The sequence below is a fragment of the Orbicella franksi genome, chromosome 3 (genome assembly GCF_964199315.1).
Source record: "Orbicella franksi chromosome 3, jaOrbFran1.1, whole genome shotgun sequence".
NCBI classification, from domain to species: Eukaryota; Metazoa; Cnidaria; class Anthozoa; order Scleractinia; family Merulinidae; genus Orbicella; species Orbicella franksi.
Window position 1 is genome coordinate 11,343,014 of NC_138147.1, and position 72,089 is coordinate 11,415,102.

General features: G+C 40.7%; 5 protein-coding genes across 5 annotated transcripts in view; 1 reads left to right on the plus strand and 4 right to left on the minus strand.

Moving 5' to 3' along the window:
• Positions 1-9,176: 9,176 nt before the first annotated feature.
• On the minus strand, positions 9,177-28,942 carry LOC145481221 (uncharacterized). Its single transcript, XM_081459661.1, has 11 exons — positions 27,182-28,942; positions 27,014-27,076; positions 26,274-26,327; positions 25,293-25,358; positions 24,486-24,560; positions 22,354-22,515; positions 21,568-21,645; positions 20,910-20,977; positions 17,791-17,901; positions 9,839-13,241; positions 9,177-9,485 (listed from the first exon to the last, which is right to left on the minus strand). The coding sequence occupies exons 4-10, from the start codon at positions 25,354-25,356 to the stop codon at positions 9,861-9,863; spliced, it is 3,939 nt and encodes a 1,312-aa protein (XP_081315787.1). The 5' UTR covers positions 25,357-25,358; positions 26,274-26,327; positions 27,014-27,076; positions 27,182-28,942; the 3' UTR covers positions 9,177-9,485; positions 9,839-9,860.
• Positions 28,943-40,820: 11,878 nt separating this feature from the next.
• On the minus strand, positions 40,821-42,134 carry LOC145481242 (uncharacterized). The gene has a single exon (XM_081459691.1). It carries the CDS (start codon positions 41,937-41,939, stop codon positions 40,926-40,928), a length of 1,014 nt encoding a protein of 337 aa, XP_081315817.1. The 5' UTR covers positions 41,940-42,134; the 3' UTR covers positions 40,821-40,925.
• Positions 42,135-42,429: 295 nt separating this feature from the next.
• LOC145481241 (uncharacterized) lies at positions 42,430-43,906 on the plus strand. Its single transcript, XM_081459690.1, has one exon. The coding sequence runs from the start codon at positions 42,785-42,787 to the stop codon at positions 43,796-43,798; it is 1,014 nt and encodes a 337-aa protein (XP_081315816.1). The 5' UTR covers positions 42,430-42,784; the 3' UTR covers positions 43,799-43,906.
• Positions 43,907-53,128: 9,222 nt separating this feature from the next.
• On the minus strand, positions 53,129-55,280 carry LOC145481236 (uncharacterized). Its single transcript, XM_081459685.1, has one exon. The coding sequence runs from the start codon at positions 54,377-54,379 to the stop codon at positions 53,129-53,131; it is 1,251 nt and encodes a 416-aa protein (XP_081315811.1). The 5' UTR covers positions 54,380-55,280.
• A 4,935-nt stretch (positions 55,281-60,215) lies between these two features.
• LOC145481220 (uncharacterized) overlaps positions 60,216-72,089 on the minus strand; it is a 25,854-nt gene continuing 13,980 nt past the window's right edge. The window contains exons 10-11 of the mRNA XM_081459660.1: positions 69,535-69,645; positions 60,216-64,925 (exon numbers count right to left, since the gene is read on the minus strand). Coding sequence (XP_081315786.1) covers positions 61,197-64,925; positions 69,535-69,645 — 3,840 coding nt within the window. The 3' untranslated portion in view covers positions 60,216-61,196. The remainder of the gene's footprint in view (positions 64,926-69,534; positions 69,646-72,089) is intronic.

Below are 72,089 nucleotides of genomic sequence, written 5' to 3' on the forward strand. Positions count from 1 at the left end.
CGAGAAACGGGCCCCAGCCCCGGGGACATCGGCCTGTCGGATCCAAATTTAAGGAGCTTGCGCAGCGATTTTGGTTACCTTGCCTATGTATAAAATTGTAACATGACAGAAAATTGTCCTGGTCACGCGCATGCTCGAAACTTGTGGCTTCATATAAAATATGTTATATGTTATATGTTGTGTTATATGTATATCATCGAAACGACATGTTTTTAACGTCATTTCTCAAGAAAGCGATTGAAATGGATTTTACGACAGCTAAGACACTTTAAGGTTATTTGGTGTTTTATCCGGCTGTAATGTGTGGAAAGCAGTTTAAGAGGTAATAGGGGCACTGCTCCATAGAGAAAAGGTAAATTAGCTGCCCCTGAGTGGCATCTGAGTTCACATAGCTGTTAGGTCAGGACGCCCTCACCACAACACAACCCATTCTCATCCTTGTGTTGACTTTTTGATCATCCTGATTCTCGCTCTTCTGGATTATAGTAAAACATATGAGAGTGATCTGAGTAATTTGGTTACGAAAACGTTATTAAATATAGAAGTACTTAGTTAGGAGAACAATAATTGTCACCAAGTTGATGCTCATTTTGAAGTGTTTTCCAAATGCGTCGCAATCCCATTATAACCAAAGAGCAAGGAAGGTTTCAGTGTAAGATAATGAGTATTGCTAAAGCGAATACACACTGTGCGAACCTGTACACATTGGTTGACTTTGCAGTGTTTGGAGCAGATAAGGAGGTAAAATCTTTGTGGCTTGTGCAACGCAGCTGAGATTACGAAGGTCACGATGTTGTCGATTTGAATTACAGCGTTCTGTAAAGATTTGATATAAATTTTCAACTTTTAACATCGGCTAAATAGTACGTTTTACTTTACAAACATCAGTGGAAAATGGAAAGAAAGAATAAAAACACTAGAAAAGTTTTGCAAACTGACAGGTCTATAAACAGGACTAGTAGAAGTAATGGACCGTGACTAAATTTGCAAATATTCCGGCCACGTTTTCCAGACTTTTCCACATAGCGTCTAAGGATCACTGCTAATAAGTCAGCAATGCTACCTATTTAAACCGTTTCTGAGTTTTAGTTTTTGTCGGATCCCTGTATCTTAAACGTGGCATGATTAATTAAAACAACATGAGAGCGTTTTGAATGAAAACAATCTGAATTAGCGTGACAACTAATTTGCATGATGAAGTGTGAGATTCGCACAAAGCACAGAAAGTTCGAAGTCGCTGTGGGAAAGGAAGATAAAAAGCGCAAGGTATTTTTATATTTATATGCTTCCTAACCCTTGTTTAACAGAATTCAGTTAGATTTTTGAGCGGCCGGGTCTGGACTTGGGAAATAAACGCCAGCGAAGACAAGCTACTTTCGCAGGTTTTCAGAAATTGATATAACGAGCGGTAAAAGATAAATTTTCAGGATCCCCCAAAACAAAATATATGAAAAGTAACGTGCATTTCTTACCCTTGAAGGATCACTTAATGTAGGGATAATAACAATTTTTTTGTTACGTATGGTGGTCTTTGAGCAGCGAGCTCCTCAATTTAGGAAATTTTCGTTCTTGGAACGCTCAAATTTAGGCGTTTCCCGGCTATGATTGTTTTGAGCTCTAAAAAAAATATATTTGGACGTATTTGCAAAAACTTAAGTCTTTGCATTTACTTATGACACAAGATAGTTCACTGAGAAAAGTTTGAGGGAAAACTTTTTTCCGACCAGAAATGCAGTGGACCGCTTTTGGAGAGACTGCCACTTAAGTTTGGCGATGGTTCGAACCACGTACAGAAAGGTGAAGAATATTAAAGAATTCCGTTCATTGTTGCTGGCACCACTTTCTTCGCAGGAATTGTCCATCGTAGGGTCTTGTGTGAAAAGAGTTTGTGGCTCGCAACAGGTTGGAGAATCACCTTCGTCGAGTCAGCACTCGACGAAGAGTGAACCGCGGAAGTGTCGAAAGTGGTCGGAGGTGTCTTTTCCCTGAGGCAGCTTGAGGGCGATCAACGTCACAACAAAAATCCCCCTCAGTTTAGACCTATTGCTTCCAAAAATAACACGACTGCACTACAGCGCCTCTCACAATTTTAAAAAATTGGAACCTTTTATAAATGCGGACTTAGGGTTGGTGTTTCAGAAAATATGTCTAAAATATATTACTGTTTGTACGTGAAGGAAAACGGTGTGTAAATGATTTTGTTTCCTGGCGAATAATTGTTAGCATATTTTTTGCTTTGGCATCAATGGAAGGGACCATGGGAAGGCCAATGAGTGATTTCCACTTTTCTTTGCTGGCCCCACTCTCCAAATGGGGAAGTGGAACGGATGATAATGATGATGAGTGGATAATGTTTCAGCTACATACTGATGCAAAAAAGTTAGGATGTGTTCCTTTTGCAGTCATGTATAATTAAATGATTTAGGTGAAATCAGGGTTTGAAAAACCAGGTCTCAGCAAGGCATCAATTTCAAAACAAGTCTGTCACTGCATAAAACTATACACACTCAATTCTCAACTCTGATATATGTGCAATTGAAAACAGACATTAAGATATTCTTTTTGTGTTTACCACCTGACAACTGATCACTGAGAGACTTCCAATCAACCCCTAAAAATGAAGAGACCTCTTTACCAACATTGAGGGCAGAAAAATATACCCATTTCTTCAAGTCTCATATGAAAAATTTGGAGCAATTTGGGTTTTACTAAATAAATGAGACTTCATTTTTTCATTTCACGGGTACTTAAAAAATTAGTAACTGAGGAAATGTAAACATTAATAGTCTTATAAATAAAGTTTAAAAGTTTACAGTGGATTAGAAATTATACAATGTGTTCATCACTTACCAAATGGGGACTAAGCAATGAAATTTTCACTTTTCAAGAATAAGTGGTCAATCTATAATTTCTCCTTTATACTGTAGTAGTAATACATTTTCAAGTAGACAGGCCAAGTTAAGAAAATTATCAACCTAGGGATACTGTTTTGAGGTCACATTTTCTAATTATATTGTCAATGTACAATGTTCACAATAACAGTATGTAAATTGGAGTAAATCACTGTTGGGGGCATCCTCTCTCTCGTAACTTGTAGTTTTGCTATGTACAGGAGAAGCAGCACTTTGATTTTGTCATCACTAGTGTGTGGTCATGTTGAACACGTGTAGAAAATGTTCTGCCTATTGGGGTTCACTGCAATGATTTCTGGATCCTGACCATTCCAAGGGAACTTTGTATAACATGTATAACATAATAACAGCAATAATATGTATGACATTTTGTTTGCTCAGTTATTGTTGCAGTCATTGCAACTACAGGCACCATTGCAAATTTGGCACCTAGCATAACTAGTTGGGCATATGCAGGCCAAAAACTCTTCTTGTAAATACAACGTATGCAAATGTTTGCTGATTTAACAATGATTATAATTAGAATTTCCACATTTTGCACTAATATATACTAGTATATCAAATTGTCATAGACTAAATTTTACAGTTTGAAAGCCACTCATACAGGATTAGGATTGTCTGAGTGCATCAATACAATAGAAATGATGTTCACACAAACAATGCCACCATTCACTGTAATAATTTGCAACCTAATCAGAGAATTCCACTCTCAATTAGTGAAGGTGAGGCAAGACTAAATAAAGAAGCCAAATTACATTTCTTGTACACAAAAAGTCATCTACAAGAAGACATGTTGACTATTTCAAAAAAGGTACAAAATTTTATTTGTCACATTCTTTGTCCCCAAAGCATACTTACTGAGCAAATTCGTTCTCTTACAAAGCCCTATATCACACTGTAGTACATGGGAATAACTCAAGACAGATATTAAATACTTGCTATTCTACAACGAGATATGCTTCATCAGTTACGACAGCTCTCATATTGCGTCTCACATCTTCACAATCCAATAAGTTCCTTAATTTTCCAACAAATGCGTCCGGGAGGTCATAAATTATTGGATACTTCGTTTGCTGGATATCTTCAATTTCAACCTCGCTCAATGTCTCAGTATTCCGAACCATTAGACAGCTGACCTGCAAATCGTTTTGCTTCACGGTCTGATCTCGCATTTAAAGGTGAAACAACGAAAATAAAGGATTCAGCCAGCATGCCAGGAGTCAAAAACAAAGGGTAATAACTGAAAAATCAATGACTTGCCAAAGCAGGTAAAAAATTAGTGTCTTTCTTCAAAACAACAATGTCCCTTATCGCCTCTTTCTGTTCAGCACGGAAGGAAACATTCTCTAAATTGATACCACTCAAAGATTCCTCGAATCCTGGCTCGACGGCGCCATTGACAATCCCATACAGTATGTAGACATTACGACTGCATACATGAAGACCGAAAGTCCTAGAATCTAGGACCGGAAAATCCATGGAAAATCCTATGTCTCCAGAGCCCTTCGATTCTCGTGCCAAGGCCCCGCCGGCTATGAGGAGCGAAAAGGGCTATGGGGACGAGAATGTCACTTGCCTAATTCACATTATAATATGAAAACAAACATGGCGGCTATCGTGAATAAGCTCTATTTGCTCATAGAACAAAAGCCAATGGAATGCCGCACTTCTGAAAATGACGCCAACCATTGGGACGAGATTGAATACAAGACACATGCAAGTAATTCTTTACACTTCATCGTGGTTAGGAGTGGAAAATCTAATGCATGCTTGCTAATATTTCACGTGCAAATTTGAAGATTTCCTCCACACTGATCTGCAAAATTCAAGTGGATATCCAGACCACCATTCGGTCTTGTTGTTTAGGCTTGACGCTTTTATCTGACAACGTTAATTGAAATAGCTGTACATCAAACGTATTTTATATAATAACCCAAGTTATTCTCGGATTTTGATTGGTTCTCACCTATGATCTATTAGAGGACAGACGCACGATTGACGTCATCAATTCAAAGTTTTTTCCCTCTGTGTTTTAAAATGGCGGAAAGTTTTGAGAATTTAGATAATATTTTACATGACTGGGCAAAAGATAAGGTACAAGAAAGTCTTGTCCAGGCATTGAACAGGTACCAGAAGCATAGTCTAGCAGGAAGAAGAAAGATAAAGCCGTTTCTGTTTCAGACAATGACTCAGAAAAAATACTCGAGCAGTCTCAGTCGGCAGTCGAGCGAGACTAAACTAAACACAAAATTAGTCTTGGTAAGCCGAGAACCATTGCTTTGTCTCGAATTTAACAAACCCAATAAACAAAATGTTGATGAGATTAATTTATTTAAAACATTGAACTTTTCCCAGTCTAAAAATAATTGTTGACACAGTGATTGTCTGGAATGGAACATCAAAACCACTTCTTAAAATCAGTTAAAATAAACACATAACCTTGCTTTCCGATGCGAATGTTCCAGTCCGTTTCAGGGCACAGCAGCGAGCAAAGTATAGCTCACTACAGCTCACGGCCAACTGTATCGCAGCTAAAAGCTGTCTCCGACACTATTTCAAACTGATTTGAGAATCACCAACCACAGAGGACACAAATTTCCACCATCACTAACGCTCCTTTCATTCAAAACTCGAATCGAATGACCTCCAGGTTAACCGCAGCCGCAAGTTTTCCGAGCGCAGTTTTTCAACTCCTGCAATATTCGAGGCAACATCCAAGCTTTTCGGCTCACAGGGCTGCTCTGGTGACAAAAACTGACTTGACTTATTCAGCGTTTTCTTTGAGATTTGTAGATTTCGCAGTTCAATTCTGCTTTCGCTGTAAGTTTTCATTCCACGAGAAGCGACGCGTGAGTCAAGTTTGACAGTGGCGTGATTTTCCCGGACCAATCACAATTCTTTGCTACGCATAGCAACCAACGAGATTGCTTCAATTTGTACAGACAATAGATTACGTCAAATGGCTTTTTTCGTGTTCGCCAAAGTGGGCAAAGGCCGGCTTTCGAGTTATGTTGAAAGATTTTGAAATAAAAAAAGCTTTATCGGTAGTAGTTTGTTTCGTTATTAAATAAAACAAATAGATTGCATGTTGCCGTGCGTCTGTTCAGTAATAGATCACAGAAGACGTCATCTGTGATCTATTACTGAACAGACGCACGGCAACATGCAATCTATTTGTTAACTAGATTTTTCAAAACCTTACTTGACAAGTATCTCTCCACGCATATGTTAACCGTTATACCATGCCATAGAAAATACTCGACGGTATTACACTCAACCTTCGTATCGTCCGCAGCGCGTAGCTCGTATTGATTGTGCTGGCCACTGTATTTTCTATGGCATGGTATAAAATATAGTTACGGCTGGAGGCTTGATATTGATATTCTACGGTTTTGGGAATTGCGGGACAAAAAAGACTAAAAAATTAGACAGAATACTCTTATATCGTCCTGTGTTGTTTATTGCCTGGAACTGGTTCTTTAACATCCTTTTGTTATTGGTAGTTGCTCTTTCTGTGGAAAATATTCCTCGTCAGCAAGGCAATGTACCGATACATAAGCCATAGTCAGGCAGGGTGCAACGACAATTTAGCTTATCGCAGAGGCCAGCCATCAAAAGAGCTGAAGAAACGCAATACTAAAGGTAATTCAGGTTTCTTAATTAAATTAGGAATCTTCCCATGACATGTTTATCCAGTTCATTTAGGTTTAGCTTTGTTCCATTTAACTTACTCTTTCTATCAAAGAGTGAATTTTGATCAAAATTTCCTTTTCAGTTGAGCTATAATGACGGGAACTCACTTTACTCATGCGGTGAAAAACAAAATTAAAGCGCAATGCCTAAAGTTGCATGGCCGTGCGAAGTAACGGCAAAAAATGACGGAAGCATTCATTTGTTACCACAACGAGATCATTTCCAGCAATGTTTTCTCTTGGCTCGGCTGTAGCGCTCTTGTCCAGAAGATATTTCGGCCTGACCCATCCACCCATAAGCTTGTTGAAGGGCAACAAAAATCAGCCAAAACAGATATACATCTGAACTGTTCCTTACGAACAGTCAAAGAACGAAAACAAACTTGCATCATTTAAGAGACGTATCTCAAGCCGTCCTTTTCGCATCAGAAGTGTACGTAGCAGCTCTCGTAAGCTGCCATTCTTTTACTATTGCAGCAGCTGTTATTGTTTAAGGCCAGGGACATTGTTTCTGTTGTTTGTTTTATTGTTCTCTCAAAGGCTATCAAGCCATTTATGTCAAAACTTACGAGAGCTGCCTCCTGGTCCTTTCACATTGAGGTCCACCCAAGCGTAATTACTTTTACAAGTTGCTTTGGTTTTCTATCTCATTTGACTTATGTCCGTGTTCTAAATCTTCGTTCAAGGCCGGCTCGAAAATACTAGTTCTCTTCAATTTCCACCTCCTAAATGGTCCTCCTGACTGCTTTGTCTAATACTGAAGATAACGCTTAGTTTATTCTTTCAATATTTTATTAACACGGGCTTGGCGGACAGAATAAGAAATAATTTAGAAGAGAATATCGTTGGAGGAGCATCGTCTGCCATATTGTTTCCTTAAGTGAATGGCAAATTGATTCGATCAACCTTTTTTATAGACATGGGACCATTATTGGACTCGCTAACGCCTCGGAGACGTATCATCGTCTATCTAGTCGATATAATCTTATAATTGTCCACGTTCTTGAGTCATAAATCGTCGAATAGTTTCTGTGTCCTTTCGGTTGCCAGGCAGCAACACGATAAAAATTCCGCATTTGATGGTTTTTGGGTTGGTCAGCCATAAATTTGGACTTGCCCCGGCTATGAAAGGTTAGTATAGTTGCTTATTTACACTCTTTTTTTTTGTTATAGCAATATTGTTTTTCCGACCGAGGCTGAATATTCTTATTTTTCTGCCGATTTTAGGCTAAAAATATTCTTGTGAATATTCTTAGATTATAAGCCATTATAGCGTAGGACATTTCTGTGTTCGAGTGTATTTGGTGTCTGGATAGTGGTAAAGTAGGTTTAGAGCCAACATTTGTCTATTTATTTTAAGCATTCAATGACTGACCCTAAGGGAAACAGCTTTGTTATCCCTGGACCCTCAATTAAACTCTCTGTTTCCGTTGGGGCCAGTCATTAAGTGTTCTGTTAAACTCTCCAATTCAAGATAAAAACAGAATGCAAAAAAAATATATGCTTGACGCCGCGTGGCACACAAATTTACCGTGGTTTCAAGGCGTGCGCCCTGATCACGCGCAAGTCGAAAATTCAAGTTGTTGTTTCCCTAGGGAGTTAGTGAGTTTTGACCCATGACACGTGATTCGTTCACCTCAAATCAGAAAACGTATTTGAGTTTGGAGGTAGAACAAATTTATTTGTTCATTTATTTATTTTTTGGCTTTCTGTGTGTAGACCGCATTAAAAGTCAGTCATATAAGATTTGCAAAGAATATCTTTTCTCTTTCAACCTTCTCATAGGCGTGGGCGGCATGTATTCCTATTACATATGACTGATACATATCAATGCATCATTGCAACGAGCGCGCATCTCTTTACTATTTCCATTGGCAGGTCGACGCGAAGCCCACCTTTACTGCCTAGATTGCTTTGGAGAATGGGAGAGTGCACTGAATACTCAAGAAAGTTGTGACAAAAACATCGTTTCCGAGGATTGCGAGGAAGAAAACTGGGTGTGTGGGGTGGAAGGTTTCCAGACAGAAGACGGTTTTGAATTTAATTGTGGATGTTAGACCAAAGAGGAATATAAAGAATTCGCAGCTGAAAGTGCAGCCAGCACTAAAAGAACTTCTGTTGTAGCAATGTGTGATACCACCAATTGTAGTCCTGATGAACTGTCTGTAACTGGTGGCAATTAAGGGCAAGAATTTGTTTGGTAAGTGCCTGTTATAACAGAGGAAGTAAAATTGCTGAACGTTAAACATTTTTTTCCGTTTATTTAGCTTGAATCTTCTAACTTTATTATAAGGTACGAAAACGCGAGGCCCTTTTAGAACTGTTACTAATCTTCAGTTGTTCAACAATCATTGCATGAGAGTAAAACACAAAATGATATCACTAGAAATTCAAACAATGTACACAAAATACGTTACACGACACATGACAATGTAAGCATATTACAACCACTAAATTCGGAAAACATTCGCTTCTAGGTGTTCTCTAAGAAATACTTATTCTTTTCACTTTTGAATGTTTAATTTGAATATTCTTATTTTCTGAAATGACTTAACTGTTGTTATTTCCTGAATTTATTATTAATTTGTGATAACTTCTAAGATTCTCAAAACCGCCCTATAAATTAATATGTTCAAGTCTATAAGATAAAATAGTAGTTTCGAATATTGCGGATTCATTTTTAAAATTATGTTTGCAAAAGCCTTTACGGATACACAATGATACGACTCTGATGCTATATAATCAGACGAAAAGCATTTTCCTACAAACTCAATGTTGGCCAGTTAGCTTTGTACACTAAAAAAGCTAATAGTATTTAGCAGTCACGTAATAACAAATCAAAAGAGTCTTCCCATCAGTATTGATAGATGCACTGAACAATCTAAAAGGTAAAACAAAGCAACACTGTTAGCTCCTATTTAGTGCAACGTTTAATCACTTTATTAACTTTCTCTCAAGCTTTTGATAATTTGATTTCCTTGCACAAAACAAAGAAAAGCGTCAAGGCGACCACAAACGCACAACGCAAGTATTGTAGTATTTTACATGATAGGTTTGCACTTTTGAAACACGTTTTATGTATCGTGTAAATTAATTCGGTCATCTCAGATTTTCAAGAAGTGCCAAAGTATTGTGATTGGTGCGTGACAAAGGAAACTGCACCAAGTCGAAACTTCAATAATATTACTTAATTTCCGATTGTATCATCTCGACATTTAACAAACGCTTAAATACCTTTACATATATTGAAGTTCATCTAATCGCCTTTAGCAAAGTCCAAGGTAACATCATCACCGATGAGTACAAATGGAGCCCAGTGCTTCACTTCGCTAAATTTCTCAGACTCTCTCAGACACGCCATGGCGCGGTTCAGAGATTCACCGGCGCTTCTTCCTTCTGCTAGGTGAAGGTAGAAACTCTTCATGAACTCCAGAGTGGCTTCGTCGTCAATTGCCCACAGGGACACAAGAACAGAACGAGCACCGGCACCCAAGAAAGCTCGTGCAATTCCAACCACACCCTCAGCCTTAATCTCACCATGGCCACTATGGCAACAACTAAGCACAACCAGCCCTGCTCGCATTTGAACTCTCATCACATCACTCATTCTTAGCAAGAAGTCTTCTTCAACAAGGATGTGGGATGCTCGCATAGGGCTTGGTGCCAGAGCAATTTCTCCTGTTTCCATTCTACCATGTGCTGCAATGTGCACCAAAGCAACTGAGGGGAGTTTTCTCAACACTTGGGCTTTTGTTGCCTCTTTTCCAGTGAGGGGAATAGTGTTGAGTATTTTCCCAATCATCTGTACTTCCATCTTTGCAAATGGCAGCTCTTCTAGCTTTAACCCATAATAACGAACTTGCTCTAAGCATGGATCACCCACAAGCAGCGCCCCAGACTTCTTGTGGTAATCTGGTAAACAATCTCTGATCAGTTTCAAACTATTCAATGACGGAATGACCCGGATTCTGAAAGACTCGCTTAAGTACTTTGAATTAGAATCCATGAATGCAGCATAAGGAGCCAAGCATAATGGACCTTCGGGAACAAATATCAGTTCATTGCCATTAATCAAGTCTTTGATGGGGCTAATGATAACGTCATACAGTGTTCTTAAAGGATTGGTATCTGAGTGTGTTTGAGTGTGTTGATCCCTCTTCTTTAACAGGTGTCCCCCGCTTTTCCTATCCAATGAACGATCTTCGCATTTCACACCACTACTGACACCAATTTTCTCACGAGCATTGTGAATTAAAGACTCCAACACTCTGCTCGCATTTTCCTTCGAATTATTATCACTGATTTGTTTTCTTCTTAATTGAACATCCTTTCCATTTTGAATAATCCAGAAAATTATTTCTCTTTCGTGAACTGCCATAAAGACTGTATCTGAAGGAAGGCAATTTAATGTGTCGCAAGTCATTTTTTCCCCAGTATGTGGTGTTTTAGTTTCGTACTTTGAATTCATAAGATCTCTTAGAGCTTGTGCACGTCCTTGCTCAGCAGCAAACAAAGCCTCAACTACGTCACCTTGTTTTAAAATCAGGCGCCATAATCTGGTATAAACCACATTATTAACATCGCGGTAGCTAATTGTCCACTCATCTTTACCTTGCAGATTCTGCCTAAGATCATTGAACAATCGCACGCTAGAATGATAACAATCAAGGGCTTTCTTCAGAGAACATTGATATTCAAAGCAAATACCAAGATTACCATAGGAACGTACTTCTCCAGCTCTCTCTCCCACTTCTTTGGCAATTTTTAGATGACGTTCATGGTACTCGATGGCTTTTTTGAAATCTCCCAGACTGTGATAAGCATTGCCAAGATTAGCATAGGAGCTTCCTTCTCCAGCCCTGTCTCCCACGTCTTGGGCAATTTTTAGATGACGTTCATGGTACTCGATGGCTTTTTTGAAATCTCCCAGACTGTGATAAGCATTGCCAAGATTACCATAGGAGCTTCCTTCTCCAGCCCTGTCTCCCACTTCTTTGGCAATTTTTAGATCTAGTTCATGGTACTCGATGGCTTTTTTGAAATCTCCCAGACGGCGATAAGCATTGCCAAGATTAGCATACGACCTTCCTTCTCCAGCCCTGTCTCCCACTTCTTCGGCAATTTTTAGATGACGTTCATGGTACTCGATGGCTTTTTTGAAATCTCCCAGACTGTCATAAGCATTGCCAAGATTACCATAGGAGCTTCCTTCTCCAGCCCTGTCTCCCACTTCTTTGGCAATTTTTAGATGACGTTCATGGTACTCGATGGCTTTTTTGAAATCTCCCAGACTGTGATAAGCATTGCCAAGATTACTATACGAGCTTCCTTCTCCAGCCCTGTCTCCCACTTCTTTGGCAATTTTTAGGTGACGTTCATGGTACTCGATGGCTTTTTTGAAATCTCCCAGACTGTGATAAGCATTGCCAAGATTACCATAGGAGCTTCCTTCTCCAGCCCTGTCTCCCACTTCTTTGGCAATTTTTAGACGACGTTCATGGTACTCGATGGCTTTTTTGAAATCTCCCAGACTGTCATAAGCATTGCCAAGATTACCATAGGAGCTTCCTTCCCCAGCCCAGTCTCCCACTTCTTTGGCAATTTTTAGATGACGTTCATGGTACTCGATGGCTTTTTTGAAATCTCCCAGACTGTCATAAGCATTGCCAAGATTAGCATAGGAGCTTCCTTCTCCAGCCCTGTCTCCCACGTCTTGGGCAATTTTTAGATGACGTTCATGGTACTCGATGGCTTTTTTGAAATCTCCCAGACTGTGATAAGCATTGCCAAGATTACCATAGGAGCTTCCTTCTCCAGCCCTGTCTCCCACTTCTTTGGCAATTTTTAGATCTAGTTCATGGTACTCGATGGCTTTTTTGAAATCTCCCAGACTGTCATAAGCATTGCCAAGATTACCATAGGAGCTTCCTTCCCCAGCCCAGTCTCCCACTTCTTTGGCAATTTTTAGATCTAGTTCATGGTACTCGATGGCTTTTTTGAAATCTCCCAGACTGTGATAAGCATTGCCAAGATTAGCATAGGAGCTTCCTTCTCCAGCCCTGTCTCCCACGTCTTGGGCAATTTTTAGATGACGTTCATGGTACTCGATGGCTTTTTTGAAATCTCCCAGACTGTCATAAGCATTGCCAAGATTACCATACGACCTTCCTCCTCCAGCCCTGTCTCCCACTTCTTTGGCAATTTTTAGATGACGTTCATGGTACTCGATGGCTTTTTTGAAATCTCCCAGACTATCATAAGCATTACCAAGATTAGCATAGGAGCTTCCTTCTCCAGCCCTGTCTCCCACTTCTTTGGCAATTTTTAGATCAAGTTCATGGTACTCGATGGCTTTTTTGAAATCTCCCAGACTGTGATAAGCATTGCCAAGATTACCATAGGAGCTTCCTTGTCCAGCCCTGTGTCCCAGTTTTTTGGCAATTTTTAGACCTAGTTCATGGTACTCGATGGCTTTGTTGAAATCTCCCAGATGGTAATAGGCGTTGGCAAGATTACCATAGGAGCTTCGTTCGCCAGGCCTGTCTCCCACTTCTTTGGCAACGTTGATGTAACAGGTTCCTTCTTCTGTGTTAGTTTTCATATCTTTGGTAGTATTCGGTGAAGTGGTGGTATTTTTCTATGAGACAAAAACTTGTGTCAGTTAATGACGAAAGCATGAGTATTTACCCAAAAAGTGTACAAAGTGCTAAATTCGGGATTTATATAGCTGAAACTATCCATACCGTTCCAAAACAACGCTTTGGTGGTTAAACAGGTCTAGCCTGAACCAATGAACCGGTGATAGTCTTCGGAATCTTTATTTCGTGTGATAGTATGGGCAATGAACGGAAGAACTTTACTAAGAAAGTGGATAATCTTAAGACAAAACTTGCAGCTTGGCGTTTGCGAAAACGTTCTCTGTTTGGGAGTGTCTCAAATTGTTTACTCAGCTTCCATGGATGACACTCCAAACAAAAATGCATCTCTAACCCAATCGCTACCTTTCCCATTCTCATGGAAAAACAAAGCAGATAAAAACAACAGAGAAGTTTTATATCAGGATTATGGCGATGGTGGTTTGCGGTTGAAATTAAGTCCCAGCACTTAAAGTGGCCGCTTAACTGATGACGAAGATGATACTTGGTCAGCAATTCCAAAATTTTATTTTATAAAATATGGGGTTTTTTTAACACGTTTTTTACCACAATTGCGTTGAAATGGGTGTCTTTACGCTGCATGATGTAATTGACGCCCACGGTAGTTTTTTACCAATTGAACCGTTCCAACAGCGTTATGGAATTAATTGTAATTTTTTCAAATATTTGCAAGTAATCTCTGCGTTCCCGAGCGCCTTACGGCAAAACGCCAAGGAACGTGCTGAGCCTAATGTCAACTTTTTATTCGGCAGCACGTTATTTCAATTATCCTCGGTCTTAACCATCAACTTCTTGAAACTTAGTTGTAAAGACTATTATTGGCTTTTTCTCAATGAACGGAAGCCTCAGGCCACTGGTCCAATAAAATGGGACCGCAACTTTGGTCCGACGGCTTTGCCATGGAACCAAATCTTTAATAGAGTGAAGGTTATTTGTAGAGAGAATCAACTGAGAGAATTTTACTTTAAACTAATTGATCGCATTGTCGTTACGAAGAAAGAGCTTAGTCTCTATGGAATTGCAGACAATAATAGATGTTTCTACTGTGGTGAGCCTGACTCAGTTCTTGAAACATTTCAAAACTGTAGTACAACAACTTCTTTTCACAATCGGCTGTTGAACTAGTTCAATGAGATGCATAACAACTCAATATTCCCGGCAAACTACGTATCACTGCTTGGTATGGCGTGTGGGAAGGGTAATAACAATGTTACAAAATTTAATCTATGTTTATTATATGCTAAATATTATCTACATTATCACAAGGTAAATGAGAGGAATCTTGACTGGATTGAATTTACTACAAAAGTAAATTACAAGTTAAGAATAGAGAATCAAGTTTCTGGTATTCTTTTATGATGCTTCTTCGCATTTTGTCCTGTTAATGCTTTTAAAAGGCATTAGATTGATAAAAGGACATGCCATTTTAAAGATAAGGGTAATTTGCAATTTGAAAAATACATGTATTGCCGTTACGAATGTAAAGCTCCTTAAAATAATTGTTAAAACTAAATAGGGTGAAGAAGTTGTCTTGTACTGCAAGTCGTGTTTATAGCTCTGTTGTATTGTAAGTAGTGTACGTAGCTTTTGTTATTGTTTTAGTGTAAAGTAGTAGCAAAAGTATCTTAACGTGTAAGCAAACATAATAAAATAAACCCATAAAAAAACCAAAGTATATTAATTTTGCCCTTGGATTGCGATGACTTTGTTTGAAGTCTAATGTTAGAATTACAAAAATGTAATTATGCTGACAATTATTCCAGGGCGCTGCCAATCAATATACCCTTCTTCTGTATAAGAGTGGCTGGTTATAATATTAATAATCTTAATGTTTTACTTCCTTAGCATAGAGGAGAGACGTCAAAATGCCTTCGTTTTGCTGAATGCGGCCTTTGTATAGTTAACAATATAGTTACATAAAGAAAGAAAAAATTGTAAATAGTAAACACAAGGTAAGATAATATATACATGTACTCGTTAGAAGATAAAATCAAAAGATAAAACCACCCCTCTCCCCTAATCACTGATGAACTGGCCCTTAACCCGAAGCGCACCATTTTTTCTATCAATAAAATGGGGGCCAGAGGTGGTCTCAATTTTTAATTTAAATTGTCCAACATTGTAAGTGTTGAAGTAGTTTGATTAGCAATGGTCGCTCCCAGTAGAAACCATGCCTTGTCGCATTTCCAAACAGCGAGAAGAGAGGTGAAAATGTGATGCGGAGCGGAGTGTTGCCGAAGATATTCATACATCTTCATACACGTTCTCGCTGGCAAATTGACGTAAAGATGAGCACGCACGTATCGCGGAATTGATAACTGCCGTAGTTTCCATTCTCTATCTCCTCGATACAGTAAAAAAAGATTACGGACGATGTTTATTCATATGCTTATGCTTTCAGCAGCGCGTTTTCATTTGACGTAAGCACAAGCATAAGTTTTCCTTTTTGCGTTTCCATTTGACAATCACATCATGAGCTCGAGATTTCTATGACTTGCTAGATGACGAGGGCTCAGCTCCACTCAGCTATCACGCCTACAAATCGAGAGCGAATAATCTAATTGTTTGAGTATAAATCTACAAGTTGTTAAAAATTTTATCTAAGTTCTTTTCACGGACACTTCGAAAAGATAAAGAAGCGGCCGCCATTTTGTTAACAACCGCAGGCTACAAGGGTACTCGCACTCTACAATTAGATTATGAGCTCGAGATTTTTTATGAGGTAATAGTTGATGAGGCCTTCGGCCTCGTCAAATATCACCTCATAGAAATCGAGAGCGAATAATCTAATTTTTTTAGTAGAATTCCGACTGAAAGAAACGCAAATAACGGTTCTAATTATTTTTCTACGTATTATTGAACTTTACGTTTCAACGAAATCAAAAGTTCAAAAACTTCGGAAAAACGTCCACAATAGTATATGAGTAGCTCAGCCAATCAGATTGCAGCATCTGCATTAGTATAATAGTAGAATTCTACTAAAATAAAATAGATATTAAGTAGCGTAGTCAATAAAGAGAACAGCATTAGTGACAGAATGCTTGTATATATAGAGGAAACGAATACAAACAAAAAGAAGAGAAGAAAAGAAGTTTTCTATTTCGTCTTATTTTAATTCTCGAACCGTAAATTATCTTTGCTCAAGTCATTGTTACGTTAACAGCTCGTGCTAGCTCTTTGCTTCTAATTAAGCAATCGACCACTCTTTCTATTGGTTTACTGGCGCAATAAACTACGCGGGATGTTGGGAGAACACGAGAAAAGTTTGTAAATCACTCGCTTAACCGCTCGTGATTTACATACTTTTCGAGTGTTCCCCCAACGTCCCAAGTGGTTTATTGCGCCGGTGAACCCAAAGAAAGTGGTCTATTGCTTTTATGAAATAACTATGGAAAAAGTCTGTCAATGAGGAGAAAATTTATTGTACTTTCGCAATCAAGTTGCTTATTGTCATCAAATTCGTGACATGACGCGACAAACCAATCACAGCGACTGAAAGAATGAAAGCACAGACTCCGCCCCGGATACGAAATCCGCAGAGGAAAGCGACGAAAACAATTCACGCTAAGAAAGTTTTAAGAAAGGAAAGGAAAAGGTTATCGGTGAAAGGCAAAAAGCATATTAATTAACTCAAAGGAACCGGTGGACTCGGTCATCACGAAAGTGAAAGGCTGTACGAAAAGTGTGCAAATAGTCCAAACTTCATGTGCTGCGAACTGATTCAACGCAATTTTAAACGATAACTTTCCAAAGTTTTGCGAATGGAATAAAGGTTAGTAACAGAAACGCTGTCTCCGAAATTTATTCAGAATATATTTACTTATGCTGGAGGCTATGAAGTCCGTGTTTCTCTCTGTATTTTGCTAAATGAAAACTATTGCTTGAAAGCTAAGCTTGTGGAAGTCAAATTCATTTATCGTGTTATGGATGCATCCATTGAGTTTAAACTCAAAATTTCTGATAGAAAGAAATCTTTTCCCTGCTTTTTTGACAACCCAAATTGATCAGTCAAGCCCAGATGTCCTCCACAGACCGTGGAAAGCGCCGAAATAGGGGTTTAAAACGTCCGTAATCTTAATCTCAAGCGTAACCGAAGTCGGCGTAAAAGTTTTGCCGTGGAAAAAAAGATAAAGCTTTATATGACCAACTTCTGGTCCTGTTTTTCCCTGCAAATTTCCGTGTATATGTTGAATGAAAAGATATTCGTGTTGTTGATATCTCAGCCAGCGAAAGGCAAAACTGTTTATTACATTTGTTATCGCTAGAGTTCCGAGTTGTCTAGTTCCCGCGTAGAGCTGCCATAGATCGAAAACCGTTGTTTACCGGTACAATAGAATATAGGTTTAGCAACTCTATTGACTAATCAGAGCGTGCTTAGTATCTCAGTTATTTTATAATGAGTAATAGAAGTATATCTCATTGCACGTTTCCGTACAAGGGGTTTCTTGTACAACATTATTACTTATTATTACGGCATTATTTAATCTCCCCTTTAAAGCCGAGAATATAGCTCCCTCTAGCATTACTTACCAGGCGCTTCACGGAGAGAGTTTCGGGATTGCTCTTTGCTTCTTGTAATTTAACTCGATCTCCAACACACCTGGCTCGTAAATCTAGTAATGTCTTGTTAGTCTTGTCAATCTGCTTAGGGTTAAGGCACATGACATAATTAAAATATAACGGGTCAAGTGACTGAATATTCCGCCAGCTTGGGGAATATCCGAGTGATGTTCCCCAATTTTCAAGACTGCGCGTATTACGAAAAATATTTGAAGGATAATAAACACAATAGCCTACATTTGGCGCGACAATATGCTCGGATATTTGTCAAAGGACATTATATAATAGCTTCTCGGAGCAGATAATGTCCGTGGAAAAATATTCGAGCATACTTTCGCGTCCAATGGAGACAGTTGTTAGATATACTAAGAAATTCGTTTAATAACTTCTATTTATGTTCATATTATTTATTGCGTTCGACGAAGGAGAACGCATAGTATTCCCAGGGGATTTAAAATGTCCCGCGGTTATCGATCGCGGTCGATGCCATATGATTTCAGGGTTTGGACGTCATCTTGGAGTGGCTGGCTGGCTGGCTGGCTGGCTGCGTGGCAAAAATGGCCTCGATCTCATGTGAGACTTTTTCGGCCGCCGGGAACTGGTAATGGCGCGTTGCGTGTCAAATCTACAAATCAAAGGTCTTGTTCTCATTCATATTAAACATGGACAAATTATTGCTTTGAGATTTAAAATAGAAAGGAAAAATACAAATCAATGTTCACGTGGCTTCAGAATGGAAGATCAACGAGTACAGAGTCCTCAAACCATAACGATCGGTTGTACGTTTTCAAGTAAGTTAAGTTCTGAATATCGATCGCGGAGTTAAAGCAGTTTCCCGGACTTTAGAAAACAAAAATAGTAATATACATTATTGTATGGCCAGCTCTGTGAGCGGGCAAGATGAATCAAATCCTGCGCTGTGATTGGCTACCCGAGTGGGCAAGATGGAGCTATCTTGCCCGCTCGGGACTACCCGCCGTGTCCCGCAAGAAAAATTTCCCCGAAAGCCACATAGTAAATCCTTTATTGACCAAGCTTGTTCGGTCAAGATAACTGGATATTGACCTCGTTCTTTTTTTTGCGAGGTTATGGACCTCGACTCTGTCTCAGTCCATAAAGACGCAAAAAAGAACTTGGCCAATATCCAGCTATCTTGACCTCACACTTGGTCAATAACCCATATGTATTACTTCGAAGTCGAATTTACCTTTTGGAACAATTGCTAACGCCACGGCCGATAAAATGAATGCAACAGTCGGAGACGTCGTCGGCAAAAGCTCAAGCTTTCGCTTTAGTGTGAAGAATTAATTTGAACATGCTGCTGTGCAGTGACGCGCGTTAGCGAAAATTTTGAACATTTTTTGCTTTTACATAGGTTTCTTCACCTCGGGTGAATAAAAATTCATTGTTATTGAGCTTGCTTTTGCATTTCTTTTCAATTGGTTCCGTGTATTTATGAATTTATGAATTTAGGATTTAAAAGTGAACAGAAACTTGTTGCACGCTGGATTGCTGCATATTTAATTTACGGCGACCTCCACGCGGTTTGTTTAGTTTATTCGGTTTCATTCAAATATATTTTTTGGAGTCTTATACAGCTATCACAGAACTGCTGAGAAAAGAACTAAGTGGCCACTAATTTAATACGGTTGAAATACGATTGATCTGAAAAATTGGCTTGTTTTTGTCGCGTTTTTGATTTACAACTTTCATCTTTCATTCGCAGCGCTGTAATGTTTCGTCATGCGGCGAAGAAATTATTTCATTTCTTGGTTTCAAATTGGTTTTTACTCGTGTCTTTCGCTTTTATTTTCCTTTGTTTTCTCAAATGTTGGCCGTTATATATAATGCAATAATGGAAACTTTTCGTTTTGTCCTCTGAAGTCAATGAGTTAAAACTTATTTCCCCTATTCAGTTTTCTCGGCTTCTGTTGGGCATTTTGTCGCACGGCAATGAAGTAATATAATTTCTTGTTTTCTTATCAGTTTTACACATCAGGTCGAGTTCTTTTTGTTGATATTTTTTTTAATATTTTAGCTCTTTATTTATTCAACTTTAAATAAGCGACGTCGACTTGAAACCTGATCTTGTGTGTGTGTGGTAGTTTTACATACCAGTTTATGAACAGTGTGCCAAACACCTCATTTATCATGAATTTGTGTAAGTATTACAATTAAGTGTTCTTTTGGTGTAGAAGTGAACACTATTATTCAAAATATGTGTTCGTCATGAAAATCAACAAAAATAAATCGGGTTTCAAGAGTAATATTTATTCTGAAGACAGTATCCAAAGGTTTTAACTGTATTGACTCGAACGCACTCAGCTAATCCATGATTATTACTAGTATTATTTATATCAAGAGGGCACGGTAACGAATCCTACAATCTGAGTGATTTTTTAGCGTGGTCCGGATTTTCCTATCTCTAACTTTGGTCTCGGTAACGTTCTCATATCGGGTGTTATCGTCGTGTTGATCAATTTTCGTGAGTGAACTAACTGTAATCGTGTATCTTTGCCCTTTTGTACACTTCGATCGACGATTTATCAACACAAGGCAGTGGCGGATCTAGTCCCCGGATCTAGTCTAGTACTTTTGTTACAATTACACGCTTTAATCTTTAAGTTGTTCAATGAGTTGCCAAGCAACTGAGCGTATAAAAATTGGCTTTCAAACTGTATATTATTTCCTAAAACTATTCTTCCTTTAAGTCGGAGATGGCTACTCGTTTCTCCTGATGAGAATTTCAATCAAGTAGCCCCTTGAAGTAACAACTCAAACTCCCAAGATTGTACAATGGAGAAGGGGTTTGATAGAAGCCTCCTTAGATTTTTGCAATTACAATTTACTTTGAAATCATTGTGACTTTTGTAAATAGCCTGAAGCTACCATAACCACAGCTAGAGGGCTTCTTGACGGCCTATTATGCTTGGCGGGATTTTAGCGGCATTTACATATAAGGCAGACAGAACACAACTTTTTCTAATGTACCCCTTAACAACATTCGCTAAAATCGCTGTAGGCGGGTAACATAATAGTTCCTTTTACAGCTGGCAAAGAACACGAATAATTGATGTTATAAAGGATACTACCAATCCCTTCTCACACCACGATATGGCGTCTCCATAACACTCTAGGTGCTCACAAGCACTTGCACCTACGATAAATAATTTAATATCAGGTCAAAAATACTATCTACAATGCGCAGGTGGAAACATCCAAGACCTGATTTATTCCTGTTAAAAGCCATATTCGTCATTTGGTATTGGAGTCGAAATAGCTTCAAATGAAGGCTCATGCGAGGGAATATCGTTGAAAAGATATTAATGTCATTTGCATTTGAAGAGTTCGATACGATAGCTGTCGACTTAGCAAATTGAAGCACGTTTTTCATGCGTCTGTCCTGCTATTGATCATGAATTTCGTCATAACATTGTCAAAATACCTGTGGATCCACGAGGTGATAGCCGAGTGGATCCGCAGACTGGCTACTTTGACAATGTTATGACGAAATTTATTGTCAATGACAAGACAGACACATGAAAAACTGGCGTCAATTTGTTCTTTTACAATAATAAATTGTCAAATTCCGCTCAGCCGCTCTTGCTCCTCGCGTCAACATCGCATAAGTTATAAATTCAGGCGTCTCTTTGCATCTTGACAAAGAAAATTAGCCAACGAGCGCGCGATAAGTTCTGCAGTTATTGTAAAATTCATGTTATAAATCAGTTGAGTCAAGGATTTTACCTGTTTCTATGGCCTTAATCAAAGTTGGTTCCAAATTGACGGCAGCCGTTACATCATTCAGGGCCTCGTGGAAATTCCCTGAGTAATAGAATTGAAAAAAACATTTCATGCACAGAAGACGAAGAAGTAGCGAAAAAGTAAAAGCGATAAGAGGTCACGAGATTGTAGAGATATGCAATGTGCGTGTCTTCTTTCAATGCTCAGACCCCTCTCAACTTAGTGGCACGCAACGGATCTGTTCCGATCCTTGAAATACGGATGACTCCCGATAACTCAAACCTCCTTGGGGGCACGTTATGGGGAGTCATTGGGGGATGGGAACAAACGACCGGGTAGTAGGGAATAAAACTGTTGCGTTTTAATCAGGTTTGATACTGAGAAAGAGTAAAACTTGAACGATTCTTCGCCAACACAGCAGAGTAAATTAGATCTGAGAGTAATAAAACATGACAAGCTAAACCGCAGACCAAGAAGGTTTTGGATTACCATGGCGTGAAGCGAGCTGAATTGCAACCTTTGTCAAAGGTCGTCTTAGATTGATAGTAGGGACATTCCAAATACAATTAACATATTTTTTATGCAGCAACATCACTCAGCATCTCTCTTGACTTGACAATTAAGTATTTATTTCTAAGGACTAATAGTTTTCTCCGGAAAGTTAGTTTCCCAATATAATCTGTTCAAATGATAGTTTCTGTTATAATCATTGAAAGGCTGAACGCAAAGAAAGCAACAACTTCTTTTGATTGTTGGATAAATTTGAAACTGACAAGATCAAAATCTTACCGAAATGGTAATACGCTGTTGCCCTGTTGCTGTACAGCTTGGCACTCAGCGGGAAATCCTTACAGTTCACATGAATTCCTTCTGTGTAGAAGTATATCGCGTTACAAACTTCTTTTCTTGCGAATTCTTTGTCACCTTCCTCCTGATAGACTTCTGCAATCGCTGAAAAAGCAAAACAGATTTGATTAGCAACTTATTTTGTTCGGCTAAGCATTGTTTAATTTGTTTCCATTACATCGTCCATTTTCTTGCAGAGTGAGACAGGCCTTATGCGCCACTTTGGCGCAAGGGGTTAGGTGAACGTGAGGAGAACACAGCTATGCACAGCTAACATTATATATTACTAGATTTTATATCCGACCCTGACTTAACCCTGAAAAACACGTCTGAATAAAATAACTTTTAAATCTTTTAAGTTCTTTTCTGTGAAACGGTCTGGGAGTTGTCACTTTGTTGCAGTAGTAAACATTTTAAACTAAATATCAAATCTGTAAGTGTTTTATCAAAAAAGGCTGGTTTACACTAGCGCAAAAGCATAAGCCGACATGCGCAGACGCAGTAACATGTTGATAATTAGCGACTTTTGTTTGGGAAAAGACGCTAATAATCATCATCTTGATGCATCTGCGTATGTCGGCTTATGCTTGTGGGAATGCGCTAGTGTAAACCAACCTTAAGTCCACCCCAGTCTTGTTACACTACTACGTAGTGGAAGATAAAAGCGGTCAACGTGAACAGTTGTTTTCATCTCGGTGAAGCTTTACATGTAAACCAAACGGTTAATGATTTACTCTTTTGTTAAAAGGAAAAACAAGATATGAAATCGCTGATTAACGATCTGATGTGGTCAGCTTTTGGGTCGAATTAAAATACAGTTTAAGTGGTACTATGATCAAATTTTTGCCCCTTGAATTTTTAGGTTAATCATAGAATTCTACGAAAGATTAAAAATACCGTTTACCGTATGCAGATATCTGCATTGGTTCTGGTGATATTTAAGTTTGAAAATGTGTTAACTACGCAAATGAGAGGACTGATGACGTCATACACTCAACCAAATATTACATCAAGTATATAAATAGAGCTATCTCGGTCCAATTGCAGCAAAAACCATTGAAACTTGGTAAGCTATTAGTTCTACATGCAACACACCTATGACTATAATAATTTCAGTTCCCACTGAAACCCACTCTTTTCCAGTCCCCTCCAGCCTAATTTCAATATTTTAGTCATTTTTAGCTCGAAAAACGTTAAATGAGGCCATGAACTCCACCTAAGATATTCATATGCCTGCTAGATCATATTGATCAGGTACAATTGGCAAATATCAATACAGAACGCTACAGATGGCCAGAAAAGCCTTCAATATCAGGGAGACCTGGAACCAGTATGTTGCCATGGTAACAAATATGTTAGGTTCATATTGTGGAGCACCTGTATTAGAATCATACTGCCAAGAATCAAACATTACTGATTAAACCTAGCTGAGATATCTTTGTTCATCGCATTTGATCAAAATATGGTTGAGTTTATGACGTCATCACTTAGCCAATTTGATATCTTAAAAACTTGAATGTCTCTGGAACGAAAAGAGATATTTGAAAATAGTAAACAGCGTTTTTCTTCTCGCAAAGACTACTTGTCTAAGTTTTAAAAATAGCTTAAATAGGAAGGATGCGATTTTCTTCATAGTACGACTTAAATGCTTAATTGTACCTTTTTGGTACGCTTCAGCTTCGGCGATATGGCAGCCCGTTTGATCTCGTCAATAACTAATCAAAAAAATATTATTATTTTTTGTTATCCAAGGGTTCCCCCGGCGATCCAACCGCTGACCGCGGGGCTTGGTTCGTTGGCCATTGGCCATTTCCGCATCTCCCATAATACACCTTATTTGCCCCCCAAATTTCTCCGTAACCTTTGCTTCCCATTTCTCCTGGGTATTACAGTCGTCCCAAGAGAAAGTGAAGACAATACTTATGCAAAATTTTGGGGGGCAAACAAGGTGTATTAAGGGGGATGTGGAAATGGCGAATGGCTCAAAATCCCACCAAAACTTACCCAACAGGTTCGATTTGGTGTAAAACTACTAATGTATTATATAATAAACTAATCGGCATTTATTTTCTTACCTCTTAGAGTATCATCATCAAAATCAAGTTTTTCATCAGAAGGGCCTGGGCCTGGAGCTGGGCCTTGGGCTATGACTGATAATACGTCGGGAAAAGAAACTTCACTTTTTTATTGAAAAACTCTTTTATAGAGCGGTTTTCATTTGAGTGTTGAAAAGTAATTGGTTTTGTATAACTATACCCTACACGATTGGCTGAAGAAACTTGTGCCACTTTTACAGCCAATCAGAAGAGAAACCAAAACCAATCCTTATTCGTTCGCACACGTTTTCCCGCGCTTTGCTTCAGTTACATGTTTTTACTTAGTTTTGATTGGTTCACTGGATTGTCTGTGACCTTTGTAATTGGCTAGAGTGATTACTTTGGTTTAGGTTTAGTAACGATACTCAATTGAAAGCTGCTCTATTTCATAACTACCAGCAATAACTTAAAACGCAATTAACATTAATGACAATTACTAACAAATAACGTTGCAAAGCAGCAAAATAGTTCTGTAAAAAAAGGTCTGGGGTCTGTCTTTTGTCTTGTTTCGCCTTATTACATCTTAAGCAGTTTTTCTCTTTTACCGTTTCCAGGTATTAAGGGCATCCAAGCCTCATAAATTACAGTGGATGATATTAGATTTCCACAGTCTGCATTGTAGACCTTGTTCACTACAAGATAACATTGCGCTTCAAGTTCCACGACTATTTTAAAACCAGTTAGTTTGCTTTGAAATATTTCATACGTTTACACCAGCCGCACACTGAAACTGATGATAAATACTCCATTTCTTGTCAAATGTATATCCAGGTTTTGCCTTCTTACCTGCTAAAACATCTTCATCAAAATTCACCTTTGCTTCACGTGACTTGATTTCACTTTCCGCCATGACTAAAATACAAAGGAAAACAAATATTCGTATTCTTTTTGTTCACATTATCCAATCTAGCCATATCAGTCTTTTTCTAAACCTCACTACCAAACACCATTTACGAACATGACTGTCTTGAACTTGCTTAAAGTCAAACAATCCCGTTTCAATAATCTTTCATGACAGCAGCCCGCCAGACTCGGTCAATTACAAAGATGTTAATTTGCTTCTTAAGAGCGTGTACAAAGGAAACAATTCTAGAGCGCTGATTTCTACAATAGTAAAAATAGGTCAGGCGATAGGGGTGCACCTAGTATTTAAAACAATGATGTGCCTCGTGACCATACGAAAGTACGACCGTAGTACACGTGACAGAACGTTCTATAAGAGAACGATGAAAGTTTCCAACAGAGCCGTCAAAAAATTGTATTTAGCCTTTGGCAGAAAGGCCAAGTTTTGAATGTAACGGCTGCCTGACTTGCATAGAAGTCACAAGTAAGAGTTACTTAACTAAGCCGGTCGTTTTCAAACACAAAACCGAAATAGAAGATACTTTTACCTTGATTCATAACATTTACATCGGCACGGACAATAAGGCGTAAAAGAGGTGAGATTAAAGAAAGAAGTCAAAACTTATTTCTTCGAACACGCAGAAAGTTTGCCCCCCCCCCCCCAAAAAAAAAAATTCAGTAAACATGGTTGACTAAACGTTTTGCATATGCGTTCTTAATGTCGGCAAAGGAGACTGCAATTCTGCACTTTCGCTGTCGTCCGTTGTTTACATTTTTTATCTCGACAGAGGGTTCAAATCAGAGAGCTGAGCAATTACTTTGCATTAACTAATTAACATTTCAAGAGTGCGACCGAATTTAAAATACAGATGATGAGTACAAAAGAGTCAACGAAGATTATGAATAATCATATAGAATACCTACCTCAGGCCTTCACCTGGGCTAAACAGAAAACTATAATTCAGATGACTGGGTAGTCTATGGAGAAAAGTTTACAGCAATTACTGCACAATCGTTGAGAAACATTGAAAAAGCTTGAGTTTCTGCATCTTCGAAACTTACGGAAAACTTACGTTACCATGCATTGTAAAACGAATGAATGTGAAACCAAAAGTTGAAGGACAAACAATCAAAAAGACGTTTTTCTCTCATTCCATGAAAGATCAGCACATCTGGCTCTGGCTTAGTGAAAGAGCATTGAACTATACTCTCTCTCTCAGTTCTCAGTCACCAGCGAGTGACGTCATCTACAAAATACACATTAACACCGCTTTAAGTCGGATACAACATAGCTCCACTAAAATAACTTAACTTGCCTACTTCCCCTTTGAAAAACACACAGTCACCCTTTGAAAAATGAATACGAAACAACTGAATACTCGGGTGTAAAGTCGAGGCCGGAAAACACGTTTGATACGGGAAGTTGAATGACCTTCAATAAACTTCAGTGATATCAAGTGATTAGTGTCGAAATTTCTGGATATTTTATACAGATGACTGAGTTACGTTGAGAGAAAACACATACGACAGCAGCATTTTGAAATATTAAGCAAAACTTGAATACCTCATTCCTCACGAGAAACCAGATCTAAAATATAGACAATGCATGTGGATTCAAAATGCGTCAACAAAGATTATGCATCTGTAATGTATCGAATACGTACCTCAGCTCAGACCTTCACCTCAGCTGATCAGACAGAAAACTATCATTCAGATGACTCGGTAACCTGTGGAGAAAAGTTTGCAGCAATTACTGCACGGGTCGTTTAAAAACATTGGGAAAGCTTGTCTGAGTTTCTGAATCTTCGAAACTACTTCGAAACTTAGGTTACCATGCATTGTAAAACGACTGAATGTGCAACCAAAAGTTGAAGTACAAATAATCAAATAGAGGTTTTCCCCTCATTCCATGACACATCAGCACATCTGGTTTTGGCTTAGTGAAAGAGCACTGAGGTATACTCTCTTCGCAGGGGCACCCAACGGATCGTTTCGGTAAATTATCTGTTCGGAAGGCCTTTAATCTCCTCTGATTTTCTGAAGAGAATTGTCACCTCCAACTTTCGTGATATGAGAAATTTAATGTCTGTTGTTTTCGGGGAATGGACAAAAAAACCCTAATAAATTCCAGAATACTCAAGTTCCCCTAGAATAACCGAAAAAATAAAATTTTTTTAGCGCAACCTAAAATTAACACACAGAGCTTTAAAAGTACCCCAGATAGCCTAAAGCAGCGTTTAAAAGCATTTGAGAGAAAACGGTCGTTGGGTGCCCCTGTCTTCGAACCGAAAAACATTGTTATCTTCAAACCGTTGTTAATTAAGCTCTTCTGTCAACTATCGTTGATTATTCTCGTGTTTTGATGATATTCCTTTGAGCTTCAAATGCATCGATCTTAAAACAACAATCAAGGAAAATAAATTTTTTTGGCTTTCTCAGTGAGTCAAACTGGAATATTACCGCATTTGCTTTTTGAGTCTTTAATTCGAATACACGCCGCATCATGATGCGTTTAGTCGAGACTGGCGTTTATTAATATTTCTGCTCTAAAATGCGGCCTTTATTCGAGTGCGGCATTTAATCGAATAAATACGGTATTTAACTAAAATAATTAATTAAACACGGTAACTAAATAAACACCATATGACTGTCAGCCATGTTAATTTGTGACACATCCTGTCTAGTTCTCCTTGTTCTGCTTTCCTCACCCTGCTCAGAAGAGCTGTAAAGACAGCTTCCTCGCAGGCTGCTTCGCGAATATTACAAAAAAACCCACAACAGCAGATGTCTATCACAGTTTACTGTTCTCGTTCAGACCTTTTCTGTTTCACTCTTGATTACTTTTAAGGATTAATATCGTGACAATGAGCAATTCTCAGTCACCAGCGAGTAACGTCATCTACAAAATACACATTAACACCGCTAAAAGTCGGATGCGACATAGCTCCACTAAAATCACTCAACTTGCCTCCTTCCCCTTTGAAAAACACACAGTCGCCCTTTTAAAAATGATTACGAAACAATTGAATACTCGGGTATAAAGTCGAGGCCGGAAAGCACGTTTGATACGGGAAGTTGAATGACCTTCAATAAACTTCAGTGATATCAAGTAATCAGTGTCTCAATTCTGATATTTTATACATGTTACTGAGTAACGTTGAGAAAAAAGACATACAACAGTAGCATTTTGAAATATTAAGCAAAATTTGAATACTTCATTCCCCACGAAAAACCAGATGTAAAATACAGACAATGCATATGGATTCAAAATACGTCAACAAAAATAGCCTGCGAACAGGCTCCCAATGGGGCAACCCGAAAACACTGACCCCCGGTCCGCGGATCCCCACTACGGGCTGGGTCCGCGGACTACCTATGGACCGGTCCGCGGACTACCCCTAAGGATCTCCTCTACAGACCACCCCCCAAAATAGAATAAAAATAAGAAATAAGTACTTCACCAATGGGTTGTCTTACAGATTGGGTCGGCGAAATTTTGAGTATTACACTGTGCAAATGTAATGAACACCCCACTCACTCTCCAGGTCCCCCACCAAAAAAAAAAGCTTACAAGCTGTTTTCAGCGTAAGGAGATGCCGATGGCAAAAAGAAGGAAAATTGCTACCCTCCATTCGTGGTTCAATCTCGCCATGGAAGATGTGTTGTTAGGTCGTTCGAGCTTGCTTGTATCTGTAGCCTAGAACGAGCTCACGAATACACAGGAGACTGGGCTGATCAAAATGGTGGAGGGGAAGGAATACAAATTTCGAGGCTTCCCGGAGGCTTCCTGGAGGCCCGGGCCTGGAGGCGTTTACGGTCTTTCATATGCAGTATGGCTACATCAAAAGAAATGGCAACGTATAATGATATAACTTGCACCCGAGGCTGAAACCAAGAATGTCACATTTGCAAAATCTAACGTTCGAAATTTCGGCTACCCGATCTTTTAGACCAACCTCGCTCCCAGGGTCTCTCATCTTACCGCCCCCAGGGTCTCTCTTCGCTCGCTTCAGGGGGCGGTAAGATGAGAGACCCTGGGAACGAGGTTGCTTTTAGACAACCCACAACTGAAATATTTACTTCTTATTTTTATATTATTTTGGGGGTGGTCCACAGAGGGGGTCCGTACGGGTAGTCCATGGACCGGTCCATAGGTAGTCACTACCCGGTCCGTAGTGGGGTCCGCGGACCGGGGGTCAGTGCGGTATTCACACTTATGCAAATTTTGCATTAAAGTGAAAAAGTACTATATAAAAAAAATTGTGCGAAGACCTTTATTCTGTAATGCAAAATGTGATAACATTATAGTTTCATACATATAAAAAATTTAGTGCGAGGAAGTCTTCGTCCTGTCCAGTTCTCTGTAAAAGTATAGTTTTGTCGCCCTGTCCAGTTCTCTGTAAAAATATGGTTTTGATACACATAAAAAATTTAATGCGAAGAAGTCTTCCCCCATGCCCATTCTCTGTAATAGCATTTCAGTTTTCATACATATCAAAGATTTAGTGCGAAGAAGTCTTCGCCCTGTCCAGTTCTCTATAATAAAAAAAGTATATTTTATACATGTGAAAAATTTAGTGCGAAGAAATTTTCGCTCTGTCCAGTTCTCTGTGATGAAAATATAGCTTTAATACATATAAAAAAATTAGTGCGAAGAAGTCTTCGCCATGTCCAGTTCTCTGTAATATAAAAATATTTTTTATACATACAAAAAATTTAATGCGAAGAAGTATCGCCATGTCCAGTTTTCTGTGATAAAAATACAGTTTTAATACATATAAAAAATTTAGTGCGAAGAAGTCTTCGCCCTGTCCAGTTGTCTGCGAAATAAATATAGTTTGATGCATATAAAAAATTTAGTGCGAAGAAATCTTCGCTCTGTCCAGTTCTCTGTGATAAAGATACAGTTTTAATACATATAAAGAATTTAGTGCGAAAAAGTCTTCGCTCTGCCCCGCTGTCTGTAATTGGGTTGGACTCCCCCTTACATATTTTTCATAAACACGCTTATATTGTGTAGACAACTGTCAAAATGTTTTGAAAGCCAGATGAAGCTAATCCGGGTGAATAATGTCACATTACCTTCGCCAGTATCTGGGCATGAACAATTTGGTGCAAAAACGGTTTTCCCGCAGTAGTCAACAATTATTCACCGAAGTGGAAGTGAATAGTCCACCACTTTCACCGACACAGTTGAATAATTGTTTTAGTATGTAGAGCACACAAGTTGAAAAATCAGCCGATAAAATTGGCTCCTCAGTAAGCGAAGCGGAACTGCAAGCCATTTTGTTTTTTCTACGTTTGCTCATATTTGCTCGTAGGTGAATAGTACTTACTACTCACCTCCGAGCTTGCCGATCAGAATCCGCGGAAAGCACTATTCACCTGTGTGGTATATACTAATACTATATAAAGTTCTTATTATATTAGGTGTGCAAACCCTCCTTGCTTTGCTGCATGAATGATACAGCAATCACTGTTAATGTTTCTTTGTGCAAATCAGTGCATTTCACAGTTCAGAAGACATGCACTTTCAGAAGCTTAGAGAAATATTATGTCATCAGAAGGTATTTCTTCCACTGCAACTTGTATGTTGTGCGAACTGTCAAAGCCATCGAAAGTTATCGTACAAGTTCCTTCTTTAACTTCTTTTATTACTCCGATGTACCACTTTGTGGTTCCTTCGTCATGTTCCTCGATTTCCACATTAACTCGTCGATTTAGCAAGTCTGGCCGCTCCTTATCTTTGTCTCCTACCGGACAACAAAAAAGTAAAAGAAAACATCGATTACACTCTAACTTGAATTTTCATCTTTAAACCATGAAGTGACAAGAGCCATTGATTCAATGGAGTTGATTCGAGAGTGTTTGCTGTTTGTAGAGGTTATCAAACCATTTCCAGGGCAATTTAGAACTAATAAATAAATAAATAAATAAATAAATGAATAAATAAAGAAATAAATAAGCACAAGTAAACCACGACTGCACCATTACCATTGCCTCCCATAGATTCGGGTAATTGATGTGTATCCACTATAATAAGCTGATTTTCTGTAGCCAAAATACTAAATGAAACAGGTGTTTGGGTGTAAATCGCAAAACCAGGTGCATTATCAGCGAGTTGGCACAAGGCGGTTTCTAGGGCAGCCGCACTCTCCGGGTAACCGTAGTCGCTTGTAAGCCCCAGAAGTCTTTCCTCTAACTTGTATTGAAAAGTTAGCATGTCATACCCTTGTAACAGAGTTAAAACTTCGTCTACGGCCATAAACTTTCCTTTGTCACGAAACTGATTGATATATTCCGGAGCTGTTTTCATAGTGTTTTTCGCTATACTTTTGACTTTCGCAATGTCAATCTCATCGCTACTGACTAGTTTTTTGAGATTGTCTAAGATCAAAAGCGATAAAAAGACGCAGGAGTTCGTGCCATCCCTAGTTTCCAATGTCTGGTCAATTGCTAATCGAAGCTGAGGTGTAACGTCTCCAGTTTTTTTAATCGAATCTGCGGCTATTTCACTCAATACTTCCATGGCTGTCCCCTGATGTAATTCCAAATTAATTAGTTCTTGCGGATGTTCAAATTTCGGTGCAGTAAATGAACTTTTCTCGACGGTAATGTTTTCTGACAACGATGGAACAATCACTCTACAGATCTCTTTTATAGAATTTAACAAAAGTTGGCCGTTAGGTCTTTTATCTGGATCTTGTGACCAAGCTTTCAAAATGGCAGAAGTCCACAGTTCGTACTGTTCTTTACTTAGTCCATCGACGCTTAAAGGCAAAGTCGGTCTTACTCCCCTAGCTGCAGCTTCCACTAACACAGAATTTGGGGCAAGTCGCCATCAAACGGATGAATTCGTTTTGGAAGAGTGAGTTCGACAAGGAACATAGAAAAAGCATAAATGTCACTTGCAACGTTCGGCTTCTGAGTTGGGTCTGTTCTCTCGGGCGCCAAAAACGCTGTCGTTGCTCTACAGACCCCTTTCTTATTCGGAGAGCTTTGTAGGCTGGAAACCTGAGTACTCGTGAATTGCATAAACTCAAAAAGACATTCTCCGAAATCGCCCAATTTCACTAGCCATTTGTCCTTTTCATTCCCGCCTCCCAAAAAAACATTACCGGCTTTGATGTCAGCGTGAATAATCAGCACGAAACACTACGTTGTTATCCTAGACATGACGTGAACACTACATTATTGTGCAGTTCCAGGAAATATCTGTATCCACCCCAAGGAAGCTCACTGCAAATTTTAAAAGGGATGGGGACTTCTGAATGAAAAACAAAGGGCCGATTATTTAAACGAAGTCTCATTGTTGAGGGCTAAGCCGCTGTTTAGATGTTGTCTCGATAAACAAGGGCTAAACGATGTTTAAAATTCATTATTGAAATGCTACTGACCCGTGTTTTCTCGAGTCAATGGCTAAACCATGTCTCACTAGGAAATGCAGTGTCTGCGAGGTTATTTTGCATGCAAATTTCTAAATAGTGGTTACGTCTCTGCAACATGGCTTCTAAAACATGTCGCACTACAAATTTCAGCGAACGAGAAAAATGTTTTTGAGACAATTCATTTCCTAGTGAGACATGGTTTAGCCATTGACTCAAGAAAACACGGTTCAGTCGGCGAATTGGGTAGGGACTTTTCAGAACTGAAGTGGAAAGCAAAGTCTATGACAGTAAAACGTTGGCAAAAAAGGCAAAGGGACATTGGGACATTGTTGCTACAGCAACAATGTCAAATGGAACATCTTCATCTTCAATGTCTTAATCAAAGTCTTGTTCTCGATGCATTAGGGCGAAATTCATGCAACACTGCGGTGGCCACAATAATGACAAGGGTATTCTCCAAGGCGGTGCGCAGTCCCAAGTGCAGACCAGGAAAACGTCGTTTTAGCAATCCAAAGCATCTCTCAATAACACACCAAGTACGCCTATGTGCAGTATTGTAGCGCACATCTCCTGCATTCTTTGGCTTGAGGATTGGTGTCATTAAGTATGCCCTACAAGCGCATCCACTGTCACCCACAAGTATGCCATCAAGAGTATCATTCCTTAATGTGTCTGCGATGTTGCTGTTCTCAAAAATGAGTGAGTTGTGAGTAGACCCAGGCCAGCGGGTTACGTTAGTAATAAAGGCATCGCTATCACAAACGGCTTGGACGTTAATGGAGTAAAACTGCTTTCTGTTAACAAATGCCATAGCATTTTCTTTATTTGGACATATGATCCCGATGTGGGTAAAATCGATGGCTCCGATCACTCCTGGAAAGTGCGCAACGACATAAAACTTTCTCTTGGTATCACCCAGGTTCTCTGGGAATGACAGGAGTTTAGCCCTTGAAACCTTGTGGATGACTGTGCATGCAGCAAATACAGAAACACCAAATAAATGGCCAATAGCCCTCTGGAAAGTTCCTGTCACATTGAATCTTAAAGCACTCAGCACTTGCTGCATTGGTGTAAGCCGCAGACCTCTCCTTGATCTTTAATTTATCAAAGATTTTTACGAGCTTACTGACCGAGTGCTTTCTAAGGCGAAAACACAATCGAAAGTCTTCGTCGTCGTGTTCCTGTAATGGGTTAAATCTATCCCTAAGGTGCCGAATTTGTCGAACATGTATATTATGTCAATTAGCATAGTTTCTTAACTGTCTGTAGCACAGAGGTCTCCCATTTCAAAATTGCTGACCATGAAAATATCGTTAAACAGCGTTTAAACCTACCTTTGATCAGGTCTAACTTACTATTGTTCCTTAGTCGGTGTTTAAACGCTATCTAAACACTGTTATGGAAAAACAACATTTAAATAATCGGTACTCATGGTTTAAACATGGGTTAGACGATGACTTTCATAAACTTCGTCCAAACTTCGTTTAAATAATTGGCCCAAAAAATCTTTAGTAGGTAAATATGGAAGGGTTCTTTCTGGAACAACACATTACTAGCTTTAGACAGGATAATAATGTGTGCCAGGTTCTCCAACACAATTTTTCCAAAAGTCTTCAAGAGGCCTACTTGGCGAGCAAAGTCGAGTGTGGATACTTTTACATTAAAACTAAACATGGAATTCATCAGTCTTTTTTTAACTAGAATAAGGAGAAACACTTTTCAAAACAGAAGAAAGAAGCGTCTAAAGAGGCTGCCATGTCAGATTTCGGCAGTTCAATTCGCTGGTAATTCCACAGCAATCAACTTGTGTGTCAGAAGAGGACAATGACGAAACATTCGCACGCAATTTGTGCTTGCAAGAATGCGCAGAGCGTGAAAAATCGCCTAGCCTATTGTTTAGGAGAAGAAAACAATCAACAAAGGCGAAGATTTCTGTGTGAGAAATTGCAAGACGCTAGGGGTAAACATAACAAGCAAAATACGAGGCCGCGGATGAGATTACCACATACATTGTTACTGCTCAAGTCAAGGGTAGACAAAGTAGAAGTATTGAATTTGGTATGAAAAAGATATTTTCGACAAAATGGGTCCCTGAAGGCCTACAGTAACCTTAACTCTGAATTGAGTGGCCCAGGTTTGAGCAGTGGCCTTGCCCCTGCCCTAAGCATTTCCTTAGGAGAAGGTCAGCCATTCATTTGTGCTAAGGAGGGACTTGCTTAATATGTTTTCAGCTGGTCTTAAAACCACATGAACTGAATACTGAAGATAGCATCAAAATATATCATAGCAATCTCACTTGCAGTCTCTAATGATGCAATCCACTCAACCACTTTGCATCTCCGCTTTGCTTTCAAATTTACCATGCAGCATATACATACCAGCAAGTGAGACGAGTGGAACAGCAGTCATGTCTTGAAAACGGACATGGTAAAGAGAACCCTTTATCGTCACAGTTTCTGAGATGTCATTTTTGACATCAAAGCAAGCACGCTCCAGCGTCATTTTCAGGTCACTTGAAAAGCTCTCCCATCTGTCATCACCCTGTGCGGTAAATTCCCACAAACAAGGTAGCTCTGTGTGACGGTGGAAGCAGCTGTTACCAAAGTTACATCTGCCACGTAAGTTAAATCCACAAATTACAGTATCCTTGTCAGTGTTATTATTTGCTTGAATGGAAGAAACACCAGTAGCATTTGCTACCGTAGACATTAACTGTTCAAGTCTGTCACTATCAGAACTTGTGCTCACAGTTCGCTTCCTTTCTCTTGTCTGGAGACGTTCCAGGACTGTAAGTTCACTAATGCCTCCCATACCATGTTCTTTTAAAATTATTTTATTTTGTGAATTGGAAAAATCGGGTTCTCTATCACACCTTTCACCAAATTTACAAGCACCATTAATGAAATGCTTACACACATGCAGGAAGTGGCACTGTTCACCTCTTTCGCAAGTTGCTTTGCTGTTGTAAAATTTATAGATCTCTGGTGGAGAGTGATTAGAACCTGACCTCTGTATCGATGGTGGTGGCATTGGAAAGTTACCACCAGTATTGCTTACTGGGCTCTGTACCAGATTTCTTCGCAAAGGGGTAGTATCTTCTGCTAATTTTTTTTTAAAAAAGAGAAAACACACAGAGAGGTTGTTATGGATAGCAGACGTGAATGCTTAAGTTTCTGGAAGCTTCTAGAATGTCAAGTCACGCAATGTTTGAGCCAGAACCCTCTACTGTCACGCTATGGAACAGTTTAGAGCATTGTACTAGATGATGTAATTATGATGTAATGCTATATAAATAGAAGCTCCAAGAACGTTCTAGAATATTAATTAAATGTGTATGGAGAATCAGTTAGATAGTAGTAGGTGTGGTAGTTCTCGGCAGAGACCGAGTGGGAAGGCTATAGAGAGCTATTGTTGTTGGAAAAACTATTGAGGAAACTTCTTTCAAGGTCAAGTGGATCGAAAGGAGATTTCTTTGGAGACATCGAGATATATCGTGAGTTCGTGTCAGTGGTGGCTAAAATTTTAGCATTAGGCTTAACTTAGTTTGACAGCAGATTGTATTGTTCAGAAATTGCTCCTTTGTAACGAAGATTATTATTATATAATTATTATAACGAAGATTATTATTATATTACGTATTGTTAAATAAATAAGTTGGTTCGTTGAAGAGCTTCGTAGTATATCTTTGTGTCGGTCGAGCGATACCGTAACAGGGTTAACACAATGCCGAATACATTTTCAAATAATTATAAATTATCAATAAAATGATTTACAAATTAGCAGTCCCAGAGAATATTGAGGGGTGACAGATGGAAAAACCCTGGTGAGAAGAGAGGGTGGGGGGGGGGGGGGAGGGGAAGGTCTCCCGTGTGAAAAGTTTGGGGCTGCTCACTGAAAAAATTTTGATTAAACCCTTACACAGACCAATCTGGGTGTGGCTTGAGCTTTAGGGTGGGCCATAGCCTAGCCGTAGTTTTTTGTACACCTTCGATTACTGTCACATGAAAACCACTCTCGATGCCATCGCTATGACGTCGAGTGTTTTACTGGAAAATACCGGTACCACTCGTGAAATTCATACGAAACTACATCCGGGACACGGGTGCCATATTTTGCATGTTTTTTACCAGTGAAGATAGCGATGACGTCATTTCGCAGTTTTCACGGTTGTCTGTGCAAACAGTCAGTTTGTCTTGATAATAAGATGAAAATTACGCGATGGCTTAAAGATATGAATTGTATTGCCTCGTGTTAAAAACAATATTTTACTCACTCGCTGCGCTTGTTCGTAAAACATTGATTTTTTCACTCAGAAATAAAACTAATATCTTTGCGCCGGAGCGTAATGTTTTTAATGTTCTACCCCAGCGTAGCAATCACATACAAACAGGTATTCGTAAGATCGCTCAACGTTTTCTGTAGTGATCACAACGATCACTGCAGCCAACTTACCGATCATACAGAAACCAGGCTTAAAGCAGCAAGCAAGTTACCAGGAGATCCGAAATTCCTTTAACAGAATGCTTCAACAGTTCTTCGCCACAAATTCATGTTTCACAAATCAGTAAACTATGAGACTCTTCATATGAGTCCTGTAACTGGGCTGACTTGGTTATCGGGACGAATTTTGTTGTCTGTTCATATGGAAAATTTAAGCCCGGTCTGCCGGGATAAAATCCAAGAAACACAACCAAAATGGTGGAACATAAACTCGTATCGTTCGCGGCCATCGTAGCTTTGTGGACTCTTGTAACTCTACTAATAAAGCTAATTCGCATACTCCTTAAGTGGAAATACATACAAGACAAAAATTATGCCATTTTGGCTGCTATGTTGCGAAAGCGAAGCTATTTTGTCTAGAAAGTTTCGTCCCAGTTACCCGGGCTGGAGTGTTCATATGGGAAAATTTTCATCCCGGTTACGGAGATCTCGGTCGCAAAAACCGAGATCTCGGTAACCGAGCCAGCCCGGCTTCTCATATGAACCCACCGACATTTTTACGAAGGAAAGTGTGGCAAGGCGAGATCTCGGAAACCGAGCCACCCCGGAGCCAGCCCGGTTGACCGGGCTCATATGAAGAGGCCCCATGTTACCTTATTGGTTGAAGAAGATTACTGCAGGCTGGAAAAGGCGAAGTTTCGGTTCAGTATCATGATACAACGCCGGCAGTGAAATTCTCTCCACAGATGAATTATCTCTGCGTCTGTGTCTCTATTGACATTTTCTTTTGTCGTCTACTTCAGTAAACGTAATCATTTCTGACTTAAGGTTCATTTCAACGCAATTAATTTGCTAGTCACAGTAGCCAGCTGCGGTGCCGAAATTTGACCCTGAACTTACTTTACTTTAAATTTGACATATTCAAGGAAAATGGCATCGTGCGACACAATTATCTCGGACCTTCCCCTTAAATTAAATAGTTCAGAGCCAGAATTCTAAGAAATATAGACCAAATTAACGGACAATATACGAGGAATATTTCAGGACAAACTCCTATCTCGCTTTCTTTCCTCGCGAGTTTCATTCAACCCACGCGCAGAACACAACGACACCGTCTTTGGCTACGCATAGATAAAACTGAAACGTCGATTTCAGGCAATCGACTCAGATAATTAGGAAAAACAAGAACGAATTATTATAAATATTGAAATAAGCAGTGAATAATAAGACAACAATGTCATTTTTGCTTGGAGGATGCGAAATGATTACAACCAGCTCAGTGAATATTTCACAATTAAAATCCTACCAAAACAGTTTCACTGACGGACTCCCAAACAACCACTGCCATTCGATCACATCACATTTGAAACTTGTTAAAAAACACAAACTAATTCATTAAGTAACTTATTCGTTATTCTTATGGTTATAATTGAAAGGCGCGTACCCAAATTGGACACTCCCTAACTCATGTCTTGCTTAAGAATGCAATTAAAATTGACCACTACCAATTCCTTTGAGTCGCCTGGTTTTAAAAACACACTTTGAAAACATGGGCTTTCAGTTTTGAGGATGGGCCTACTTTACTTCTAACTTCTCTATAAAATATCCTATAGGTATAGATAACACTATGGGAGTAGATAACAGCGCTTTAACTCTGTACAACAGGCTGTTAACAAAACCCTTTTCTCTATAAACCTCAATGGAAGAAGGAGTACAAGTCGCCTACAGGTACATTTATTATTCAATCCTTTGTCAATTGTTTTGCTTTAGTATCTGCTGACTAATGACCGTTTTATTATATTTCCTTTTTTCATGAACAATATTATATGTCCAATTCACATGCAAACGTTTCCAATAATTTTTTTTGGAATAAAAACACCCACAGACTGGTTTTTATAAGCGCACAAACACAAATATAAGTCGAATATGCTGATGCGATAGACTTGTTTTAATCGGCGCCCTTTGTTAGGAAATTTCCCAAACAAAAGGTGCGAATTATCAACAGTTTACTCACTGTATACGTTATAATCTTCTCATGGGCCAAAGTTCCTAACTTACAGACAAAATTACCTCGATGATGATTATCGACGAGTTTCGGTGTTCTGCAGTCTACCACCGCCATCATCATCGTCATCATCATCATGATCATTGTCATCATCATCATCTTTTATTTGCCACATCATCAACACAAGCATATACAATAATAACAAAAAAGAATTGACGGGGCGAGGAGACTTCTATATTGGAAGCCACGTCAGTTGTTAATATAGTAGTTTTAAGTTTTGTGTCCACGGCATGACCAATTCAGCATTACTTACAGAGTGAACTACCTCTACAGGCTGAATCACATCTTCAGGCTGAATTACCTCGTCGTTGATCATCGGCGAACTTTTGGATCCTTCCTTATAGAGAAAGAGTTATCGGGTAGTAGCTTTTCTCTCGACTCGCGATTTAATTTTGTTTGCTACACAAGCAGTCGGTATTACTTCGCCGAAGATCTTCGGCGAGTTTTAATGCTCTTTCTTATTTTGTGCGCTCCAGTTTCTTATCGTATACTTCTGGACACCTCGCTTTAGGGAACATTGCTCGGAAATAAGGAATGCCGTTTCATATCTACGCTAATGATTCTCCGATCGATTTTTCAATACGCCAGAGTTGGTTAACTGGATGTCCTCTAACAAATTAAAGTTGAAATCTGATGAAACATCATAATTTCCTCCCAGGCCCTAGTAGTTCGGCCGCTTAATATCTGCGATGACCAGATCAGAGCTTCGATTTCGGCTAGAAATATTAGTGTGAGTTTTGATTCTGATAGGAATTTTGAGTAGCATAAGTGTTACATCTTTCTTTCACATTGTTACGAGTATCGTTGAAGAGCAGGGTTGTTTCCAGACAGAACTCAGGATCGCTGGTAACAGCAACAAACTAATTTATTTCCGTAAGGTAACTTCACGAGTTTACAGCACTAAGCTTCTTCAAATTTGAATTGATCTCTCTCACAGAAGGAACGCTCGCTCTAATATACATGAGGCTTAAAGTTCTAGAAACTTCTATTTGGAGCTAAATTAAGTTGTTTGACACAGTTTCTAATCTGAGTAATTACATAAAGATCAGAATGTTCTGGAATGTTCTTATTCAAATTGGTCACGGCTGAATGACTTCCGGTTCTAGATTGTTCTAGAAATTGACTTAGACAATTTTTCGTAACACACATTCGCAATGTATCTCGTATAAGAAAGTACTTAACCACGGAGTGTATCATGTTTTAGTTCATGCTTTCGTCACGTTTAGGTTGGATGGCAGGAACGCGTTATTGCACCGACTTCTAAAATAACTTTTGCAAAACCTCAAGCTGCTATAAACTGTGCTGCTCGTCTAATGTTGGGTAAAAATAAGTATGATGATGTCACTCCAGGGTCGATCGGGCTTCATTAACTCCCATTTAGCAAGCGTATTGTTTTTAAGTTTCTACTATTGACATATGAGGTGCTTAATAGGCCTGCACAAATGTATATAACTGATCTGTTGAATAGCTATGTCCCATTTTGGTCAGGACTGGAAAATCTAATGCATCCTAGCTAATATTTCACATGCAAATTTGTAGGTTTCCTCTAACTGTATACAGGGAAAAACTAACGATAGACAAACCCGACGTTTCGGCGACATCTTGGCGCCATTGTCAAGGGAAACTAATTAAATATGCGATTTCAAGAGTAACTAAGAGTTCAGAGTTTCTAATTTGCATAAGTTAGACAAAGACTTTAGCGCGAACTGAGTCTGATTGTACATTTAAACACGGTCGTAATTGTTTAATGAGTAACATCTCATTAATGAGACAATCAAACTTGTTGTGGCATTTTTTCAACACGCTAAAACAATTGCGAAGGTCATCCGGAATCCTGCCTGCGTGTCTATTATCATAGTGATTGCGTACTGACGAGGTCTTGCTTCTATGTCCATCAACGCGTACGAACAGATGGCCACGGGTGTAACCGACATAACCAGCATCGCACTGGTCACACTTGAAGTTATACACAACGCATTGTTGATCAATGAGCTGAGGCTTAGGTTCGCTTGTCGGGAACTCCTGGGCAATCTTGCGGCTCGTAAACACCGGTTGAACACTAGTCTGCAGCTTCACACTGAGATCTTTCAACTGTGTCTTGACGATATTAGCAGACTCCTGGTCTTTAAAGGGTATGACAACCCGAGTAGTGTTTTCTGTCGTAGATCTGGACCGTAACGAGGGCTGGTCAGCGACCTTTAAATTTAGGAAGGTTTTGACAGTGGAGTCAACAAGCTGCTTGGGATATTTCAGTTTAGAGAAAACAGACTTCAGTCGTTCGCACTCCTCAGTGAAGTAGGACCATGACGAAGACAGGCGATGTGCGCGATCGAGCATAGTTGTCAATAGTCCGCGCTTGTACCTATTATCGACATGACTGTGGTAATGGAGAAGCAGACCACTGTTTGTTGGCTTCACAAACACTTTAGTTTCAATACGAGGCGCTCTGTTTAGGAGTTGAGTACCGAGAAAGGGAAGCATTCCATCATTTTCGACCTCCATAGTGAAGTTGATGGCGGGGTGAGCGTGGTTGAGGGTGTTAAGAAAGTCCCTAGCTGTAGACAAATCGGGCATCACAGTGAATGTGTCGTCAACATATCGACGATAGTAAGGTGGCAGCTTGCCCTCAACATCTAATTTCTCTTCAATAGACGACATGAATACGTTGGCTAGCAAGGGCCCAAGGGGGGACCCCATCGCTACTCCGTCGATCTGTTCATACAGGGATCCATTAAATTGGAAAAGCTGCCCCTTGGTGGCCACACCCAAAAGATCAATAAGGTCTTGCTTTGAAATGTTCAAATCATACTCGGAATTAAACCAGTTGTTTCTAAAGGCTCTGTCTGCGAGAATCGTAATGGTTTCATCCAAAGGTACATTCGTTAACAAGGAGGGCACATCATTCGGATAGTAGATGTATATGTTCCGACTTATCCATTACAACGACTATCCGAAGCTTCTGTCAATGACACCAGCAAATTTCGTCCCATTCCTTCTGAACGAGCAAAAACCCGAGGCAGACCACCCAAGCAGTATCATCCGCTTTTAGCAAAGGAGGCTCTTGTATAATCTATCATCACAAGGATCCTCCCTCACGCTGTGGCCCAGTCTCTTCGTCCGACCGGTTCTAGACTGGCACACCTGTACGGGTTACCGAAAACACACAAGGAGAAACTAGCCATGCGACTAATACGTATAATTATGCTCTGGCGAAATGGTTGGACAACAAGCTCAAACCGTTGTCGTTAAATCAGTACACAGTCACGGACATTTTCGATTTTGTGAACGAACTACCGCGAGACCTCAACATAACACCTGGTGACTTGCTGGTGTCCTATGATGTGTCCTCCTTGTTAACGAATGTACCTTTGGATGAAACCATTACGATTCTCGCAGACAGAGCCTTTAGAAACAACTGGTTTAATTCCGAGTATGATTTGAACATTTCAAAGCAAGACCTTATTGATCTTTTGGGTGTGGCCACCAAGGGGCAGCTTTTCCAATTTAATGGATCCCTGTATGAACAGATCGACGGAGTAGCGATGGGGTCCCCCCTTGGGCCCTTGCTAGCCAACGTATTCATGTCGTCTATTGAAGAGAAATTAGATGTTGAGGGCAAGCTGCCACCTTACTATCGTCGATATGTTGACGACACATTCACTGTGATGCCCGATTTGTCTACAGCTAGGGACTTTCTTAACACCCTCAACCACGCTCACCCCGCCATCAACTTCACTATGGAGGTCGAAAATGATGGAATGCTTCCCTTTCTCGGTACTCAACTCCTAAACAGAGCGCCTCGTATTGAAACTAAAGTGTTTGTGAAGCCAACAAACAGTGGTCTGCTTCTCCATTACCACAGTCATGTCGATAATAGGTACAAGCGCGGACTATTGACAACTATGCTCGATCGCGCACATCGCCTGTCTTCGTCATGGTCCTACTTCACTGAGGAGTGCGAACGACTGAAGTCTGTTTTCTCTAAACTGAAATATCCCAAGCAGCTTGTTGACTCCACTGTCAAAACCTTCCTAAATTTAAAGGTCGCTGACCAGCCCTCGTTACGGTCCAGATCTACGACAGAAAACACTACTCGGGTTGTCATACCCTTTAAAGACCAGGAGTCTGCTAATATCGTCAAGACACAGTTGAAAGATCTCAGTGTGAAGCTGCAGACTAGTGTTCAACCGGTGTTTACGAGCCGCAAGATTGCCCAGGAGTTCCCGACAAGCGAACCTAAGCCTCAGCTCATTGATCAACAATGCGTTGTGTATAACTTCAAGTGTGACCAGTGCGATGCTGGTTATGTCGGTTACACCCGTGGCCATCTGTTCGTACGCGTTGATGGACATAGAAGCAAGACCTCGTCAGTACGCAATCACTATGATAATAGACACGCAGGCAGGATTCCGGATGACCTTCGCAATTGTTTTAGCGTGTTGAAAAAATGCCACAACAAGTTTGATTGTCTCATTAATGAGATGTTACTCATTAAACAATTACGACCGTGTTTAAATGTACAATCAGACTCAGTTCGCGCTAAAGTCTTTGTCTAACTTATGCAAATTAGAAACTCTGAACTCTTAGTTACTCTTGAAATCGCATATTTAATTAGTTTCCCTTGACAATGGCGCCAAGATGTCGCCGAAACGTCGGGTTTGTCTATCGTTAGTTTTTGCCTGTATATGTTTATCTAAATCATTGTTGATTAGGATTCCTCTAACTGAAATGCAAAATTCAAGTGGATACCCAGACCACCATTCGGTCTTATCGTGTAGGCTTGACGCTTTTACCCGACAACGTGAATTGAAATAGCTGTATATCAAAGGTATTTTAAACCTCTCAAAACCTTACTTGACAAGTATCTCTCCATGCATATTTCAAGCTTTATACCATGCCATAGAAAATACTCGACGGTATTACACTCAACCTTCGTATCGTCCGTAGCGCGTAGGTCGCATTTATTGTGCTGGTTCTGTATTTTCTATGGCGTGGTATAAAATACAGTTATGCCTGAAGGCTCGATATTGATATTTTACGGTTTTGGGAATTGAGGGACAAAAAACACTTTAAAAAATTAGATAGAATACTGTTATATCGTTGTATCTTGTTTATTGCCTGGAACTGGTTCTTTAACACCCTTTTGTTATTGGTAGTTGCACTTTCTATGGAAAATATTCATCATCAGCATGGCATGTACCGATACATAAGCCATAGTCAGGCAAGGTGCAACGACAATTTAGCTTATCGCAGAGGCCAGCCAAGAAAAGAGCTGAAGAAACACAATACTAACGGTAATTGAGGCCGCGAGAATTTCTTAATCAAATTAGGAATCTTCCCATAACGGCTTTATCCAGTTCATTTAGGTTTAGCTTTGTTCCATTTAACTTACTCTTTCTGTCAAAGAGTCAATTTTAATCAAGATTTCCTTTTCAGTTGAGGTATAATGACGGAAACTCACTTTTACTCATGCGGTGAAAAAAAATTTAAAGCACAATGTCTGAAGTTGAATGGCCGTGCGAAGTAACGGCAAAAAATGACGGAAGGATTCATTTGTTACCACAACGAGATCACTTCTAGCAATGTTTTCTCTTGGCTCGGCAGTAGCGCTCTTGTTTAGAAGATATTTTGGCCTTACCCATCCACCCATAAGCTTATTGAAGGGCAAGAAAAATCAACCAAAACAGATATACATCTGAACCGCTGTTCCTTACGAACAGTTAAAGAACGAAAACAAACTTGTATCATTTAAGAGACGTATCTCAAGTCGTCCTTTTCGCATCAGAAGTGTACGTAGTAGCTCTCGTAAGCTACCATTCTTTTATTATTGCAGCAGCTGTTGTTTCTGACCCTGTTTGTTTTATTGACTACTATAGGGGGTACTGGTTCTGTGACACCTTGTAACACAGCATGTTACAACAAGATTGCGAGACTCATCCGTAAAACCTCGCTCGAAAAATCTCGCTCGGCTTTACGGATGAGTCTCTCCATCTTGTTGTTACATGCTGTGTTTACAAGGTGTGCACAGAACCAGTACCCCCTATAGTAGTGTCGCAGTCGCAGTCGCAGTGTGTCACAGAACCAGTACCCTTTTTTTCCACAAAGCCGGGTCGCAGTCGCAGTCGCAGTGTGTCACAAAGCCGGGTAGCCGAAGTAGTAGTTTCGACAACCATTTTTTGCGCGGTTGTTGAAGAAGCGCGGTTGTCGAAAGTGCACCCAATTTTTTCGTCAACCATTTTTGATATACAAAGTGTTACAGAAATATTTCCTATTGGAGAATTATCTGCACATGTATATACGCCGCCATGGCTGCTGAAAGATATTCGTCAGATGTTCTGCAGATGTTCTACGGCTCAATACCGAGGAGGGAAAACATAAACCTACCAGAACCGTTAAATAACGATGTAGAGCCTTTATTAGACGGGTTTGAATTAAACCAAAACAATTTTGGTGAATGGCTTCGTGAGTGGAGAATGAGAACATCCGAAGAAAACCCAAAGAATAAAGATCTCTATATGTTCGAAAGAGAAAATAGAGAAGAGATCGTCAATCTGATTGAAAAAGAAATTCTGGAGTTGAAAAACGTCAAAGCAAGTTTCCAGATGCAAGTAAAGTTTTCAATAGAAAGAAACGGCGAAACGCAAGAAATGATGCATTTTTTCCAAAACGACGAGCGGCAAGTTTTCAACCGGAATAGCGAGAACCCGATAAAAGAAAAATTTGATAAATTCATTGAGATAACGAAAGGAGAAGTGGAACAATGGAGTGCTGCTGGATCAGGATGGTATGTCGAAAGCATAGAGCTCGTTTACGTGAAAATTGCGCGCTACGATCCGCTGGGGGTAGGAACCTATTTGCCTCTCCCAGCGAACCTGGCAAAAAAGAAGGCAATAATCAACGTGAAAAACAGAGAAAACGAGTGTCTGAAATGGGCTCTCAGAGCCGCCTTATTCCCTGCGCCAAAAGGAAAGAACCCCAACAGACCAAGCAGCTATCCGGCCAATGACGGAATCAACTACGAAGGAATCGACTTCCCAACGCCGGTAAAGCAGCTAAACAAGCTCGAGGCGCAAAACAGAAACCTCGCAATAAACGTATTTGGCTGGGAAGACGGCCATGTTACGATCCACAGGGTAAGCGGCAGAAGAGAAGAAAAGAGCGTGAAGCAGGTAAACCTGATGCTGATTGAGGAAGGGATGAACCAGCACTATTGTTGTGTAAAGCGGGTGAGCGCTCTGCTGTTCGACAAGTCGTTGAACAACAAAACACACTATTGCATGATGTGCTTGTCGCGTTTCACAAAAGCTCACACGCTCGTGGAGCACAAAAAACATTGCAACGGTGTGAACGGCAGGCCGACAAGGGTCGTGATGCCAGAGGAGGGGAAAAACACGCTTTCTTTCCAAAACTATAAAAAGCAGATGAAGACGCCCTTCGTGATTTATGCGGACTTCGAGACATTGGTCAGAGAGATTCCTGGCTGTGTGCGCGGGCCAGAGAGAGCAAAGCTACACAGAGAACACCGAGTGGCACGAGGCATGCAGGTATTCATACATAGTTGTGAGATGCGACGGTGAAATTACAGGGTCAAATGTTTACAGGGGAGAAAGCGCGGTGGAAAAGTTTTTCGAAGACATTCTGGAAGAAGAGGTGAATATAAGAGAAAGAATGGCCGAACCAAAGCCGATTGTGATGACGTGGAAAGACTGGGCAAGTTTCAGAAACGCAGCCGATTGCCACGTTTGTAACAAAACTTTGATAAAAGACGAATTCTTGGATTCTTTACCCGTTTGGAACGTTGAAGAAGCGGGTGAAAAAGGCGGTGAAAAATGCAGCTACTGGGGGCAAGGTCACAAAAAATGTTTTTACAAGGCACAGAAAGAGAAAAAATGGGGGGTGCAAAAGTTGAAAGGATTGATTGACGAGAAAGACAAGTCAGAAGCAAAATCGCAAGAAAATTGCAAGTATTGCGGAAAGCCATTACTTCAAAAAAACTACAGAGACGCGGTAAAAGACCATTGCCACATAACGGGCAGGTACCGCGGAGCCGCGCACAGCAAGTGTAACAATCTATTGCGAATATATCCCAAAACCGAGCAAATACCAATCGTATTCCATAACCTGAGGGGTTACGACGCGCACCACTTGATGCAAGCGATGTCGCAGCTGCAGAAAGATGTGAAATGCGTTGCTAACAACATGGAGAAATACATCACATTTTCGGTTGGAGGTCTGCGTTTCATCGACAGCTTGAACTTTTTGCAAGGAAGCCTTCATTCACTTGTAAGCGCAACACCGAAGGAGTCATTGAAAATAACATCAACCATTTCAAAAGGTAACGACCTGCTTTACAAAAAAGGGATCTACCCTTACGAGTACATGGACTCACATGGAAGATTCGGCGAGACAAGGCTTCCGGACAAAGAGAAGTTTTACAGCAAGCTGAACGACGAGCACATAACAGACGAAGAGTACGCGCACGCGCAGGCTGTCTGGGAGGCTTTTGAATGCAAAACGCTGGGCGATTATCACGATCTTTACGTGAGAACGGATGTCGCTCTGCTGGCTGATGTTTTGGAGAACTTTCGAAACCTCTGCCAAGAGCAGTACGGGTTAGATCCGGCGCAATATTTCACGTCGCCAGGACTATCCTGGGACGCGCTCTTGAAAAAGACGGGGGTCGAGCTCGAGCTCTTCACAGACTACGAAAAGCATCTATTCGTGGAAATGGGGATGCGGGGTGGAATCTCCATGGTAAGCAAGAGGTACGCCAAAGCAAACAACCCCCAAGTGCCAGACTATGACCCCAGCAAGCCAAAAAAATACATCATGTATCTCGACGAAAACAATCTTTACGGATGGGCGATGAGCAAGCCCCTCCCGAAAAGAGATTTCAAATGGAAGCGCGACATGCCCACAGAGGAGGAGATCCTGAAGAAAAAAGAGAGCGCGAAGAATGGGTGGATTCCCGAGGTCGATCTCGAATACCCTCCAGAACTGCATGAGGAGCACAACAGCTACCCACCGGCGCCGGAGAAAAAGGTCGTGAAAAAGGAGTGGATGTCGGTCTACCAAAAGAGGCTGATGGAAGACCTGGAGCTGAAAACCCAGGACAGCAAAAAGTTGCTGCTGACGCTTCAGGACAAAAAGGACTACGTCGTGCATTACAGGAACTTGCACTTTTATCTGAAGCAGGGAATGAAACTGAAGCTCGTCCACAGGGTGCTGGAGTTCGAACAAGAATGCTGGATGGAGCCGTATATCCGGATGAACACAGAGTTTAGGAAAAAAGCGAAGAGCGACTTTGAAAAGAAGTTTTACAAGCTCATGAACAACTCGGTTTTCGGCAAAACCATGGAAAACCTGCGGAAGCGCGTTGACATCAAGATTGTGCGCAACGATGAGACGAACAAAATAAGGAAACTGGTTGCCAGCCCTCTGTTCGCAAGGCACATTTTCTTTTCAAACGTCCTGGTCGGAATCGGGGATGACGATCCTTGACAACAGCAAGATTCTGATGTACGACTTCTTCTTCAACGAGCTGAAAAAGCAATACGGCTCAAGGTGCGAGCTCTTGTACACAGACACCGACAGCCTTCTTCTCGAGATTGAAACAGAAGTCGTCTACGAAGACATGAAAAACAGCATAGACCTGTACGACACGAGCGACTACCCGAAGGAGCATCCACTCCACTCAAACACAAACAAATAGGTCTTAGGCAAAATGAAAGACGAATGTGCCGGAACCCCCATAGCAGAGTGCGTGTGTCTGAGACCGAAAATGTACTCCATCCTGAAGGCGGACGAAAAAAATTTCGAAAAAGCGAAGGGCGTAAAAAAGAGCGTTGTCAAGAAACAAATAATGCATGAACAGTACAAGGAAACGCTTTTTGGTGCGAAGCAGCTATGGCATGGAATGAACATTCTTCGAAGCGAGGGACACGAAATCTACGGCATGCATCAAAACAAAATTTCGCTTTCGCCATCTGATTCAAAGCGATGGATAGGTGACGATGGCATCCATACAAAAGCTTACGGGTACACCAACATGGAAATATTGCCTACATTCACAGATGATGAACTTAGAGAGTTGGAAGCCGAAGTTTCAAAGTTGCTCTGGGGGTAACTGTGTGTTTGGAGGGACAACGAGAAGTTCTTCACGCACGAAGCCGCGCTTGGGACCGTCGTGCAAATAGTAGAGAACGGGTTGATCCGGTTTGGTGAAAGATCTTTCAATGCTGTAAACTTTCAAAGACCAGATTGGGTCTGTACTCTTTTTACACCGCCTTCAAGCTCACCGGGCTGGTAGAGATAACGAACTTGGACAAGGGCGGGGAGTATTTTTTCGTTTTTCCCAACAGGCTTCGAATAAGGTGTCGACGGCCTTCCATAAACAGATTTTTCTTTGATGGCAACGGCGGGTTTCTTGCCGATAAGGCTTGTGACCTCTTTGTTCAGAGCCGAAACAACTTCTGGAAGTCTTTTCACCCAGGAAATGGACCGCTGCCTCTCAGGGAGTAGCATTTCAACGGCGTACTGGTGCCCGAACAAGCGCTCAGCCGGGGTACGGTTGAAACGTTCAACAATGGCCTGGTCGAGGTGAATGTCAACGCGCCCGTGCCGGATATATGTTTTGTGCTTTTCCATCTCTTTTGTGACAGCGCCCATGAATTCGCGCCCGGGGTCAACCTGCAGCATTTGAGGCCATTTCAGAGGCGCGCGCTTGTAAATCTTCTGAAAGGCCTGGGCGACCTCATAAGAATTTTTCGAAGTCAAGGGTTCGGCCTCTTTGTAGCGGCTGGCCACGTCGACAACGGTCAGCGCGTATTTGAAAACTTTGCGCTCGCGGGGCAGTTTGTCGTGCGGCAGAAAAAGAAGGTCCGCCTGGTGGACCGCGTTGGGTGTTGGAACGTCGAATTTAGGTCGAGGAATTCGCCTCGGCGCGGGGAGGAATATCTGCGAGAGCGCTTGCTTGATCAGCCACTTTTTTGCGGCTTCTTCAGGTACCTTGGCGGCTTTGACTAATTTTTTGATCGCGGCGATACCTTTCCAGTAGCCCCCTGGGCCGTAGTATATCTTTGCGAGTTTAGCGTCCATAGCGCTACTATAAGTAAGGCGTAAAAAAGTTTAAAGTAACCGGAAGGCCGCGTAACCCAGAGCGAGCGCCCCGGCGCCCACGAACATGAGTTCACCATTTTTCTGCTGCTCGCTTTGCTGATAGAAATCTGAGAACTTGGGCTCTTTGGGGGGTATCATTCGTTCGTTAGGATGCGCCTGGTTGTAGAGTTTGAAGGCATAGTCGGTGTTGGTGAAGTTCTGCTTGGCCTCCGCCTTTATTTGCGCGTTGGTCGCAATTCCGTCGAGAAGATGGGTGCGGTCGCGCGTGTATTTGGCGTAAGCCGCTTGGTACGCCTCAAGAGCTTTGTCATGGCGCTTTTTTTCTTCAAGCGCAGCTTTGTCGCCCCCGCCAAGCGCCCTCGCCAGATAATTGCGTCCGATAAAAGCCGTGGCGTTCAACACAGCCCCACCAACCATAATCGCTATGCTCGCCATGGTTCTATATTGCAGAGTCTTTTTTTTAAATCATTAATTTCAGACGCTGGCGGGGAGGATTTTTTGGTCCTCGAGGTACTTTTTGAGCGCAATGCTACCTGCCATGACGGCGGTGAACTGCACGCAATTCATTGCGCTGCTGCTGGGATCAGAAGTGAAATTCTCTTTCACAACCTTTTTTGCGGTCCAGCCGATGCCAGCGGCCAAGCCAGTGAGAGTAGCGGCGTCCATGATGGTCTTAACAAGCTTGTTGTCTGGCATGATAGCGGTTGATATAAGGAAAATAACAAAAGTTTAAAACAAAATTAATCTGTCTTTCCCACGGCTTCTTCCATTCTTTCTAGCATTCTTCTTGCAATTTCTCTTTTTATTATTATTTCTTCTTCATCTTCTTCTTCTTCTTCTTCTGCGGCATTATCAATAAATGGTTCTCCCAAAAGATCAATGGTTGTTTCAGCAACCTTGCCGCTGATGTTGAAATATAGGAACCAGATACCAATAATCGCAGCTGAATTGACGATAATATGGGGAAAGTCAACTCTGAACATGTTGAATATTCTCCACTCGGAAAGTTTAAATCATTTTTTTAATCCTTTTGGCTGTGTCGCTCGAGCAGGTTCTGGCTCAACACGCGCGGGCTCAGGGGCGGGCTCAGGCGTTTTTTTGGCGAACGCGACTTTGAGCTCTTCCCGTTTTTAATAAATTCCGACCAGTGAAACGATTAAGCTGCCAACAGCAAGCCATTGGGTGGTGCTGAGACTGCTATTCTTTTCTCCGCTACACTTTGGGCTTTCGCCTTCTGTAATCGGGGCTGGCTCGGGAGCAGATGTGGCGGCTTTCGCCTTGTTGTTCGCCATATAAGCCTCGGCCGCTTTCTTCTGTTGTTCCCGTGCCAGCCGCGTTCTTTCAGCAACCATTTTTCCAGCAGCCACACGCTTGGGATTTTTTACGAGCTGCGTTGTCGTTGTTGCAGTCGGAGTTGTCGCTTGCTGTGTGACATCGACGGCAGGTGCTGTCTGGGTCTCGACCTTAGGTGTGCTCTCGGATTGTTCGGTAGACATTCTGAAACAAATGCGTATGCGGAGCAAATATAATAATGTTTATAAATTACTCTGCGGGCGTTCTGCAATCACTCAGCGGGCGTTGAGGATTGCTGTTGAGGAATTTCTTCCAATTTCTGTTCGTCCTTTCTCTCCAAATGTGAGTTGAAATCAATATGTTTTGTGGTGATCAGCGCCGCCTTGGCCGCAGCAAGAAACGGGCCGCACTTGAAAGCAAGGTTGCCGGCCAGATTGGAGAGCTCTTTGTTTATGATGTATTCGTTTCTGAGCTCTTTTAGGTAAGCGTCGATGTCTTTGATGTTGACGGACATTCCGACCACTTTGGATACAAGAAAAATAAAGCTGTCGATCAAACTTTCTGTCGTCTTTGAGCCCACGTATGTCTCGTAGCGTTTGGTGTATTTCTCGACCTCTTTGTCGCTCAGGCGCTTCACCTGCTCGTGGGTTAACTCACGCCGATGTCGTCTTTTGCTTTGCCTGTGGATACCAGCACGGCCAGCTGCTCACGAAGAGCAGGAATGTCAGGTCCTGGGGCGGTTGGAACTATCCCACCTGCTGGACCACTCGGCGGCTCGGGCTCGGTTTGAAGTAGGTTCATAACTTCTGCTAACGCGGCCTCTTCTTCAGCCATTGTGCAAGGCTATATATTCAACTTTCATTTTTTTATTCAAAATAACTTTACCCCGTAGGGGTGGCGAAGCGAGAACACGAGATAAGAGAACTTTCGTTCTTTCAGCTTTGAAACCAGACCTTTGTACTCATCCTGAGAGAGTTCGCCAGCGTAATCATCAAAAATGGCTTTCGTGGTCCTGGCCGAGGGGGTGTAAAAGAGAACGATCGTCGCCACGTTCTCCCGGAAGGAAGATGTTATGCCGGTCATCTTCTGGGTCAGCACCCAAACGCTGATCCCCATATGCCGGGCAGAAAAGGCGAGATTCACCAGCTCGCTTGTTCGCCCTTTCACATCTTTGGAGGCTGCGCAGTCATCGAGGATTATGAGCGTGTTGGAGCCCTCGAAAAGCCATCTCACTAGCTTCAACCACTTTTCCACGTCCTGCTGCTCGCACATTATCACATCCATTCTTGGATCATTTTCACCAATTCTGTGGTAGGTCTTGTTGTGCGCGAATGTCGGGCAGATGAGCACAATGTTGTCGAACTTGAAGCGGAAAGTGCCGTAGATCTGGTCCACCATAAACCTTTATTTACCTGAATTGGTCGGTCCCACGATGAGAGCGTTGAAGGGTATCTTGCTTGGGTCCATGTTCATATTCAATTCTGCACAGATTCTAGTTGTCTGTCCATAATGTTGAACTGGGAGTCGGCGATGACGAATACGTGGCAGTTCACGTTGCCTGAGCTTTCGGCTTTCCTCTCGATTTCCAGCTGGACACCGTCTGTACTGTTCACAAGGCGCTTGCCACTTCCGTGCATTTCTTGGTCCGCCATGGAGCACGTATCTATCAGAAGCCCGAAATTGTCCCCGATATAAAACTTTGTCGCATTCATGTGCTCGGTTTTATCTTTTTCCTTCACAAAGAAGCGTTGGGCCTCTTCCCACATGTCCTTGCCTTCGACGCCGTTGTTGTAAATCATGTTGGGCGAGCCGTTGATCGTGACGCTGACTTTCGTCAGATCCGGGAAGACGTATTTTTCTGAATCTCTGGCGCCATGACCATACGGCTCAATGAACAGTAGCAGGATGGCTTTTAGCGACCTTTTTTGGGCGTCGAATTTGATGTTGATCCTCGTGTCGGTGTCTTTTTTGAAGATCACCACTTCAGAACGCATCACGTGGTCATAGGCGAACTCTTTGGCGCTAGAGTAAACGCTGTACGCCTCGTCTGCCAGAGTCTTGCTACGGATCATTTCGTACTCGAGCTGGATGTTCGTCAGCTTGTATTTCAGCTGGGTTGTATCGGAGCCTTTGACAACATGTTCAGCTTCAGCAAGGGTTACTTCGAATACGAGGTCGTTGTAAAGGGCTTGGGGGTAGAAAACGCCGTGGTCAGTAAGGATCTGATGGTCAAGCCTGATCCGGTACTTTTTTCCGTAAACCTCGTTCAGCTTGTTTTCAGCGTCGACGCCCGAGGTTCTCTTGTCTCCCGCGCCTGAGCGGATCTTGCATAGATCCTCGCTCTGAATCCTTTCGAGAATCATGCCGTCTCGCTTTTCCTGCGAAAGGAAAAGGTCATCAAAGATTTTGTAGAGGCCATATCCAACCGCGTCTTGCAGGATAGTGCCTCCAAACTTCACGAGCAGCCTGTCAACGAGCGCCCGCGTAACGTTCTGGACAAGGAAGTTGTTGGCGTGCCCCCCAGAAATGTCGATGTCAAAGGCAAGCGCTAGCGAGCCCGGCACCAGAACCTCGTTCACGTTCAGCTTGGGCACTGAAACATACAGCGTATCGCCGAGTTTGGCTTCAGTGCGGGAAAAGGTGATTCGCTTGACCGCGCGCTCGGCCTGCATGGCGTGTAATGTCTTTTTTGTGTACGTTGGGCGAAGGTTCCCTGGCACTGACATTATATAATACGCCGGCGATTATTTTCTAATTTAAAAAATAACAGAATTGGAATATATTGCTGGTACCTTTGCACGCTCTTGGCCAGGTCGGGCTGTCTGGTGGCGTCTTCCACCAGAAAGAGAGACTCGCTCTGGGCTTCTTTCGCCCGGCCGCCAGAACCGAGAATGCTGCTGCGGACGTTGACTTGCGCGCCTAGGACGCAGTAAACGAAAGCCTCGATTGACTGGTTGATTCTCGACAAGCCCGCCTGCGTCAAACCGGATGCTGTGTTTGGCGCGAACCAGTCCGCTTGAGCATAAGAAGCGGCATCAGGTTCGATGAAAGAAAGCAGATTTCCTTTGCTTGCCGCACCGCCTTCATCACTGAATTTATAGAACCCTCCTGGATAAGCGGTTCCTGTTTTCAAGGGCCCTTGCCCTGTCACGCCAATGAATACACTTCCCAAACCATGGTTTTTCCCTCGTGTGAAGTGGAAATCGCCCGAGGGGACAATGCCGAACTCGTCACATATCTTTTTGTACGAAGCAACGCCATAATGATTATTCGTTTGGCTGAACGTCGGGTCTCCGGGCAAAGCGCCTATGCTCTGAATACTTCCTAGCTGGTACAAAATGCGCCTGACCGTGAAATACACGTGGAAGATATAAAAAGCTCTTATCTGCGGAGAGAGATTTATCCCGTTGTCAAAGATTTCGCGAGAAATTCCACACCCTTGTGTCGCGCAGAAAACCGCGAAGTTGAGCTGTTGCGGCCAATATTTCATGCCAGGCCCTCCTAACCAGTGTTTTGATTCGGTTCCAGAAGTGTGCCTGAGTTTGGTTTTTTGAAATATTTCTCTGAATTTTGTCGTGAAATATTGGTCAGGCGTGACGTAGATTTTGATTTCTTCGTTGAATATTTTCTTTAAGCTTGGTCCTTTACCCTCGAGAGGTACCGCAGGGATTGCCAAAGAAACTTTTGAACCAAGTGGCGACAGTTGATAAGGAAAAGCCCCGCTGTCTCCCAAACCTAGCGCTTGTTTCATCTCCGCGCTCCAATATTTTCTGTCTGGGCCGAAGACGCTTTGTAACGAGCCTTCGCTTTCTTTGAAAAACACCTCTGCGGTTGCGTTGTTTTTCTCGTCGATGCTTTCTTGCGAAACGAACCGGCTTTTGTCCGCTTTTGGAAAGTGGTTTAAAAAATTTGTCCACGCCTTTTTCTTCGCGGCATCCGCTTTTTTCACAAACTCAGGATCTTTCCACAAATTCGCCATCTTATTTGGATACAATTTTGTTTGTTAAATATAAAATGGTTGTTCTCACTATGGTCACACAACAGAACGGAGAGACTATCTATTTTGAAGAGCCGATACCGAGAGTCCATTTCATGAAAGTTATATCTTGTAGTTTATTCAACAGCTGGGACACTTTGAAAAAGGAAGGTTCAGCCACCTTGGGAGATAAAGACAAAGATAATGCTAAAGCTTTGTCAGTTAGTAAATTACTCCCAGGGCATTACAGTTTAGAAAGAATGGCAAAAGAAATGGAAGGTCTGTTCGGAAAATGTAACTATAAGTTGGAAACAGCAATAAATCAACCTATTGGCCAGCTTGTAATCAGAAATTCGGGGGGGAAACCGATTGAACTTGATCGCGATTTAGCCAATTTGTTTGGTATTGGGCGAAAGTTGAATCATATAACCCGCGTAAAAAGGCTTACATCTCCAACAACATATTTCATTCATTGTGATTTGCTCGACAAAGAACAGAATCTTTTCAATGGCAAAAGGTCAGATGTCTTAGCCATGTTTGATGTGAAAGGGAAGCCTTTTGAAAATGTAAGCTACCAAGGTTCTCCGCAACAGGTTTTGCGTGACTGCTCTACGGACACTTTTATAAAAAGCATCACTATTAGCGTCAAAGATGAAAGCGGCAAACTTTTTGATTTCAAGGGCTTCCCGCTTCTTTTTGAATTAGAGTTAAATTAAATTTCTTTATATACAATGTCTTCAGTAAATCTGTTACCTCCAAGCGCGCCGCCTGCCGAGCCTCTCTATCCAGTACTTGCGGCGCCTTCTGAGAATTTCCGCTTGCAAAAGATCAACGAGATTTCCAACACTTTGGACCGTGAGGTCAGCCACTATCGCCTCGTTGCTAAAAAATACAAACGGACTAGAAAGTTCGTTAATTGGAGTGCCGCCGGCTCCAGTGTTCTCTCGGCAGCTTTTTCCAGCGCAAGTTTTGGCTCCGCCCTGTCTGTGGTTGGCCGGCCGGCAACAGTTCCTCTTGGCGGCGCTGGGGGGGGTGCTTCGCTCTTGTTTCTTCGGGGCTGATAATCGCCAACAAAAAACTCGATTCGAAAATAAAAAAAAACATCAAGAGATTACCACGCTAGCCGTTGCCAAGCGGGATACAATCAACAGACTGCTCTCCAAAGCTTTGAACAACAACAAAGTGTCTTCCCACGAGTTTGACACCATCCTTTCCGAGTTTCAGCAGTATAACGCACTCAAGGACCAAGTCCGAGCAAAGATGCTTCGCCAACCGTCAAAGAGAGAGCTTGATGCTGTTGATGTTCAGAAAATGGAGAAAGACATCCGCGGCAGACTTGAAGCGGAACTGATAAAAAAAATAACAGACACACCCGCTTCGAACTGAGTTTTAGAAACAGACGGTTTTGTTTACATATTATAAAAACATGATTGTCTGCTTCCACTTGTTTGCGTTTCTCTCCCACGAATATTTCATGCCTGAGTGGCACAAAGATGCTCGCGATATTACGCGTGAGGTCGTTGCTGCTATGCTTGATGCTGATGAGGTTTTTCGGTAGGATACGTCTCCTTTTTATGCTAACGCTCCCTGCAAAAAAAGAACCACTCATGCCAATTGTAACCATCCCATGAGCATGCTACCAAAAAATTCTTGTACTCAGGGATGGCTTCTATGAGAGGTATCAACTCTATCGGCGGGCCTGTTTTGTTGCTTCAATTGGAAAAGCTTTCTAACTCCAGGTCAAAAAACAAAGATGTTTGTTTTATGATCACTACATATACTGCAATGAAACCGTAAAAAGCCCATGCTGGATCAGGAATTCCCCAACTTTCTGGCATTTCCCACGAATCTTCATCAAAACGGCAATTTTCCGCATAATCAAGCCAATCTTCAGCTTTTTTTATGTTTTCAAATATTGGAGATCTGTCTGTACAATCTCTCATATGAACCCTAACTTCACCTGTAAGAACGTTAACTATTAAGTAAGTGAAATTGTAATTAATTGAGAAAGGCTTTTTAAAACTAAAAGTTCTTTTGGCTTCTCTGATTATTGTTTTTGTTAAGTTCTTTTCAAGACCATTGAGAAATATGTGTTTGATAGCATCTCGAAATATAAAAGTTTCGGTATCAGCACCACTTTCTAAGATTTCTTCGCTTGCATCAAAAAACACTTGTTGCGGATTGCACATTAATGGATGGACGCAGGCTCGTTTTGCTTCCCTGTATGGCATGAATCGTACTTCATCAACTTTTCTATAATGGCTTTGAGGGTTGGGCATGTTTTTTTCTTCCTGACTTTGCTCGGATTGAAAACTTTCTTGCAAACTTTCAGAACTTACAGATGAAGTTGCAGAAGTTGCAGATGAAGCCATGGCGGCGTATATACATGTGCAGATAATTCTCCAATAGGAAATATTTCTGTAACACTTTGTATATCAAAAATGGTTGACGAAAAAATTGGGTGCACTTTCGACAACCGCGCTTCTTCAACAACCGCGCAAAAAATGGTTGTCGAAACTACTACTTCGGCTACCCGGCTTTGTGACACACTGCGACTGCGACTGCGACCCGGCTTTGTGGAAAAAAAGGGTACTGGTTCTGTGACACACTGCGACTGCTACTGCGACACTACTATAGGGGGTACTGGTTCTGTGCACACCTTGTAAACACAGCATGTAACAACAAGATGGAGAGACTCATCCGTAAAACCGAGCGAGATTTTTCGAGCGAGGTTTTACGGATGAGTCTCGCAATCTTGTTGTAACATGCTGTGTTACAAGGTGTCACAGAACCAGTACCCCCTATAGTAGTTATTGTTCTCTCAAAGGCTATCAAGCCATTTATGTGAAAAGTTATGAGAGCTGCTTCCTGGCCCTTTCACATTGAAGTCCACCCAAGCGTAATTACTTGTACAAGTTTTTTGGTTTTCTACCTCATTTGACTTACGTCCGTGTTTTAAATCTTCGTTCAAGGCCGGCTCGAAAATACTAGTTCTCTTCAATTTCCGTCTCCAAAATGGTCCTCCTCACTGCTTTGTCTAATACTGAAGATAATGCTTAGTTTATTCTTTCAATATTTTATTAACACGGGCTTGGAGGACAGAATAAGAAGTAATTTAGTGGCGCAGAGAATATCGTTAGAGGAGCATCGTCTGCCATATTGTTTCCTTAAGTGAATGGCAAATAGATTCGATCAACCTCTTTTATAGACGTGGGACAATTATTGGACTCGCTAACACCTCGGAGACGCATCATCGTCTATCTAGTCGATATAATCTTATAATTGTCCACGTTCTTGGGTCATAAATCGTCGAATAGTTTCTGTGTCCTTTCGGTTGCCAGGCAGCAACATGATGAAAATTCCGCATTTGATGGTTTTTGGGTTGGTCAGCCATAAATTTGGACTTGTCCCGGCTATTAAAGGTTAGTATAGTTGCTTATTTACGCTCTTTTTGTTATAAGAATATTGTTTTTTCGGCCCAGGCTGAATATTCTTACTTTTCTGCCGATTTTAGGCTAAAAATATTTTTGTAAATATTCTTAGATTATAAGCCATTATAGCGTAAGACATTTGTGTGTTCGAGTGTATTTGGTGTCCGGGTGGTGCTAAAGTAGGTTTAGAGCCAGCTTGCTATTATGACCTATTTTTTTTCTATTTATCTATTTATTTTAAGCATTCAATGACTGACCCTAGGGGAAACAGCTTTGTTATCCCTGGATCCTCAATTAAACTCATTGTTTCCGTTGGGGCCAGTCATTAAGTGTTTTGTTAAACTTTCAGACTCAAGATAAAACCAGACTGCAAAAAAATTATGCTTGACGCCGCGTGGCACACAAATTTACCGTGGTTTCAAGGCGTACGCCCTGATCACGTGCAAGTCGAAAATTCAAGTTGTTGTTTCCCTGGGGAGTTAGTGAGTTTTGACCCATGATACGTGATTCGTTCACCTCAAATCAGAAAACGTATTTGAGTTGGGAGGTAGAACAAATTTATTTGTTCATTTATTTATTTTTTGACTTTCTGTGTGTAGATCGCATTAAAAGTTGATCATATAAGATTTGCAAAGAATATATTTTCCCTTTCATCCTTCTCATAGGCAGGGGCGGCATGTATTGCTATTACATATGACTGATACATATTAATGCATCATTGCAACGAGCGCGCATCTCTTTACTATTTCCATTGGCACGTCGACACGAAGCCCACATTTACTGCCTGGATTGCTTTGGAGAAGGGGAGCGTGTACAGAATACTCAAGAAAGTTGTGACAAAAACATCGTTTCCCAGGATTGCGGGGAAGAAAAATGGGTGCGTGGAGTGGAAAGTTTCCAGACAGAGGACGGTTTTGAATTTAATTGTGGATGTTAGACCAAAGAGGAATATAAAGAATACGCAGCAGAAGGTGAACCCACCGCTAAAGGAACTTGTGCTGTAGCAATGTGTAATACCACCACTTGTAGTCCTGATGAACTGCCTGTAACTGGTGGCAATTTTAAGGGCAAATAATTGTTTGGAAAGTACCTGTTATGACAGAGGAAGTAAAATTGCTGAACGCTAAACAATTTTTTCCGTTTATTGAGCTTGAATCTTCTAACTTTATTATAAGGTACGAAAACGTGAGGCCCTTTAGAACTGTTACTTATCTTCAGTAGTTCCACAATCATTGCATGAGAGTAAAACACAAAATGATATCAATAGAAATTCAAACAACGTGCACAAAATACGTTACACGACACATGACAATGTAACCATGTTACAACCACTAAATTCCGAAAACATTCGCTTCTAGGCGTTCTCTAAGAAATACTTATTCTTTTCACTTTTGAATATTTAATTTGAATACTCTTATTTTCTGAAATGACTAAAATGTTGTTATTTCCTGAATTTACTATTAATTTGTGATAACTTCTAAGATTCTCAAAACCGTCCTATAAACTAATATGTTCAAGTCTGTAAGATAAAATAGTAGACTCGAATATTGCGGGATTCATTTTTAAAATTAAGTTTGCAAAAGCCTTTACGATACACAATGATACGACTCAGATGCGGTATAATCAGAAGAAAAGCATTTTCCTGCAAACTCAATGTTGGCCAGTTAGCTATGTACACTAAAAAAGCTAATAGTATTTAGCAGTCTCGTAATAACAAATCAAAAGAGTCCTCCCATCAGTATTGATAGATGCACTGAAACACGTAAAAGGTAAGACAAAGCAACACTGTTAGCTTCTATTGATTGGAACCTTGGATCACTTTATTAACCTTCTCTGAAGCTATTGATAATTTCATTTCTTTGCAGGAACAAAGAAGAGCGTCATGGCGACCACAAACGTGCAACGCAAGTATTGTAGTATTTTACATAATAAGTTTGTACTTTTGAAACACGTTTTACGTATCGTGTAAATTAATTCGGTCATCTCCTATTTTCAAGAAGTGCCAAAGTATTGTGATTTGTACGTGACAAAGGAAACTGCACCAAGTCGAAACTTCAATAATATTACTTAATTTCCGATTGTATCATCTCGACATTTAACAAACGCTTAATTACCTTTAGATATATTGAAGTTAATCTAATCGCCCTTAACAAAGTCCAAGGTAACATCATCACCGACGAGTACAAATGGAGCCCAGTGCTTCACTTCGCTAAATTTCTCAGACTCTCTCAGACACCTCATGGCGCAGTTCAGAGATTCACTGGAACTTCTTCCTTCAGCTAAGTGAAGGTAGAAACTCTTCATGAACTCCAGAGTGGCTTCGTCGTCAATTGCCCACAGGGACACAAAAACAGAACGAGCACCGGCACCCAAGAAAGCTCGTGCAATGCCAACCACACCCTCAGCCTTAATCTCACCATGGCCACTATGGCAACAACTTAGCACAACCAGTCCTGCTCGTATTTGAACTCTCATCACATCACTCATTCTTAGCAGGAAGTCTTCTTCAACAAGGATATGGGATGCTAGCGTAGGGTTTGGTGCCAAAGCTATTTCTCCTGTTTCCATTCTACCATGTGCTGCAATGTGCACCAAAGCAACTGAGGAGAGTTTTCCCAACACTTGAGCTTTTGTTGCCTCTTTTCCAGTGAGGGGAATAGTGTTGAGTATTTCCCCAATCACCAGTACTTCCTTCTTTGCAAGTGGCAGCTGTTCTAGCCTTAACCCATGATAACGAACTTGCTCTAAGCATGGATCACCCACAAGCAGCGCCCCAGACTTCTTGTGGTAATCTGGTAAACAATCTCTGATCAGTTTCAAACTATTCAGTGACGGAATGACCCGGATTCGGAAAGACTCGCTTAAGTACTTTGAATTAGAATCCATGAATGCAGCATAAGGAGCCAAGCATAATGGACCTTCGGGAACAAATATCAGTTCATTGCCATTAATCAAGTCTTTGATGGGGCTAATGATAACGTCATACAGTGTTCTTAAAGGATTGTTATCTGAGTGTGTTAGTTGGGATATGATTTGATCCCTCTTCTTTAACAGGTGTCCCCCGCTTTTCCTATCCAATGAACGATCTTCGCACCTCACACCACTACTGACACCAATTTTCTCACGAGCATTGTGAATTAAAGACTTCAACACTCTGCTCGCATTTTCCTTCGAATTATTATCACTGATTTGTTTTCTTCTTAATTGAACATCTTTTCCATTTTGAATAATCCAGAAAATTATTTCTCTTTCGTGAACTGCCATAAAGACTGTATCTGAAGGGAGACAATTTAATGTGTCGCAAGTCATTTTCTCCCCAGTATGTGGTGTTTTAGTTTCGTACTTTGAGTTCATAAGATCTCTTAGAGCTTGTGCACGTCCTTGCTCAGCAGCAAACAAAGCCTCAACTACGTCACCTTGTTTTAAAATCAGGCGCCATAATCTGGTATAGACCACATTATTAACATTGCGGTAGCTAATTGTCCACTCATCTTTACCTTGCAGATTCTGCCTAACATCATTGAACAATCGGACGCTAGAATGATAACAATCAAGGGCTTTCTTCAGAGAACATTGAGATTCAAAGCAAATACCAAGATTACCATAGGAACTTGCTTCTCCAGCTCTGTCTCCCACTTCTTTGGCAATTTTTAGATCTAGTTCATGGTACTCGATAGCTTTTTTGAAATATCCCAGACTGTCATAAGGATTGTCAAGATTACCATACGACCCTCCTTCTCCAGCCCTGTCTCCCACTTCTTTGGAGATTTTTAGATGACGTTCATGATACTCGATGACCTTTTTGAAATCTCCCAGACTGTCATAAGAATTGCCAAGATTAGCATAGGAGCTTCCTTCTCCAGCCCTGTCTCCCACTTCTTTGACAATTTTTAGATGACGTTCGTGGTACTCGATGGCTTTTTTGAAATCTCCCAGACGGTGATGAGCATTGCCAAGATTACCATAGGAGCGTCCTTCTCCAGCCCTGTCTCCCACTTCTTTGGCAATTTCTAGATGACGTTCATGGTACTCGATGGCTTTTTTAAAATTTCCCAGACTGTGATAAGCATTGCCAAGATTACCATACGACCCTCTTTCTCCAGCCCTGTCTCCCACTTCTTTGGCAATTTTTAGATGAGAATCATGGTATTCGATGGCTTTTTTGAAATCTCCCAGACTGTCATAAGCATTGCCAAGATTACCATAGCAAGTTCCTTCTCCAGCCGTGTCTCCCACTTTTTTGGCAATTTTTAGATCTAGTTCATGGTACTCGACGGCTTTTTTGAAATCTCCCAGACTGTGATAAGCATTGCCAAGATTACCATACGACCTTCCTTCTCCAGCCTTGTCTCCCACTTCTTTGGCAATTTTTAGATCTAGTTCATGGTACTCGATAGCTGTTTTGAAATCTCCCAGACTGTCATAAGAATTGCCAAGATTACCATACGACCCTCCTTCTCCAGTCCTGTCTCCCACTTCTTTGGCAATGTTTAGATGACGTTCATGGTACTCGATGGCTTTTTTGAAATCTCCCAGACTGTCATAAGCATTGCCAAGATTAGCATAGGAGCTTCCTTCTCCAGCCCTGTCTCCCACTTCTTTGGCAATTTTTAGACGACGTTCATGGTACTCGATGGCTTTTTTGAAATCTCCCAGACTGTGATAAGCATTGCCAAGATTAGCATAGGAGCTTCCTTCTCCAGCCCTGTCTCCCACTTCTTTGGCAATGTTTAGATGACGTTCATGGTACTCGATGGCTTTTTTGAAATCTCCCAGACTGTGATAAGCATTGCCAAGATTACCATACGACCCTCCTTCTCCAGCCCTGTCTCCCACTTCTTTGGCAATGTTTAGATCTAGTTGATGGTACTCGATGGCTTTTTTGAAATCTCCCAGATGGTAATAGGCATTGCCAAGATTACCGTAGGAGCTTCCTTCTCCAGCCCTGTCTCCCACTTCTTTGGCAATTTTTAGATCAAGTTCATGGTACTCGATGGCTTTTTTGAAATCTCCCAGACTGTCATAAGCATTGCCAAGATTACCATAGGAGCTTCCTTCTCCAGCCCTGTCTCCCACTTCTTTGGCAATGTTTAGATGACGTTCATGGTACTCGATGGCTTTTTTGAAATCTCCCAGACTGTGATAAGCATTGCCAAGATTAGCATAGGAGCTTCCTTCTCCAGCCCTGTCTCCCACTTCTTTGGCAATGTTTAGATGACGTTCATGGTACTCGATGGCTTTTTTGAAATCTCCCAGACTGTGATAAGCATTGCCAAGATTACCATACGACCCTCCTTCTCCAGCCCTGTCTCCCACTTCTTTGGCAATGTTTAGATCTAGTTGATGGTACTCAATGGCTTTTTTGAAATCTCCCAGATGGTAATAGGCGTTGCCAAGATTACCGTAGGAGCTTCCTTCTCCAGCCCTGTCTCCCACTTCTTTGGCAATTTTTAGACGACGTTCATGGTACTCGATGGCTTTTTTGAAATCTCCCAGACTGTCATAAGCATTGCCAAGATTACCATAGGAGCTTCCTTCTCCAGCCCTGTCTCCCACTTCTTTGGCAATTTTTAGATGACGTTCATGGTACTCGATGGCTTTTTTGAAATCTCCCAGACTGTGATAAGCATTGCCAAGATTACGATACGACCCTCCTTCTCCAGCCCCGTGTCTCACTTCTTTGGCAATGTTTAGATCTAGTTGATGGTATTCGATGGCGTTTTTGAAATCTCCCAGATGGTAATAGGCGTTGCCAAGATTACCATAGGAGCTTCCTTCCCCAGCCCTGTCTCCCACTTCTTTGGCAACGTTGATGTAACAGGTTCCTTCTTCTGTGTTAGCTTTCATATCTTTGGTGGTATTTTTCTATGAGACAAAAACTTATGTCAGTTAATGACGAAAGCATGAATATTTAGCCAAAAAGTGTACAAAGTGCTAAATTCGGGACTTATATAGCTGAAAGTATCGATACTGTTTCAAAACAACGCTTTGGTGGTTAAACAGGTCTAGCCTGAACCAATGAACCGGTGAAAGTCGTGGGAATCTTTATTTCGTATGATAGTATGGGCAATGAACGGAAGAACTTTACTAAGAAAGTGGATAATCTTAAGACAAAACTTGCAGCTTGGCGTTTGCGTAAACGTTCTCTGTTTGGGAGTGTCTCAAATTGTTTACTCAGCATCCATGGATGACACTCCAAACAAATATGCATCTCTAACCCAATCGCTACCTTTCCAATTCTTATGGAAAAACAAACCAGATAAAAACAACAGAGAAGTTTTATATCAGGATTATGGCGATGGTGGTTTGCGGTTGAAATTAAGTCCCTGCGCTTAACGTGGACGCTTAACTGATGACGAAGAAGATGACACTTGGTCAGTTATTCCACAATTTTATTTTATAAAATATGTTTTTTTTATTTTCTCTTATGCTCCAACTATGATAAGAAATTTCTAAAGGATTCAGACATACCATCCTTCTACAAGGATATCTTGTTTTCTTTCCTGGACCTAACAAGTCTTTAAAACTCTCAGGATGAACAAGAGATGATTCTCTTTAATAATAAAGAGATCCTCATTAACGGGAGGACCGTTTTCTACCACAATTCCGTTGAAATGGGTGTCTTTACGCTGCATGATGATGATGATTAATTGTAATTTTTTCAAATATTTGCAAGTAATCTCTGCGTTCCCGAGCGCCTTACGGAAAAACGCCAAGGAGCGTGCTAAGCCTAATGTCAACTTTTTATTCGGCAGCACGTTATCTCAATTATCCTCGGTCTTAACCATCAACTTCTTGAAACTTAGCTGTAAAGACTATTATTGGCTTTTTCTCAATGAACGGAAGCCTCAGGCCACTGGTCCAATCAAATGGGACCGCAACTTTGCTCCGACGGCTTTGCCATGGAACCAAATCTTTAATAGAGTGAAGGCTACTTGTAGAGAGAATCAACTGAGAGAATTTTACTTTAAACTAATTGATGGCATTGTCGTTACGAAGAAAGAGCTTAGTCTCTATGGAATTACAGACATTAATAGATGTTTCTACTGTGGTGAGCCTGACTCAGTTCTTGAAACATTTCAAAACTGTAGTACAACAACTTCTTTTCACAATCGGCTGTTGAACTAGTTCAATGAGATGCATAACAACTCAATATTCCCGGCAAACTACGCATGATTGCTTGGTATGGCGTGTGGGAAGGGTAATAACAATGTTAGAAAATTTAATCTATGTTTATTATATGCTAAATATTATCTACATTATCACAAGGTAAATGAGAGGAATCTTGACTGGAGTGAATTTACTACAAAAGTAAATTACAAGTTAAGAATAGAAAATCAAGTTTCTGGTATTTTTTTATGATGCTTCTTCGCAGTTTGTCCTGTTAATGCTTTTAAAAGGCATTAGATTGATAAAAGGATATGCCATTTTAAAGATAAGGGTAATTTGCAATTTGAAAAATACATGTATCGCCGTTACGATTGTAAAGCTCCTTAAAATAATTGTTAAAAAAAAGTAGGGGGAAGAAGCTGTCTTGTACTGCAAGTCGTGTTTATAGCTCTGTTGTATTGTAAGTAGTGTATGTAGCTTTTGTTATTGTTTTAGTGTAAAGTAGCAGCAAAAGTATCTTAAAGTGTAAGCAAACATAATAAAATAAATCCATAAAAAAACCAGAGTATATTAATTTTGCCCTTGGATTGCGATGGCTTTGTTTGAAGTCTAATGTTAGAATTACAAAAATATAATTATGCTGACAATTATTCTAGAGCGCTGCCAATCAATATACCCTTCTTCTGTATAAGAGTGGCTGGTTATAATATTAATAATCTTAATGTTTTACTCCCTTAACATAGAGGAGAGACGTCAAAATGCCTTCGTTTTGCTGAATGCGGCCTTTATATAGTTTAACAATATAGTTACATAAAGAGTGAAAAAATTGTAAATAGTAAACACAAGGTAAGGTAATATATACATCTACTGGTTACAAGATAAAATAAAAAGATAAACCCACCCCTCTCCCCTAATCACTGATGAACTGGCCCTTGACCTGAAGCGCACCATTTTTTCTATCAATAAAATGGGGGCAAGGGGTGGTCTCAATTTTTAATTTAAATTGTCCAACATTGTAAGTGTTGAAGTAGTTTGATTAGCAATGGTCGCTCCCAGTAGAAACCATGCCTTGTCGCATTTCCAAACAGCGTGAAGAGAGGTGAAAATGTGATGCGGAGCGGAGTGTTGCCGAAGATCTTCATACATCTTCATACACGTTCTTGCTGGCAAATTGACGTAAAGATGAGCACGTACGTATCGCGGAATTGATAACTGCCGTAGTTTCCTTTCTCTATCTCCTCGATACAGTAAAAAAAAGATTGCGGACGATGTTTATTCATATGCTTATGCTTTCAGCGATGCGTTTTCATTTGATGTAAGCACAAGCATAAGTTCTCCTGTTTGCGTTTCCATTTGACAATCACATCATGAGCTCGAGATTTCTATGACTTGCTAGATGACGAGGGCTGAGCTCCACTCAGCTATCACGCATACAAATCGAGAGCGAATAATCTAATTGTTTGAGTATAAATCTACAAGTTGTTAAAAACTTTATCTAAGTTCTTTTCACGGACACTTCGAAAAGATAAAGAGGCGGCCGCCATTTTGTTAACAACCTCAGGCTACAAGAGTACTCGCACTCTACAATTAGATTATGAGCTCGAGATATCGCCTCATAGAAATCGAGAGCGAAGAATCTAGTTTTTATTAGTAGAATTCCGACTGAAATAAACGCAAAGAACGATTTCTAATTATTTTTCTACACATTATTGAGCTTTACGTTTCAACGAAATCAAAAGTTCAAAAACTTCGGAGAAACGTCCACAATAGTATATGAGTAGCTCAGCCAATCAGATTGCAGCATCTGCATTAGTATAATAGTAGAATTCTACTAAAATAAAATAGATATTAAGTAGCGTAGTCAATAAAGAGAACAGCATTAGTGACAGAATGCTTGTATATATAGAGAAAACGGATACAGACAAAAAGATGTTGTTTTCTATTTCGTCTTATTTTAATTCTCGAACTGTAAATTATCTTTGCTCGAGTCATTGTTACGTTAACAGCTCGTGCTAGCTCTTTGATTCTAATTAAGCAATCGACCACTCTTTCTATTGGTTTACTGGCGCAATAAACTACGCGGGATGTTGGGAGAACACGAGAAAAGTTTGTAAATCACTCGCCTAACGGCTCGTGATTTACATACTTTTCGAGTGTTCCCCCAACGTCCCAAGTGGTTTATTGCGCCGGTGAACCCAAAGAAAGAGTGGTCTATTGCTTTTATGAAATAACTATGGAAAAAGTCTGTCAATGAGCAGAAAATTTATTGTACTTTCGTGATCAAGTTGCTTATTGTCATCAAATTCATGACATGACGCGACAAACCAATCACAGCGACTGAAAGAATGAAAGCACAGACTCCGCCCCGGATACGAAATCCGCAGAGCAAAGCGACGAAAACATTTCACGCTAAGAAAGTTTTAAGAAAGGAAAGGAAAAGGTTGGCGGTGAAAGGCAAAAAGCATATTAATTAACTCAAAGGAATCGGTGGACTCGGTCATCACGAAAGTAAAAGGCTGTACGAAAAGTGTGCAAATAGTCCAAACTTCATGTGCTGCGAAGTGATTCAACGCAATTTCAAACGGTAACTTTCCAAAGTTTTGCGAATGGAATAAAGCTTAGTAACAGAAACGCTGCCTCCGAAATTTATTCCGAATATATTTACTTATGCTGGAGGCTATGAAGTCCGTGTTTCTCTCTGTATTTTGCTAAATGAAAACTATCGCTTGAAAGCTAAGCTTGTGGAAGTCAAATTCATTTATCGTGTTATGCATGCATCCATTGAGTTTAAACTCAAAATTTCTGATAGAAAAAAATCTTTTCCCTGTTTTTTTGACAACCCAAATTGATCAGTCAAGCCCAGATGACAGACCGTGGAAAGCGCCGAAATAGGGGTTTAAAACGTCCGTAATTTTAATCTCAAGCGTAACCGAAGTCGGCGTAAAAGTTTTGCCGTGGAAAAAAAGATAAAGCTTTATATGACCAACTTCTGGTCCTGTTTTTCCCTGCAAATTTCCGTGTATATGTTGAATGAAAAGATAGTCGTGTTATTGATATCTCAGCCAGCGAAAGGCAAAACAGTTTATTACATTTGTTATCGCTAGAGTTCCGAGTTGTCTAGTTCCCGCGTAGAGCTGCCATAGATCGAAAACCGTTGTTTACCGGTACAATAGAACATAGGTTTAGCAACTCTATTGACCAATCAGAGCGTGCGTAGTATCTCAGTTATTTTATAATGAGTAATAGAAGTATATCTCATTGCACGTTTCCGTACAAGAGGTTTCTTGTACAACATATATCAAGTCCGGCATTATTTAATCTCCCCTTTAAAGCCGAGAAGATATCTTCCTCTAGCATTACTTACCTGGCCCTTCACGGAGAGAGTTTCGGGATTGCTCTTTGCTTCTTGTAACTTAACTCGATCTCCAACACACCTGGCTCGTAAATCTAGTAATGCCTTGTTAGTCCTGTCAATCTGCTTAGGGTTAAGGCACATGACATAATTAAAATATAACGGGTCAAGTGACTGAACATTCTCCCAGCTTGGGAAATATCCGAGTAATGTTCCCCAATTTTCAAGACTGCGCGTATTACGAAAAATATTTGAAGGATAATAAACACAATAGCCTACATTAGGCGCGACAATATGCTCGGATATTTGTCAAAGGACATTATATAATAGCTTCTCGGAGCAGATAATGTCCGTGGACAAATATCCGAGCATATTTTCACGTCCAAGTTGTTATATATACTAAGAAATTCGTTTAATAACTTCTATTTATGTTCATATTATTTATTGCGTTCGACGAAGGAGAGCGCATAGTATTCCCAGGGGATTTAAAATGTCCCGCGGTTATCGATCGCGGTCGATGCCATATGATTTCAGGGTTTGGACGTCATCTTGGAGTGGCTGCGTGGCACAAATGGTCTCGATCTCATGTGAGACTTTTTTGGCCGCCGGGAACTGGTAATGGGGCGTTGCGTGTCAAATCTACAGTTCAAAGGTCTTGTTTTCATTCATAACATGGAGAAATTTTTGCTTTGAGATTTAAAATAGAAAGGAAAATTACAAATCGATGTTCAGGTGGCCTCAGAATGGAAGATCAACGAGTACAGAGTCCTCAAACCATAACGATCGGTTGTACGTTTTCAAGTGAGTTAAGTTCTGAATATCGATCGCGGAGGTAAAGCGGTTTCCCAGACTTTAGAAAACAAAAATAGTAATATACATTATTGTATGGCCAGCTCTGTGAGCGGGCAAGATGAATCAAATCCTGCGCTGTGATTGACTACCCGAGCGGGCAAGATGGAGCTATCTTGCCCGTTCGGGACTACCCGCCGTGTCCCGCAAGAAAAATTTCCCCGAAAGCCATATAGTAAATCCTTTATTGACCAAGCTTGTTCGGTCAAGATAACTGGATATTGACCTCGTTCTTTTTTTTGCGAGGTTATGGACCTCGACTCCGTCTCAGTCCATAAACACGCAAAAAACAACTTGGCCAATATCCAGCTATCTTGACCTCACACTTGGTCAATAACCCATACGTATCACTTCGAAGTTGATTTTAACTTTTGGAACGATTGCTAACGCCACGGCCGATAAAATGAATGAAACAGTCGGAGACGTCGTCGGCAAAAACTCAAGCTTTCGCTTTAGTGTGAAGAATTAATTTGAACATGCTGCTGTGCAGTGAAGCGCGTTAGCGAAAATTTTGAACATTTTTTGCTTTTACATAGGTTTCTTCACCTCGGGTGAATAAAAATTCATTGTTATTGAGCTTGCTTTTGCATTTCTTTTCAATTGGTTCCGTGTATTTATGAATTTAGTAATTTAGGATTTAAAAGTGAACAGAAACTTGTTGCACGCTGGATTGCTGCATATTTAACTTACGGCGACCTCCACGCGGTTTGTTTAGTTTATTCGGTTTCATTCAGATATATTTTTTGGAGCCTTCTACAGCTATCACAGAACTGCTGAAAAAAGAACTAAGTGGTCACTAATTTAATACGGTTGAAATACGATTGATCTGAAATATTGGCTTGTTTTTGTCGCGTTTTTGATTTACAACTTTCATCTTTCATTCGCAGCGCTGTAATGTTTCGTCACGCGGCGAAGAAATTATTTCATTTCTTGTTTTCAAATTGATTTTTACTCGTGTCTTTCGCTTTTATTTTCCTTTGTTTTCTCAAATGTTGGCCGTTATATATAATGCAATAATGGAAACTTTTCGTTTTGTCCTCTGAAGTCAATGAGTTAAAACTTATTTCCCCTATTCAGTTTTCCCGGCTTCTGTTGGGCATTTTGTCGCACGGCAATGAAGTAATATAATTTCTTGTTTTGTAATCAGTTTTACGCATCAGGTCGAGTTCTTTTTGTTGATATTTTTTAAATATTTTAGCTCTTTATTTATACAACTTTAAATAAGCGACGTCGACTTAAAACCTGATCTTGTGTGTGTGCTAGTTTTACATACCAGTTTATGAACAGTGTGCCAAACACCTCATTTATCATCAATTTGTGTAAGTATTACAATTAACTGTTCTTTTGGTGTAGAAGTGAACACTATTATTCAAAATATGTGTTCGTCATGAAAATCAACAAAAATAAATCGGACCTCGAGAGTAATATTAATTCTGAAGACAGTATCCAAAGGTTTTAACTGTATTGACTCGAACGCACTCAGCTAATCCATGATTATTACTAGTATTATTGATATCAAGAGGGCACGGTAACGAATCCTACAATCTGATTGATTTTTTAGCCAGGTCCGGATTTTCCTATCTCTAACTTTGGTCTCGGTAACGTCTTCATATCGGGTGTTATCGTCGTGTTGATCAATTTTCGTGAGTGAACTAAATGTAATCGTCAACCTTTGCCCTTTTGTACACTTCCATCGACGATTTATCGACACAAGGCAG

Bases quoted from the DNA above. Each gene is read 5' to 3' on its own strand.
- LOC145481236 (XM_081459685.1), bottom strand. From the start codon at position 54,379: ATGTCAGTGCCAGGGAACCTTCGCCCAACGTACACAAAAAAGACATTA.
- LOC145481242 (XM_081459691.1), bottom strand. From the start codon at position 41,939: ATGGGGTCCCCCCTTGGGCCCTTGCTAGCCAACGTATTCATGTCGTCT.
- LOC145481241 (XM_081459690.1), top strand. From the start codon at position 42,785: ATGGGGTCCCCCCTTGGGCCCTTGCTAGCCAACGTATTCATGTCGTCT.
- LOC145481221 (XM_081459661.1), bottom strand. From the start codon at position 25,356: ATGGCGGAAAGTGAAATCAAGTCACGTGAAGCAAAGGTGAATTTTGAT. The intron at 21,646-22,353 runs GTAAGATTTTGA...TCTATTACTCAG, and splicing joins AACAGCGTATTACCATTTCG to GGAATTTCCACGAGGCCCTG. The intron at 13,242-17,790 runs GTAAGTAATGCT...TTTGTCTCATAG, and splicing joins CTCTCTCCGTGAAGCGCCTG to AAAAATACCACCACTTCACC.